The sequence below is a fragment of the Cupressus sempervirens genome, chromosome 4, assembly GCF_028749045.1.
Source record: "Cupressus sempervirens isolate cs-2001-9-10 chromosome 4, ASM2874904v1, whole genome shotgun sequence".
Classification (NCBI taxonomy): domain Eukaryota; kingdom Viridiplantae; phylum Streptophyta; class Pinopsida; order Cupressales; family Cupressaceae; genus Cupressus; species Cupressus sempervirens.
This window is the reverse complement of record NC_143121.1, coordinates 353,317,741-353,389,829: the sequence shown is the minus strand read 5'-3', so window position 1 is coordinate 353,389,829 and position 72,089 is coordinate 353,317,741. Positions and strand designations below refer to the sequence as shown.

Genomic DNA, 72,089 nt, shown 5'->3' with positions numbered 1-72,089 from the left:
ATCTTCTTTCAAGGACTCAAAAAAAAATATCATTAGGTTACATTCCTTATATACATAGTTTTAATCCAAAAAGGTGTAAAATATGTCTATGTAGTACACTAGTGATCCCTACCATTCCATATAGAATTTGGGTACTATAGTACAAATAAAATTCCCCTCATCTTGTTTGGTTTATAACCGAATCTCATAAGATCCAATGACCCAATGCCATCAGAAATATATGGGGTGTCTTGAAATTAATGATGCATTATAGGAAAAAAATATTAAAAAATAGAGTATGTTGTCCTTTTTTGAATTCTCTCCCTCAGTAGATTCACTAATCATTATAGAGTCACCACCTCTTCTTGTGGAAACTATGATCTAATGGGACTTTTGGGCTCCTTCCTTGAGTAGAGTACACTTTGAAAATTATTTCATTTCTTCTGGTCTACAAAACTAAAAGCTATAGGTAACTTCACAATATGTATCATAAGAAATTCACCCTAGTAGAGTCGCCAATCTATTGGTTCATCAAATTATTTGTTCTTGAATTATTAGTTGAAATCTGATTATATTGCCACTCAATGTTTGGATCTTCAACACAATTTGCCCAATGAATGGGCATAATTATTGAAGAACCAAATACCCATGTCCTTAGGCTCTACAAAACCTAGGTAGGTTCACTTGTATCTTAACTCTTAAAACTAATTGAAGACTTTCTTCTACAAATTTTCTAGGTGATAATCTCAAAAGGAAAGTAACTTTCAAGGAGAAATGAAAATTATGAGATTAATTATTACAAAATATTTATATGTTATTTAAATAATATGAACTAGTGTACTAGAAAACTGCACAAACTTAGGAATAAAACTTCACCAACTATATTTTGACATCAAATTAAGAGAAAGGAGAAAGATCAATCCTTAATCAAACATTGGGAAAATAGATTCAACCTCACATAATATTACTATTGTAAAACCTTTAGGAAACAACATGAAAATAATTAGCTACTAGATAGAGAACCTAAGATACAAACCCTGGTCTAATTGATTAAGAGAATTTACTAATTTAAATCCATCTAACAATAGTATGAAACCAATAGGATAGTGTAGAATATAAGTAATTGAAAAACGAAATGCACAGGTTAAGAATTTAAAGAAAGTATATTTTTCTTGATTTTCAATATAAAAAAATACACAAGAGAAGTATCAATTGTATATACCAATAAATTTTTTTTTATAAGATTCATTAGTTTTTTCTATTTCATCTATACTTATAATATTCATCATATTCTATCTAAATAATATCTATTAACCTACACACGTGCGTGCGGAGAGAGAGAGAGAGAGAGAGAGAGAGAGAGAGAGAGAGAGAGAGAGAGAGAGAGAGAGAGAGAGAGAGGTCTCTATACCCCTTATCATAGAAAATCAAGGGGTGCAACATAGCTATTTCCCTTTTCAATATATAACTATCCTAATGAATTAATTCTGAGTAATGAGTAATTATATCTTAATAAATATTAATAAATAATTTTTTTGCAAAGTATTTGATAACTATGTACCTAGATGGACATCCTACTCTTCATTATTTGTTGCATCTTTTGGTGCCCCTATGGGGATACTTGTGTAATCATTCACGAATTTTAAAATTTGACATTGTGTTGTCCACATGAATTCAGAGACCTCTAAGATAAATGTCTTCAAATCTTACTACTTCCTTCCTCTTGTAGCCCTCACATCCACTTAAACTTTAGAAAACTATATTTCTATCATCATCATGTTATCCATTAAGTTATTAAATAAATCCATCTAAAAATATTTCTCTTCTTTGAACATGGCCATATCTCTTTGTGGTGGTACTATTAACTCATTTCTCTAGCTTTCAAAATCTATGACTCTCTCCTCACTCTACTTCAATATAAGGAATAGTATCTAGTGATCCACAAAGATCATAAGGACCCACTTTTTCTTCATCTTTCAATATTCTTGATCCAAATAACTCAAATATTTGGCTATGACATCAAGCATATCTATTATACTTTGAATTTGGGATGCAAATTTCGAATCTCTTTTGGTTCACCTCATAGAGTCTTCTTAATTTAAATATGGAAGGGCTCCATTTTCTTTCTAATGATGATATCATAGCTTTATTCTTCTTAAATAAGTCCAACATATCATTGACATTCTAAAAATCTTCATGGATCTAAACACATTTTCCCAAGATGATCCTTGCTATGCAAGTAACTTGTACTTCTTCCAAGTTCTTGTGAATACAATCCTTGTCTACATCTTCTCTCTTTAAGTTTGATGGAAAGGGAAACTTTCTCAACTATAATATTATTATATACCCCATCAGTGTTTATCTAATGTAGTTCCAAACTCCAACCTTCTTATCTTCATTGGCATTTTGTTTACTATTTTATTCATCTCTATTTTTCTCATCTATAACTTTTCAATTTTGTCATGTACTATTAGAATATTTAGAATTACTCAGAGGGGTGGGGTGAATAAGTTATGCTCTTTTCTAGACGTACCAATTCCACTTTTACTAACTTATAACAATACCAATTACAATTTTACCAACTTCAAACAACGTAAATAATCTCATTAAAAAACTTGCTCCATATGGAAACTCATCAGCAATTTAACATTATGCTCATTACTTAACTCTTTGTTTAGTATATACCGACCAATATAAAATATTATGTATCACACATCTAAACAAAGAGTTAATTAATACATTGTGTCATATATATTGTTAAAAGACAACCATGTTAAAGGTTACAAAATACATTGTTAGGTGTGACCTTGTTAAAGGATTTAATCATCTTGTTAGGAGATTACTGGTTAGAGGAATTTGGATCATTCCATTAGAACAACACATTGATTAAAGGATTTATAAAATGACTATTATGTCAACCTTGATAAAAGGACTTTGAAAACCATAATGGTTAGAAAGTTACAACATGTTTGATCTATAAACTACAACTCACTTTGCAAATTTAGATCTCCAATCGGCTCATTTTTTGGTTCATTGACTAGACTTGACTGTCATCTCCATCAGTGATCTACTTGGAAACCCTTCAAGAAAGCATAGTTCACCAACCTTCTCACTTTTCCTATGCTATGATTTTCTTCATAGGTTCTTTATTAAGTTTCCAATCAATAATGAACCAACCTTAGACAACATATCTTATGCCTCCTTAAATAGTTAGTTTTGATAATTGTCCACTTAAACATCACCATACATATTAGAGTGAGGTCAAATTAATTTAATCTATCCATGCACTAAATATGTTATCTCATCAATCCTTATCATCCATACATTTTTAGTAATCCAAAAATTTTACTATATCGGCCTCAAACTTGATTCTTTTATAAATTGTTGTTTTGATGAAACTTTGTCATCACTATGTTCTTCTAATTAATCGTTACTGTGTAGCTAGATCACTAGTATTCTATCTTGGTTAACATGCATTGGACCTCTCAATCTTCACTACACTTGGTCACTACTAGATTTTTCTTCTTCATCTTGCTTCACGATAACTAACAGTCATCTAAAGCTATATACTTGACTATCTCTTAAGTTACTTAATCTTTTGTTTCAACTCCTTGATTGACCAAAAAAATTTCACTATTATTTCCCTTTATTTAACTCAATACTTCTATACTTTATATACTAACCAAACAATACATCATCTTGTCAAATACTATTTGATCAACTTCCCATTGTAATTCTATCATACTTTTTGCTCTTCACTCAATAACTTCACTAGTTCATCTAGTTATCTCTCTTTTCAAATCCTCTTCATTAATCAAGAGATATGGAACTCTACAATGTTATTAAATGTCTCTCAACTAGGTTTGACATTAATGAAAATATAATAATTAATCTAATTGTAGTTTCCAACAATCTCCCTCTTTGGCATTGGTGCCAACACAGCTAGTTATCATGCAAATGAAAAATAAATTCTCATGATTTTGTCCCTCTGTGATTGGATAGAGATCATCATTAATATCCTTAGTTTCATTTTTATTCTCATATTTCTCTCATTTACACTTCTCCCTCTATGCTACCAACTAAATATTCTTCAATGCTAACACAAATTGTATTACCACCTGTATTGGAAACCTCTAACATATCTCTTCTTGTGATTCATCTTCTCACCTTGATCATTTTATAGAAACACCTTTCATCATATTCTTCCTCAGTCATTTTAATATAGGATGGTAACAATACATATCTTCTCCCTCTTTGATAACAATGCAAAAGACACCATCCATAACATATATCACCCTCTTTTTATATCATACAAATCATCTTCACTTTGTCCCTATCCAACTAATACATCATGGTCACTTTTTCTTTCATGTTTACCTTGAATCATTATAGTTTCATCTACTCCATGTGTTAGTGCATCTTTTCACAATCTTTAGGCATCTCCTAAAGTGTTACCTCCTGCATTAATGTGTAATATATTTTGATCATAAAATTTTATGCAATACAACATCTCTTCTTAGTTTGCTTCAAATAGAAGAATCATCCCTAGCTTACCTCTTAGAAACTCAAAAAATCCTTAGGTATTTCCTTAGTGAATATATCACCTATATTCTCCTTTGTGTTAACATACTCCATGCTTACTTCTTTGTCTTGTAACAACTCTCTCAAGTTATGATACTTGATAGAAATATGTTTGGTCTTTGTGTGCATCACAAGATTCTTTGATATATTCATAGCAATTTTGTTATCACAACACTTTCAATAATCTCTTCCTTCATATGCTTCAGCAATTTCTTGATGCACACAATATTAGAATAATTGAATGCTACAACAACATACTCAGACTCTATTATGGATTGAGAAAAATAAATTTTCTTCTTGTTTGTGAAATCAACCTCCTTCCTAGAGATAATGAGCATTCACTTGTACTTTTTTGTGTCAACTATTTTTTCATCCCAATCAGCATCTGTGTAAACTTCTAGTTCAAACTTATCACTTTGTTTATACAATAATCCATAGTCTTATGTCTGTTCTAGATTTTTGAATATAGTTTTCATAACCATCATGTGATTTCCTCTAGGATTAGAAGAAAATCTACCAACAATACCAACTCTTGATGCAATGTTAGATCTCCTATGTACAATATATTGTAATTTTCCAATCATTGACCTATATAATGTTTGATTCTCCTTAGCAGAATCATCAATCTTAAAAAAATTATGACTAGTAACCATAGGTGTTCCAAATATTCTTGACTCTTCCATTCTAAAAGTCTTCAAAATATCATTGATATAACTAGATTGAGTAATGTAAATACCTTACCTCATCTAATAAACTTGCAAACTAAAAAAGAAAGTGATCTCTCCAAACATATACATATCAAATTATTTTCTCTTTTTATTAGAAAGTGATTTACACAACAAATCATGTCCTCAAAATATGATATCATCAATAAAAATTTATGCTAGCAATATCTTGTTCTCATATTCAATTTTTAGGTACAAATTTATGTTTTCATTAGTTATTGTAAAACCTATTTTTACCAAATAATTGTGTAACCTTCCATACCAAGATCTAGGGGAATGCTACAAACTGTATAATGCTTTTTATAGTTTGCATACCATATTTCTCTTGCTAGGATCAAAAAATCCTTCAAGGTAATCAATGTATGATTCTTCTTCTAAGATTCCTTGAAAAATTGCATATTGGGCATCCATTTGATATATCTTAAAACCTTTCTAAGTAGTATAAATAAGAATTATTCTAACTCCTTCCAACCTTGCAACTGGGGAAAAATTCTCACCATAGTAAAATCTTTCCTCTTATGTGTATCCCTTACAAACTATATTTTCCTTGCCCCTTGTGACTTCAACTTTCTCATTTGGCTTGTTTTTGAATACCCACTTTGTTCGAATCACATTATTGTCCTTTGGTCAGCATACTAATGTCCATGTCTTATTCTTATCTATTTGATCAATTTCCTCATTCATTTCCCTAATCCAATGTTTATTATCCAAAGCATCTTTATCTAATTTAGGTTCAACCTCAAATAATAAACATGTATCATTCTTGAACTTAATTTTTGTCTTGACTCTTGAATCTTCTCTTCCAATGATTTGGTTTGTTGTGTGGTTCCTTCTTACATATTTTTCTAAGATAGGTTCAAGCCTTCTTTCTTCTTGATGTATTTCATTTAGTTCTTTTTTTTTCCTATATTTTTTGTATCAATAACTACAATTTGGTATGTTCTATCTCTTATTTAGTTTCTTCTTTCTGATGTCATCTTCTTTTGTTAGTGACTTGACTCCTATAGCCTGATGCTCGATAGAAATTTTCTATTGAACCGTACCAGTGCCTGACTACCAATGCTTGGAAATCTCATTTTCTTATTCAAGTAAAGTACTAGCTTCACCTTCATTTATATAGCTAAAGTTTCTTTAATAACTAGGTTCTTTGTTAAATTCTTCTTCATTATTTTCTACAAATTCATCAACTTTAACATTTACACTTTGTAGGATTCTGTTAGTGTTAGAACTCAAAGACTTATATGTGTTGCTCTTAGTGGAATATCCTAGGAATATACCTTCATCAATTTTTGCATCGAGTTTTCCTTTCACGACATCTTTCAATATGTAACATTTGTTGAAAATAGATTGATTCGAGTGTGAAAGTGCACTTCAACTATTGTTTTTCATTGATGTTAAACTTTCTACTTGCTGGAAAGATAATTGCTTAGATGATTTGAGTACTATCATTTTTTTATTGATGAAGAGGTTTTGATCAAATGAGGTAACAATAGCACCATAGGAAAGGTTGAGTTATGATATGGAAAAGGAGTACAAGGATTAGTTAAGACAGTGATACTATAGTGCATTGATAATCTACTTAAGGTTGTAAAGAATGGATGCACTGATTAAGTTTAGAAGAACAAGCTAAATGAAGTATGTCTACCAAGCTTAATAATTTGCATAATAGGTGCCTAGAAAATTTAGTGTAAGCCGAGCAGAAAAAATAGTTGGAGCTAAGAAAAGTCAAATTTTAGTGTATGCCAAGTGATACAGTGGAAGCCGAGTAAAGTTTAGTTGATGTTGAACAGTAGTAAACTTTAGCTCATGCTGAGTGTTTTGATAATGGATGTTGAGAAATGCAGTATGTGTCAAGCATCAAAAGCAAGTTAATGTTGAGTGTTAGAATTATGAGAAAAATCATGAATTTGATTATTGACAGCCCTTCAAGAAATCAATCTTCTCTTTTCAACAAAACTTAAGCCATCTACTTAGATTCACTTATCAATATTAGAAGCATATGCCCAAGCAATATCCTTGAGCTTCACTCTTCTTCTTACACACTTGTGTTCACCCTTTTGCATTTTTGATCCACCTTTCTCTATCTGCATGTTTAAGTTTGTCTCTCTACCACTTTAAATAGGTAATTCTTGCTTTTTCATTTTCCATTATCACCATAGATCTTAGGGTTTACGATATGGTTCATTAGGTTCATTATATGTGTTCACCTTCTTTCTTTTCTAGAATATTCTTATCTATCAATTTACATCATAGGTATCATATCTAATCCTGACCTTGAATTCAATGATCCAAATAACCAATCTTATCTTCATCATGGTTTACATCTCCCAATAAATGAAGTGATTTATCTTGAAATCATGATTTTCTCAAATTAAGTTTCAACACTATTACTCAGAAATCACTAAGTTCTCACAGTCAATCATAACTTAATCACTTGGCCATTGTAAAACTTTTGACTCAACATCAACTATCTTTCTTTGTTGATATTGATGCTCAGTCAACACTATATTTTCTTGGCACTTACTATGGCTTGGTTGACACTAGCATCACTCAACATTCCTTAAGTTTTTACTCTTTTGGTCTGCTTTGCTTTACATTCTTGATATAAAAAATCACTCTATCTTATCAAAGTCTAACTAATCAAATGTCCATTGTAACTTCCTTTCCATGACTCAACCTATCCTCTAGGTGCTAGCAATTTCTCAAATCCTCTTTATCAATCAAATAGATATGACATTTAGATGATGTAGCAGTTTTTCTTATCAGTAGATTTGACATCAATGAAAAATCAATGATTGTTCCAATTGTAAGTTTCTAACATGTATACCATAAAAGTACCAATAGAAGAAGACTTGAGAAATATATCTAAAAGTATTTTTTGAATATATTTATCCATTTTTTCTTCCTTTTTTTAAGTAACTAAATTTTTTATTTCAGGAAAATGAAAATTAAATTAGGACACAAAATTGAACTTACTATTTTCCTAAGTTGCTGAAATCACCTTGCATTCTATTTCATTCTCTTTAAAAAAAATTTTAACTCTAGACACCACCTTTCATTAAATAATTGAGCTTCTTTAGTAATTATTCATGAATATTTTTTATTAATTCCATAAATTCATGAGCTCAAAAATTTCATGCATAAGTGGCCACTTCATAATTTCCCTTTATCTATGAACTCAAACATTCCTCTAAGTTACCATTTCATACTTTCAAAGATTAGAATTCATGTCTTTTATTTATTTTAGCTTATTTAGAAGGCCAAAAAATAACTTTCACACTTTCACAAACTTTCCTCATCATGCCTGCCAAAATTATAAAATTTCTCAACTTCACAATAGTCAAACAACCCTGGCTATGTTTTAACAAAGAATTGCTACTTTGCATGCTCTTCTCTTTAGCATTTTTTAAACAGGGAAATATCAATATTTTGTGTGTTACCAATTTCACTCTCCCCAAAAAGTATAATTTGGCTATCTCATTAATACCTTTCGACTTCCTCTTTGATATGAAGAAAAGCAATATTCTTCCACTTTTTGTTTGAATGTAAATTAAAATTCTCACCAATATGGATAGAGGAATTTTAGGGTCTTCTAATTTCTTTTTCACAAAGATGGATTAGAACCCTAAGGAGAGAAGCTAGGATGAATATCACTTTTCTCAAGAAGTTGCTCTAGCTGAATCTCAAGATCATGAAGATTATTAGTAGTCATCCTTTAGTCTACCCTATAAACTAACACAACTCCAAGTAGGTGATTAATATTTAAATCTATGATTCTACGAGGGGCATACTAGGTAGTCTAGATGGAAACACATCTATAAATTCTGTAAGAATAGTGTCATCATATATGGTTGTGTTCTCATTCTCTACTTTTGCTCAATCAATAAATATGATGGAATATAAAAAACACCCTTTTTGGATCTACTACTTAAAAAATGTAGAGGATATTGTGTAAAGAGAAATAAGTCTCTTAAATCCTAGATATCATTACTAGGGTGCTATGATCATTGATGCATTCAATCTTCTTATTCTTATAGTATAACCTAAGTCTCGAGGAAAATAGATAATCAATGACAACTACTATCCCATAAAAACCTAGAGGCTTTATTCATAGGTCAGCTATGGTTGTCAAAGAACCAACAAAAATTGGACAATTGTAAACTAAAGATTCAACTAACACTGTAGCCATTGAAGTTAACTCAACATCCCAACTCACCTCATGTCATTAGATTTAACTATCCCACAACACTCCACAACTAATGGGCATATAAATTAATCAATAGCTCTTAGATTAAAAAATAGTAAAATCACTAACTCAAAGCATACATGTCTCTTTATCATAATGGCTTGATGGTCACTTTTGCAGTTATCAACTATTGTAAAGACCCTCTATTATCACCCCATATCCCATAATTTGGGCTCAAATACTACCTTATGATGACTATTATCCTCTACCCCTATGGAAAGTCTCTATCTATATGCCCTATAACACAACATGTATAGCATGGACCTCATGATTAAAACTATATTCTATGTGGCCTTAGGTACTACCAACCATGTGAAATTCTAGATCCACTAAACTTCCTCCTATAAGGATTTTGTGTTCCTTTTAGAGGTATAGATTAAACCTATAATATGTTGTCCATCCTAGGACCCTATATTTCCCACTATTTGGGCTTAGTATGTTAATGACCCTGTAGAGGCCTCTATTTTAGATTCTTCTAAGACTAAGGGGAAGGGAGCTTGTGATAAATTGATACATGGTAATGATTCTTCTTCCAATGGGATTATTTTCCTCAATATGAATTTTTTGCAAACTATTAGTTGAACAAAAAATTAGAAACATCGAATGGGAAGTAAAAAATATAAAATAGAAAGGGTTTATATTGTGATATTTAATGATTGAATTTTTTCATCAATGCCAAAGGAGGAGATTACTACCTTCACAAAATCCTAAACCCATGTGGTGATGATTTTTGAGGTTGTCATTGCTAGAAAATAGACTATAGATTACAAGAATAGGTTTATACTACTGTCTTAGGAATCTCTATCACAGGTCAAAACATTATTAGAACCCTAAAATGTTTACCTCATTGGTAATGATAATAATTATTAGAAAAGACAAGAAGAAAAGAAAAAATATTGCTTTATGGAAAGAATAGAAACCCTAATTAGGTCATGAAGTAACCAAAACTGATAGTAGCAAACAAGAAGAGAAAAAGAGAGATAGGAGTGTGAGAAGTAGAAGAAGAGTTGGAGAAGTTTAGTTTAGCATGACTAGACTAACTATTAGGATAGTGAGCAATACAATAAGCTATCAAGAAAAGAAAAAAAGAGAATAAGGTCAATTTATTGTTGTCTTAATGTAACATGGTTGTTGACAAGATTATAAAATTCTTTAACAATGTCCTCTTTAACATGACTTAGAAGTTCTTATATTGAACTTGTCTTTTAATAGGATAAACAATCTATGAGTGGAATTAGATCTTTTAACATAATGGTCTTTAATAGCACTATCGATACTCTTCACGAGGTAATAGACACATTTTTAAAAGTGTAGTCATTTAGAAGATGATATTAAGCTCTTAATAGTGCACCTTATTCTTGTAGTGATAATTTGTTGGTATGATCCCCACTGTAGTTTCTCCCTTTGACCAAGGGTTTCTCTACAATACAAAATAATAATTTTTTTGCAATATTTATGATTTTACATATTTTGAGGATATTAGACATTACTACACACTATATGAATGCATTAACTATTAATAATGCTATTAGTTAAAAAGAAGGATTATCGGTTGAAGTATTTCATAGACTATTGGTTTATGTTCATAAAAGAGTCAAAAAGAAAAATTATTAGGCACTATTTCATCCCATCCATCTCACTCTTAGTGCCTCACTTGTAGCTTACCTAAAAAAAAATCATATCAAATTGTTGCTATTTTTGTAATTTAAATAATGAAGTTGATACTTGATATAGGAAGAGAAAATTTGTTTACTGCATAAAGTTGAATAGCTTTATGACGTTTACCAAGTCCAAATTTTGATAATTTTAACCTAGTATAAGATTGGGAATTGCTTAAAAGGTCCTAAGGATAACTAATTCACACCCCTCTCCCCCCTCCCACACAACATCTCACTCCCTCACAAAAATTATCTATCAAGGGTCATATGAGGTCCTATGAGGTCTTAACATGTCACAAATAATTGATAAGGATACTAGAATTTCTTAATGGATTGTAGATGTCATAAGGGATTTAAAGGGGTCTTAGGATGTCTTACATCAACTTAAGCATTCTAATTAGTCCTTCTAGTTATTAATGAAACCTAATAAATTTGAACGAGTCCTAAGACAAGCTAAGAATCATTAAAGAGTCCAAGCATGTCTTAACATATCACAAAGGATGGATAAGGGTCATAAAATTCCTTAAGGGGTCATTAGTGTCATAAATCATCTTAAGGGAACCTAGGTAACAAAATTAGATCCTAGTACATGTATTAAGTGGCCTAAATGATTAATAAATCATAAGATATAGCAATGGGTCTAAGTGGTCCTGTATGATTTAAGAGGTCTTTTAGAGAGATCTTAAAGCTCATTTTATGCCATAATGGATCTTATGTGATGTTACATTTCTCAGTAAGGGTTCTTAAAATATTTTATATCATGATGAATGTTATGAGTCATATTGAGCCATAACATAACATGTTAACATAACAAACTAAGATAATATGGTAACATGTAAACTGAAAACACCTACAACATAAGAAAATCATTTGAAGATATTAAAAGGAGACACGTCTAGTTTTAAAAATAGATATCTTTTGTATAGTTGTTGGATTAATATTTTCAAACATTCTCTAAGTAGTGTCAAGTCTTACTAGGATTTTTTAGATAACTTTTATAACTAGGCATTTCTAGTTAATATTTTCTAACTCTGGTTGTATAATTTTTTTTTATAACATAACATTTCTATGATTTTAGATCATTATATTAAATCTAGACATTTGTAAAATTATCTAGCAAAAAAATCTTTAAAATATGTACAAATTTTTTAAATATATAAAAAAACCACTTCAAACATTTAAAAATCTATCTATAATTACATTTATATAGAAAATTTTCTACATGTTTATGAACTAAAATTTGTAGATATATCTAATTAAAATATATATAAACAAACATTCAAAAAAATTGTAACTAAAATGATATAATTGAACTAGGTAATTGGTTTTTCTAACTTAGATTTTTCCGCTTCATTTTTCTAACTAGTATTTTCTAAAAGTTTCTAAATATTGTTTTCTAACATTTTATTACAATTCTAGATAAACCGAATGGAAATGAGAAGAATAAGGAGAATTACTTCTACTTTTGTTTTTAAGTTTAAGTATTTGTTACGCTAATTGCTTTGGCACTCTGGCCTTGTGGCTATTGTTCATGGTGTTGTTATGGACTCTAAAATGTTATGATTTTTGTGTATCTTATGTCACATACTGTCTATTGATTGTTTTCTAGATCTTTGGATATTGGAATGTGGGAGGTTTTAGAATTAAATAGGGGGTAGGCTAAGGTTAGTCTCTTCTGACTTGTAGTTATTTTTCCACATTTTGTTAGTTTGGATCAAACTCATTTTTTGGCTGCTATTATTTTCATAAACAATTTATAACAATTGATATGTAACATTATATGATAATATACAAAAGAAAGAAAAACCTACTAAAAACACAAAACTAACTGAAATATATGAAACAATATTAAAAATAAGTACAAAAACTTTGAACTAGATAAAATATACGATGTAATACAAATGTCAGACACACACTCATCACTGTTGCACCACAATTCCAACCCTCTACCTTGGCAACAACTACAATCTCCTTGCCCATTATCATGCTCCTGCACTAATATCTTTGTCAACTTTGGCTATTTAACATTTTTGGTTTAGAAATTAAACTTAGTGTGTGATGTTTAAGCTGTTCCACCAAATAACCCGCTCCTTTCAAACACAAGGTGTTCAAAAAGAGACCATGAGTTCCTTTCCTCAATGCCATCGGGTTCCTACTCACACATACCAGATCCTTATCAGGAAGACTCTTCCCCTCACCGAGTCGCTTTCCATTATCGGTTTGGATTGAGGAAATAAGAACATATTTTATAAACACGCATGTGGTGTTCATGCCTTGTATCGTGACTATGCCCGACTCTCCTTTTACATTCGGGTCTGCCGCCAGCTTGTTTGGTTTAAGAAAGAACTACAAAAACAGCATATAGCAAGCTTCTCATCCTCCATAACAAGCTTCTCACAACTAAACCCGTCTTTGCTGTCAACCGACTTCCTCCACACTCGGCTTCTCTCCAACTAGAATTTGACTGCTGTCTCTCACTACACGGGCGTAACCAATTTTCACTATTTTGCATCTGATGTATTCATTCACAGATATACACCACCCAAAATGTCTATGAATGCAAAGAACGAATAACTAATCAAGAATCGATAAAAAAAAGACTGAAACATTATTTAAAAACCAAGGACACATACTCCATTAAATGCTTAGTTGCAAACTACAAAAGTATGGCTCTCTGGCTAGAGCTATGTGAATTCCTTCTCAATTCACCCCCTCTTTTCCACTATCCTCTCAACCCCTTATCGATCCTCTCTATTTTTCTTTCGGTTACACATATCTCTTCTTAATACTTTCTAGGTATTTATTAAAACTAACTTATTTACCCGATATTCAATGCTTCTCTAAGCACTCCCATTACAATGCAAATCCATTTTTCTAATTTTTGATACATCACAATGCAAATTTAGGCAATTTAATCATTTCTTTGACATGGTTATTAGAAAGTCTAAATGACTTAAATAATACAATATTATGAAATTCATCATAATGTATGAAGGGTCAAGATGCTCCTGTGTCATACTCCTAGGCTCAAATGATTTCCATATCCCATGGAAATGCTACTTGGTTCATACTTCGGCTGTTCACTCTAATGTTGCAAGTTGGAATTGACTTGGCTGCTATCCACCTTGCTTAATGTTGGTTCACACCATCACCTTATTGCTACCTTACCCACCCAAGATCTTGGAAGATATTGACCACCCTTTGCTTAGTAGTTGCTCATTTGCACCTTCTACCCAACCTTATCTTGGTTGAGACAATACCAAGACCTCTTCTTGTGAGATCTTTACAAAGAACATATTTGTTCTACTATAGCTTCAATGGATCGCTCTAGTAACTAGTTACAAATCCTACCCACCAAATCACTAGACCTTTTCGCTGGCTCTGATACCAATTTGATGTAATAAAAATGATAGACACAATCTCATCGATGTTGCACCACAATTCCAACCCTCCACCTTTTCAACAACTACAATCTCCTTGCCCATTATCATGCTCCTTCACTAATATCTTTGGTAGCATTTTAATCATGCACATGTACCATACTTGGCCTATTGGGTTATATATCAAATTAAAGTACTAAAAGAAATGCACATTAAAGCAAGATGGACACTCGAACATAGCCAACTATGCCACTTAGAATCTTTCATTAACTACCACACTGTTATCGGGTTCCTTTGGACATTGCATGCATATATACATCTCCTCCAAGGCCAAATAACCTTCATCACCATTATAGCAATGACCATGAATGTGGAGTGATTTCCCATCACCATGTTTCTCTCACTTGGCTCGTGCATGAAGATTGTGGTGCAACTACCACCTTTCTGAGCATCTTCCACCCGAACAACAAATTCAAAGCTTGGATTTATTACCCATGAAACTGAGGCTTGTAATAACATAGGGGTCCTTTGTGTAGATTGATTATAATCCTTGGTTTCCTTCACAAAAGATTCGAGGCCACTCCTTATTGATACGAAGGATTGCAACATGATCAACACTTTCACATAGGGCCCATTTGGCTGCAAGAATAGGAATAGGGGAATAGGAATAGCTCTTCTAGAATACTTATTCTAGAATAGGAAATGGGGGTACATATTCCTATTCTCTATTTGGTTCAGCTAGAATTTGATGTGGAATTAATGGACCCAAAATTTTATGTTTTCTAAAATAATTAAAACTGGAATAGGAATATGTATTCCAATTCCACCTATTTAGGTGGAACTGCAAAACCTCTCTTTTGAACCAAAATTGGAATACGTATTCCTATTTTATTTTGTATTCCAATTCTGATTTGGTGCATCCAAATGAAGAATTCAAAATTTTAAGCATTTGCATATGCCTATTGCACTTGTATTCCCATTCCCAAATAGGCCCTTATATGTTCATCGAGATATCAAATAAGGCTCCACCATTCAAACATGCAAGGTGTTAAAAAAAAAACCATAAGTTCCTTTCCTCAATGTCATTGAGTTCCTATGCACACATACTTGATCCTTATTAGGAAGACTCTTCCCCTCATCGAGTCACTTTCCATTATTGTTTGGATTGAGGAAATAAGAACATATTTTATAAATGCACATATTTGATTAAAATGCTACGAAAGATATTGGTGAAGGAGCATGATAATGGGAAAGGAGATTGTAGTTGTTGCCAAGGTGGACGGTTGGAAATGTGGTGCAACACCGGTGAGTATGTGTCTAACATTCGTATTACATCAATATATTAATATAACAAATTATTACAATTAAAAATAAATTAATTAATTAATGAAGAGTATTGCCTACTTTGTATGAAAGATGATTGAAAAAGGTCAAACAACTCATGGAATGATTATCCAAGAAAAAGGTATCAACTATTTTATTTGAGGGCTTGGGCTTCCCAAATTCACCAAACTATAATCATAAAAATTAGACCTATCTCATGAATTTAAAGTAAATTGCAACCTAGGTGGGTTTGAGGGAAAACCTCTCCTTCGTGTGAACAAATCACATATGAGAATTCACATAAAAGGGCGATGTTTATGCAAACATCTCATGATGATGTCTTTGAGTAAACACCTTACTTTGCACAAAGGGGTAGAAGTTAAAATGATCTTTTTAAATCTAAAGTTGATCTTCCTTTGTTAGAAAAATTGCAAACAACATATCTGGGCTCATCCAAAAGTCTAGGAATGGTAAAGAGGATTGAATTTATATTCATAGATGTTATTCATTGATTCAATCAAATTTTTATATACTTTTCACTTAAGAACATTCAACCATGTAAGAATAGTAGTAAAATAATGTAGAAATTACATTGATTATTGAACTCAATAGTTATATAAAGTTATCCATAAAATATAAGAAGGTAGAATTTATATGTTCTAAAATGTACAATCATCTAAAATAATAAGTTGAATGTGCCACAAATATTGTGAGAGTTTTTGGCAATATTGTAATTTTGATTCAAAATTTGGTACAATCCTTCAATTTGATTAGCTATAGAAGGTTATGACCCATATCCTTAGAAAGTATCCAAATAGTTAACAAAAGGACTCTTGTTAGGAGTGATACAACCCATAAGAAAAGATAAGGAATATACTTAAAATATTAGTAGACCAAGTAAAAAATAGGGCAAAGCAAAAGGAACAAAAGAAGAATATGGATAAACAATAATAGATGCCCTATAAGTATAGCTATCTTTTGATAGACATAAGTTATTTATTTCTCTCTTTTAATACTTATTTTCTTAGTTAAATATTCTTTGAACATAATGGATTTAAATTCAACATCACATTAATATAACATTAAGCATGTTTGTAACTAGAAATTAAATCTGAACCATTTTAGTTTTAGATGAAATTTCTTCTTGTAATATTTTTATCAATAATTAATTATATCATTTAATCATTTCCATTTGAATAACAAGTTTGTAATTATTATTCATAGTACTCAATCCTCTTTTGTAGAAAGAGTGGTGCGATGAATTTTTCCTTCACAATGATATTTATTTATGAAAATATAATATTATATTTTGTTAGAAAATATAGGAAAATAATGAATTTCTTGTACTCGTATACATTTTATTTCTCTTTAATATTTCTAATTATCAGTCATTCATTTTACACAATACATTGATATTATGAGCTCAAGTCTAATATATTTTTCACAATACAACCCATTTATACACTAGTTGTACTATTCAGTATTACTAAATTTTTACAATGTATTATAATTTTCTAAACTTCAATTTTTTTACAAGAAAAAAAAAATCAAAATTATATTTTATATTTTTGTAAAAAAAATAATGATTCTTTTTGTTATATTGCTATCAGGATTTTAACTTGTGATTTCGAGTCAAACTCATTGACCCATGTTTCATGAGTAGTGATTCAACATGAATCCGTCTCTCATGAGAATAAATGGAACACTCAGCACTCACTGGATATAGGTAATGCTCACAGGGGTGAAGCACCGGGACTTCCCAGGAGGTCACCCATCCCAGTACTACTCCAGCCTGAGCATGCTTAACTATGGAGTTTCCTCCATGGTTAAACCCAAAGCTTGCAACCACAGTTAAAATTCTGATAGCAATATCACAATTTGACTTGCTGTAGAAATTATCTCCTACTTATCAATGATTCTTTTGTCAAACTATGAAGTATCACACTTAGTTATCATCTATTGGTTGAAAAAAATACGTGTATAATAGCAAACTCGTAATAAAATTAAACTAAAACCTCATACGATCTTTAATCGATTGGTGAAATTAAATGATTCTGCAAGACACATAAAAGTTGCTCAACTCATCATTAGGACATCACAAGAAATGAAATTTACATCATATCCTAAGCATTTGATAAACTGGAAACAGACAAATCTTTAAACATTAAATATATAAGCGCCACTGGCAGTTCAGCGCCTTCACTTCGGAAGGTCTGTTTTTCAACTCTCATTGTTTCAATAAAAATAAAATAAATGTAATCGTGCCAAACGACAAGTGCAAGGCCGTACAGTGGAAATAAAAAAATTTCCAAATCAATACCCAAATTGAGACCACCGAAATCGTTTCCCTCCCGCCAAATTTGAGAACTAAACGAAACATTTTGTCGGTCGGCAGATTCTGCTTCGAATTAGTATGTCGGCAGGTCCTGGAACACATATTCAAGATGAGGATTAGCGATTTTCTATGTCGCACCATGAAGAATAGTCATTGGGCAGAGTATTTACATGGTATATTATTTGAGTGGTGTAAGATTACACGTGCTCAGGCATCAATTGCGTCCGGTTGAAAAGATTGCGTTCGAATTGATGTTTGGTGTTTTTCTAAAAATAATATTTGTGTTTCTTATCAGGTGTGTTTGACATGACTTGATCCGTGCACAATTTCTAACACAACTCTTACGTAACATAGTGAAGTTAATAATAGCTAATTGTGTATTGCTTAGGATTTAAATGTGTCATTTTTATGTTAAATTCAATGACTTATCTATTATGAGTAGTGATTCAATCATGAATGTATCTCAGATGAGAATAAATGGAACACTTAGCACTCATTGGATCTAGGTGATGTTCATGGAGGTGAAGCCCCTGAACTTTGCAGGAAGTTACCAATCCTAGCACTACTCCAACTCTAATGTGCTTAACTACAAAGTTGCCTCCACAGTTAAACCTGCTCTGTTTGCAACCCCATTTGGAAAACCTTAACAAGTGTTGTGCTTTATGAACCATTCATTAGAAAGCCCCTTAAGCTCATCAATTGATAAGTAAGAGATTGATAGCTATTTGAAATTCTATATTTAATTAGTGCTTACAATAGGAATGTGTGCAAGTATATAGCCAATAGATTTGATAGGGTTCATGTAGCTTAGTTCATGTCTCTTCTTTAACCTAATCATTTGCTCTATATTGAAAGTCATTGAAGAAAATACAACACTATAAAATCTCAATCCCTTCGCCATACTAACCGATACTTAATCCTTGGAATCCATTCCTCAAACAAGATTGATATGGTGGTGTCATTACACCTATCCTCTCCTTCTAGAGGAATCATCAACAAGACTCAAAATAGAAACCCATATCCCTCCCTATGCTCCATATCTCCATATATCCATATATACGTTGTCTTGACATGCTCTTGCCCTACGTCTCTACGGTGATATTTTTCAATGGAGAAGGAAGAAAGGGATGTGGAAAAGGATAGGTCTTATATCATTGTGTATAATCCCACACACCCATTTGATCTTGAATGATGATATGTACAAACTAAATTATGAGTTTTTGTACTAAGTACTCCAAAGACATCCATTTCATACCTTCAACTTTAGACATTGTCTTTCTAGTTTCTTTGTACACCCATGCCCATTTCATTTCATATGATCATCTAGAAATTGTGTCAATCGAAGCTCTCAACTGTGTCAATACATATTTTATTATAACTTATGCCCCCACCTTAATTTTTAATTCTTTCATTCATTTAGGATTTAGGGTGTGTATAGATATTTTTAATTGGTGTTCCCTTATGATCCATGTCTCAGAGCTGATCTTTTTCAGGGGCTAAGGAAGAAAGAGATAAGGAAAAGGAATGGTTTTGTATAAATGGCCTAGTACATGTGGCTTAAATCAAATCACATTAGTGGCCACCAGAAGCTGGAGGAGGCTTGCACCCATTTGATCTTGAATTATGATATGTACAAACTTAATATTGATTGTTTGTACTGAGTACACCAAAATCATCCTTTTCATACCTTCATCCATGCATGATGTCTGTCTAAGTTCTTTCTACTCACAAAACCATTTAATTTCATGTGATTATGTGAAAATTGTTTCAATCTAAGATCTCACTTGTCTCAATATAAATTTTATTAGAACTTATCCTCACACCTAGATTTTCAATTCACTCATTCATTTATAATTCTAGAGTAAATATATATTTTTTCTCTTATTGTGTCATTATCACCTATGTATTTTTAATGATCTTTTTTAGTAGACAATGAAAAGAGTGAAAGGAAAAGGATCTTGTATACATAGTATAGTACAATTGCCCTATAGACAACCAGATTAGTGGCTTACATTAGTACAAGAGGCTTTCATACAATTATGAAATCAAACACACACACACATAATGTTTGGTAAAATTGGATATCATAAGTATAAATGAAGTTTCATAGAGATTAAGGAAATCCCTATTGAGGGAAATTTCAATATTTCTTTAGAATATCAAGCAAAAATATATTTTTTGGATAAAATTATGAAAGTGTGAGTTATGAAGGAGAGCATTTGGAGGTGAACGAATGTATCAGAGGGAGTTACATTCTTTGTATGAAAGGCATAGACCCTCTACAATGTGGGATTTTGTAACAAGATATGTATTTGTATAAGTTATGATATTAGTGTGCTCTAATTGGTTCTCTTCATTAATTCACTTGTTATTTTTGTAATCAACTTAGTGTGCTTCAAAAGTTGTTAAACTTGTAGTAAAGAGGCTCAAGAATAAGATTTTAGGAAATCCTTTCATCTGTTGTAAGTTAGTCCTATTGTAATTTTTATTCCTCTTTTAATGCATCTATAATCCTCTTGACAATGAGTGTGCAAACAGTTTGTGTCATTCCCTATTTAAAGTTTACATTTTGTATGGGCAATTTTCTTAAGAATTCTTGCATTCTTTTCATAGGACACCTACATACTTAGAAGAAAAACTAATATTTTTAGTGAGTACACATATTAGAGGAAAATTTAAAGTTATTTTTATAGATGCACAATCCCTAAATCACACTTTTTGATTTTATTGAATAACATTGGAGGGTTGTCACGACATTCACTACAAACTTGGGGAAACTTTCAAGTTTTGATCATTATATACTAGCATTTATCAGCGATTTATATTTGAGTACAAAGAGCTAAGGCATGCTATTGTATTTTTTCCATACTCACATACTATATACTATTGGTGTGTAGTGTTTCCAGTTGTAATATAGTGTTAAAATAGCCTCATTTAGTTACATTTTTTGGGGTATGACCTGCACTACTATATTTTGCATATGTATGTGTATATGTTTATATCTAGGTATGTTCTTTAGTACATCATTACTTCAAATATTTTGAGAGCTTCCTTTTATAATTAATTTTTTGTATATCCTACACTCAATATATTCCCCAAGACATTTTTGAGTGATTTTGTTATAAAATTTAGGTGTTTTGTCTATGATTCCATATTTTACATACATGTCTACAATTGCATTTTCAACTATACAATCTGCTAAAAATTAACCCTATGAATTTTATATACATGTGATGTTTCTCAATAAAAATCCCTCTTCTGTAATGCCTTGAAGGATGTAGATAACATGTTCTAAAGTTACCAATTTATCAATTTAAGGGTAGGGATAACTCTAGTGGTGGATATTCACCAAATGGTGAATCTCACTCATCAAGCTCCTTGAATTTGGCAAAATAAATCACACTTTTGGGCTAGCCATGTCACTTGCACTTTATGAGAATTGGTTTTGATGCTTAAACCAATTCCTAGTAATGATATATAATTTTTTTTCTATTGATGATGAGTTGGCCAATGAAATCTAATCTTTCCACATGGTAAATTTTAAAAAATTTCCTATAATTTCTTAGGCTTGTCTTATTTGATGGTCACATTTGCCAATATGTGGTAAAACTTTAAGTTATTTTATATGTTAAGTACATATACTTGATACATGTCTCTGTTTAGGATAGATTACAAGTAAGTTTTTATCCTTTTAATCTTTGGCACAAAATAAATTTGATTGTGGACATGTGTCATTATGCTAGAGACCTTCTCTAAAACTTGTTGTCCTTTAACATTTGGCACAAAATAGGATTTATCTTTTTGATTTGGGATCATCTGATGGTTATTAAAATGAGTTAGTTTGTTCAAGAGATGATATAAAATATGGTTTCTAGGTATTTGTACTTGTGGTTGGAAGTTTCTTCAATAATTAATGATTCACCAGTGTTTTACAATATATTCACATGACTAAAAAAATCACCAATAAAATTATTATTTTTCCTAGATTGAAAAAAAATCGCCAATACAAATTAAATTTTCTCCCTAAAAAGATGGTCAAAAAAAAATAATCACGAAGACAAATTAAATTTTCCCCCTAAAATGGTTATCAATTGGCTATGATTTTATATTTTTTTTCCTAAGGGGGGTTTCTTAAAGGTGTCCCTCTTTTAGGGTGAATTCTAGAAAACTTTATGGAATGTCATTTTACATTTGTCAATTGATTTTTATCCAAAATTTCTAAGGCTCTTGAATAAGTCCCTTTTTTGGATATTCAATCCTTGAGATCTCATTCCACTTAGCGATATTATCATGCCTGGTCTATGCTTCCATATTTTGCATACATTCCTATAAGGGTGGCTACAATTTTTTTTCGACAAATCCTACATCCATTTTTTTTTTGTAGTTGGTGCAACATTGTGAAGGCCAATTATCCTAGAGGGAAATCATTCCATCAATTCCTCTAACCCATGCTCTCCCCTAGCATTCTAAAATTTCAAACAATGTGTTGTGCACCCAAAATTTTTTGAAGATGGGTACTCACTGGGTTGTGGAAGATGGTTGACTTCTAGGAAAACCAATAGCTTCAAGATGAACCCCTCATGCACACTAGGTTCCAACCCTATGTGAGGCTTCTACTAAACATAATTGTACTCTAACTCAAAGGTTTATCACCTCTTATAAGAAATGGAAAAGAAATCACAATCAGGAGTTTAGTGGGACAAGGCTTGCTCAGGAACTACAAAATCTTCTTTAGATTTATCAAATTCATTCCATCTCAGTTGATGACTCTTTAGATTGTAGACTTACCCCCTTGGGTGACTTCATGATGAAATTAACCTATCTTTTTTGGGTAAGGGGGGATGAGGCCCATGGGGATTGGAGGAAGGTCTAGCACCCATGGATCCTACCAAAGATAAATTTATTTTGGTAGATGACCTTACATGAGACAATCCTCAAAATTGATAATCTTCAAAGGAAAGGGTGTCAACTAGCTAACTATTGTGATTTATGTTACAAAGAAGAAAAATATATCCTACATGTTCTCGTCCATTGAAATTTTGCATCAAATTTTTGGAGGTGGGTCTAGTTGTGTGCTAGTGTGTACTTACATTAATTTTTTCATTGTGATGGGCCATCAAATCACCCATATCTCAAAACACTATGGAGAATAATCCCTATGTATAACTCGTAGAAAAAATTGAATAAGTGAAATAACATAAAGGACAAAACCACTACTAGTTCGGTAGTGGTCCAACAGGTGACTAAAATCTTAAAGGAATGTAGTGGGACCTAAAGATGGACCCCCCCCCCCCCCCACCCCCAAAACCCCCCGAGAAGACTTGATATGAACTGGGCATCCGCTTGGGACTTAGGCCCAATCATGGCACAATTTGATAAATTCAAAGCATTGGCTAGGCATAGAATGATATGGCACCCCCTTCCTAAAACATGGATAAAAATTAATTTTAATGGGTTGGAAATCACTAGAAGCACTATAGCTAGGGTTGTCTTCTTAAATAGTATGGGAGAGCTGGTGGATGCATATACTGGGAACTACAAAGGGGATTCAAACAACAAAGTAGAAGCCTTGGCTCTTCTATGGGGAATGGGAATTGTGAGAGCTAGAGGAATTAATAGATTGGTAATTGAGGGGCATTTGATGTTGATTATTAAAGTAGTTAAAGGAGAGGGCAAGAGTAGCTAGAAGATCAAAATGTTAATAGAGAAAATTTTCAAGTTGATGAAGGGCTTTCAGGAGATCCACATGGACCACATTTACTATGAAGGAAATGGAGTGGCAAAATTTGGCCATAACATCACATGAATAATTGAATGGGAGGATGTCAGCTAAACTCCATCATCAACTCAAGTGATTGTCAAATGCGAATGTAGTTCTCATAAAAACACATGAATCTTAGCAAAAGGTGGCATGATTTTAGTAATCTATGTGGTGAGAAGCCCAGTGGATTTTTTTTCCTGAAGTTAAATTTTGGCAATATTGCATGAGGACTTTTTTTTATCCTCTCACAGTGAACCTTAATTGCTTTGAGAAAAAGACGAGTGGCATGGATCTATTCAGATGTAAAAAATAACAATATTGGATGACACAGAAACTTTAATCAAACCCCACTCCAACTATAGGTAGTGATGATTAATTTTGGAAGGAAACATACTAATCACATATGCCACAAAGAGAGGATTTTCAATTTCTAGGAAATCTTGTGATCTTATTATGGGTTTTGGCTCCCTTGTCAATTTCAGCTTGGGTCGATTTATTTAATCTATTGTGATTGTCAAAATTTGGCTTGTAATAAGGGGATGTGAGAAAAAACTGAGAAGTGGTGGTTGAGCTAGGTGAAGAAATGGGTGCCAATGACCACATTGAACTAGTGGAGTTGGAGGCTTACATCAAAAAGAGTGAAGTTGTTGTGGTTTATCTTTAGGAAGGAGGATTATTGTCATTCATGGAAGGAATGGAAAGGCATGATGAGCATATTTAGATTCAATTCATCAACCCTTGGAATGATAGGAAGGTGAACATAATAGGGATGGTGTTTGAAATCATGGAGGAGTTTAATGCTATTCTTAGAGGTTTTTTCATGGAGGGAAAGAATTTGTGTAAGAAGGCCAGGGGAATGAAAAAACTAGTTTGAGGAAATTCTTTAAATTTAATGAGGAGCTGGTTTGAATGCCTAGTGGAAAGAGAGTATCTTCCAAAGCCTCGTGATGTGATTTTCTATGCTATTATGAGGTATATTACCCTTGAAGATCAGTTCTAGGTACTATATTACTACCATTTCTCCATTCTAAACCATTTTAGAAACCATGATCTTTTTTTTTTTGTAGCTTAATATGTATTACATGGAAGATCATGTCTCTAAGGCTAGGAAAAAGAAAGAGGAAGGAAACCGCTTTTATATCATCCACCAAGGTTTCATGCACAAACTTTACAAACACCACCTTGCCTTAAACCCACTATTTTTGGTCAACTCACTAACTACTATTACTCCCCAAATCATGATGGACCCTACCCCTAGTTGAAGCCATAAAAAAGTAACAAAAAAAAAAAACCTACTTATGATGTGAAAATAAGCCACATTGAGTCTGATACAGACATAAGGAGGAGTAAGAAAACTTCTTGCAGAGCTAGTAAATGAACCCTGCAAATGGAGAAATTCAAGTTCCCCCCAAACAAGACTTTATATTTGAGTTGATTGAGAGTGAGAAAAATCCCACCAAGAGGAAGAGAATGCACCGGGACATTGGAAAGAAGGTATTCTCTAACCCACCTAGTCCCTCACAATCTTAGACACCCTAGAAGCCATCCCATCCCTTACTAGAAGTAGTGGGGGAGGACATCACCTCCCTAATGAAAGGCACTCCTAAAGGTGGGGGGCAGAAAGGGAAACATATCCATGGATGGAGGCAAAGCAAGGCTTAGCTTGAGAGGTTGGAGAATTAGATGAAGGAGATAACCACATTGGCATTTGTAGAAATCTGACACCTTTGCTAAATTCTCCATGAAGGTCATCCATTTTGTTGCCACCATTCTTTATTTCCTACAAGTGAACAAGGAAAAGAAGGATTTGGGAAAGGAGAGTGAAACTACTTGCTCTATTTATGGTTTCCTGGGAGAGGATTAGTTGAAGATGCTCATTGATGAGCCTATCAAAGAGGAGGGGTTGGACATAAATAGGGAAGAGCCCAATGAAAAGAATAAGGAAGAATGGGGAAAGAAACTGGGTCACTAGCCCTAGCTCTATTTTTGTTTTTTTTTTAATGTTTTGGATCACATTGAACTTGATGCCCTATGGGTTTTTTTTATATGCATATGATTAGGTACTTGACTAATAGTAGCAATATGTCTTCTTGCTACTGCTATGTGTTTCCATTTTATTTGCCTATCAAAAATAGGACTAATGGTAAGGATTTCTATATTTTGGAGCTTTTGAATTTTAAAATTGGTATCAGTTAGATAGGTGATAGGTAACCTCTAGTTTATCCTTCACCCTTTTTGTACTCTAGGGTCAACCCCACTTTCTCTTGGCTACTTTCTAATACTTCAAAATAGGCAACGAGATGAAACATTTAGGTATATACAACATATATTTTGGACTAAAATTATAAAAACTAGTGATTATTTAAGAAGTTGTATAAGGAAAAGCAATTATTTAACTCTATTTCATAAAGATTCTTTAAGATATATTGTAGGCAATAAATTATTCTATTGCATTTATAGATAAATATTTTTTATAGAGGACTCAAAATAATTATATAATGAGATGGAGGACATGTCTAGATTACCTTATGTCATTGTTATTTGTAGGATAATGTGTGTTAGGATGAATACAATCTATAGAAGGTCTTTGTATATCCATGGATAATCCTAAATTATATGCATTGTGATATTCTTAAATGCATGTTTCATAAGTTGAAGCTAACACTTTGGTACATTGTATATGATTTCATGCTTATCTTACTAGACCTCAAAATTTCAATTTGCATTCATATATATGCTCATTAAGATTATGTAGGTAATATTGGTAATAGAATATCCATTAATGAATCTACTTTGCTGATTCATCTTGGTGCTATCATTTGGACCTATAAGTAATAGATTATAGTCATTTCATCAACTACAAACTATACTACATGGCAGTTAGTAATGCTTACAAGTAATCCATTTTATTTTAGAGATATTTTGGGGAATTATGACTATCACACTGATAGTTTTATTTTGAGAAATTTTTCTATTGATTCTAAAAGAATAAATGTATATTTTAATTCTCATTTATATGGATACGCTAGATATAAAATTTTAAATACAAAGAAATTTAATACATCTTTTAATGTTTTACATAAACTAATGAAAATAGTGATCACTATATAGATAAATGGTGTGATATTCTATTGGACTTTGATGCTTTAGAAAGAAAATTTCTTTTGAATCTATACAAGTCATTAAGAAGTGGGTCAATATTAATATAATGTTTCTCAACCATGAAGCTCAAACTTATTTTTTATTTATTAATTAATTTGATTCTAGCCACTATAGAAAACCTAATATTAGGAGAATAGTTCCATATTATATTGTATTGTAGCTATGAGAAAATTTTATTGGCACTAATACAATTATTAATATAGTTGAAGAGTCATGTAGAGCTATAATTCAATATCTTTTATTTATGGTTGAGTTCATTTTTAACAAGTTATATGAAGTAAGTGTTGTATATCCCAAGATGTTTGTTACTATGAAGTTATATATTATTTCATTACAATTTTATAGGTAGAAAGTATCATATGATTAGCAAGGTTTGTATGACACCAAATACCTCTTTGGAATTTGAGTTAGTTTTGGAAACTAGAGGTCATTACCAAATTGTTTTGAGCATTCATAATATTTGATGTTAGGTTTTCCTTTTTATAATAAACTAGATATATTCTAAGGAGATTAGATGTGGAAAATTTTCTATAGGATTTGTTAAGGCCTTGTTTACTCCTCAAATAGATTTTCTCTAGTTGATGTGTTTTAGAATTTTTGTTGTTGTTGATAAGAAAAAATGAGGTTGGTTTTTTGCTTTAGGGTAAGTTTTTTTTTTTTTTTTTTTCCAATTTTTTTCCTATGTCTATCAAATTTTATGTTTTTATTTGTATGATTTTTTTTTCATACATTTACATCTAACTTATACATCATAAGGGCTTGTAAGAAATTACTACGAAAAATCTCTTAATAGATGTAGCATTTGGAGATATTTATTTTTCATTCACATTCCCTTTAGTAGCAACATTAGAAAAGGGGAAAAGAAAAAAAAGCATTTCTTTACATAATTTTTTAATCTACTCTATCATAGAATTTAATGGGACCCAATCAAGAACCATAACATGAATAGATTGAGAATGATATTTCATTTATTAACATTATGTAAGGATGTAACTAAGATTACACTAGCACCAACATAATTTGTAGCTCAATTTTCACTATATAGAAATAGACATAGAGTTTTGTTTTCAATCAAATATTTGCATCATTAGATCCTCCAAGAGCTTGATTATTTATTTCCTCTTCAAGGTGTAGGATTATTTAAGGGACATGCAAAATAATCAATCATAATAGTCATGTCATATTGATAGTTTCATTTTTAGATAACACTAAACACACTTTTCATGTGAAAAAATTTACATGTGTATTCTTTGCAATCTGAAATATTAGTTAATATCATGCTTCTCATCATATCATAGTTTCTCACCATGCCACATAATTACTTGCACTTTCTCCTTTGAAGGGTGCAAGGTTAAGCCGATAGTCTTGTATACTTTTGATGATGTTTTTCAATAGTAATATTCATAAAGTTTCCCTATCTACTTCCCTCCCCCCATGTTTATATCTCTCTTATTCATAAAATTCTCTCTCCCTATCTATATTTTATCTCATCCCTCTTTATCATTGGCTCATATGTATCTCTGTCCTATTTTCTCTATTTCTCTTTCATTTATTCTATATATGTGCTCTATCTATCTATCTATCCACTATCTCATTTATCACCTCATATATCTTGACCATTCTCTCTTTTTATCTCCCTCCTTTTCTCTTCTTATTTATCTCCCTTAGAGTGCCTTCCTTGTCTATCTCCTCATATCTATCCTCTAGCTTGATATTCAATTTTGAGTTATCTATCTATACATTATCTCTCCCTTTGTTTCCATATCTTTTTTTACTACTATCAATCTATTCACCTCTCTACCCCTCTTTTATCTTTATATTTATCATCTTACTCACTCTCTCCCACCACCCTCACTCTCTTGAAACCATTTTTTGTTTTATTGCTAGCCACTACTGTAGTAATCTATATACAATATCTTATATAGTATTTTTTTATCTTTGTCTTGTATAATTCATTTAAAGAAACAATACATAAAATAAATATATTTTTTTGCATTTTCAAAATAGTAGTACAATATTATTTTGAGTAAAAATTGAATGGGCAACAAAGTCAAAGAAAAGGCATGTATTCTGAAATAAATATCACTATTCTTAATGTTTGCTACTTCAATTTTTATAAACTCAAAATCCAAGATCTCTCTTGTGAGAGGCTCACAATTTACCATTATGTTTTAGGCTCTTTCCCAATTTGCAGGTCCTCCTTTTCATCTATAGCCAATGAAATTTAAATTTGGATCTCTTATCATAAGACACTTTCTAAGTGATACTTTTTCATAGGTCATAAGGGTTTGGAAAGTATTAATACTAAGTAAATAAATATTTAGCCAGTGAATTAATATGAAGATGTGATGGTCTTAAATTTAATATTTAAGTATAAATATATTTCATAATATTTTATAAAGTGAAAGAAAAGAAAAGTTACTACCTATTTGGATGTGAAACAAAGTTTCATTAAAATATATTTGAAATGATGCATGGCATTTAGAATTTTAAGTGAATTAACATAAATTATTCAATGTATAGATATTTTAACCATCTAAATATTGAAGATCAAGAAGATAAACAATTGAAAATAAAAGATATTTTTATAATTTAAAGATTTGTAAATATGTACAAGAAAATAATAATTATAAAAGTAGAACATGTAAAACTAAAATAGACATTTTAAAATGGAAAAAAATTACAAAGCCAATATCTCATTGTCTTATTATAAAGTTTTGGCATTTCCAAATAGTTTCTTATAATTTGCGTCGGTGTTTTTGGAGATCTTCTGCAGTCAATTTTGGATTGGGGTTTTATTGTTTGCATGGCAGGTCCTGGGATTTCTTCTCCATTGGTGAGAACAGATGGTTCTTCTCCAACTATGCATGCAATGCGATCTGAATTGTTTTATTCAGGGGAAAGCTCGAAGCTGAAAAAAGTTAATGGTTGTTTTCCGCATAGCCATGATCGCCCTATTCTGGTTATTCCTCCAATGACTGTAATGGAGGACATTGATTATTGGACCAAGCATGCTTTGATATAAAAATTTCTTGGAATCTGGATTTCCCTATCCACTCTTGAGGCATGGATCCGCTGCTCTTGGCAGGTGGAAGGCGATATGGAGATTATGTTGGAAGGGAATAGTTATTTTTTTGTTGTAGTCTCTTGCATGTCTGATCGTGATCGTGTTTTTGAAGGAGGCCCTTATTTCTACAACCATGTGGGGTTATTTGTCAAACCTTGGCATTCAGGTTTTAATTCTGCTATGGATCTCCCTTCAACAGTGCCAGTTTGGGTTTGTTACCTCGTCTTCCCTTGGAGTTTTGGCGTGAAGACATCCTTCAACAAATTTTTGCTTTGTTGGGGAAGCTGGCTGTGATCACACATCAATCCCTCGATAAAAAGGTTATTTCTTATGCTAGAATTTGTGTTGAAATTAATTGAATAACCCATTACCAGATTCTTTGGAAATTTGTCTGGGGGATTCTTCTTGGGTGCAACAGTTAGATTATGAATCCCTCCCTTTCCGTTGCTGGATTTGTCATGAGTATGGTCATTTACTACGGTAGTGCCCCCGTAACTCGAGTTTCAAAGGAGTGGATCGTTCTACAGCTGGCAATGCTGGTGGTTTGGCAAGTACTACAGGGAAAGCACAATCTCAAATGGTTAATACTACCAAGGGGATGAATCCACAAGATGCTACAGGTAAGGGTAAGGCTCAAATGTAGGATAAGGATGGATTTACCCCTGTTCGCCCTCGAGCTAAGGGACGTGGTCAAAAGAGGCCTTTGAAGGAAAGATTATCGGATTCAGGTTTTAACCGCTTTGAGGTGCTGGATAGTATGGTTCTAGAGGAGGGTATTCCTCCTCCTATCTCTTCTGATCCAGTTTTCCCAGATGAGAGATTTGTTTCTAATGATGCTTGTGGGGCATCTCAAGTTGTAGTATATTAGAACTGTGAGGTTCCTGTAGCTCCTGTGAGAGAGGCTCTGGTGACTCCTGCAGTGTTGGAAGATAATGATGTTGTTTTGGCTGACTTGGTTAAGGATGTGCTACCATCAGGTAAGGGCAAGGGATCTCCTCTCCCCTTGGGGTTGCTGCCTCGACCCTTTAAGCGGGCTTCTTCTACTCCCCCTCTAAGGAGTGGGCGCAAAATAGACCAAGAGAAGATTAAACTCACAGGAGATATATTGATTGAGTCTAGTTCAGTGAAACCTTTGGATTCTCATTTTCCCAATTCTACCCAATGATGATTGTTCTCTCATGGAATGTAAGGGGGTTGAATAGCATCCCTAGACAAAAGGCTATTCATAACTTGGTGGTTGATCATAGTCCTGATGTTTTTTGTATCCAAGAGACTAAGCTCACTGTGGAGTCTATGGTCCAACATGCCTCTAGTATTTGGTCTCGTGGCCAATGCCAGTGTGTTGGGGCAACAGGCAGTGCTGGTGGTTTAGCTATATTTTGGGATCCTCAAAAAATTTCTCCTCTTGGCTGGATGTCTTCTCGCTCAGCTCTCTCTATGGTAGCTTATGCTCTAGACTCAGGAGAGGTAATCATGGTTACTAATGTGTATGCACTTGTTGATCTTGTGGGAAAGGAGAAACTTTGGGAACATATTCAATATGTTAGAAATTGTCATCCTTATCATCCTTGGGTGTTAGCAGGGGACTTCAATTCAGTTTTAAGTCTGGAAGAGAAGCATGGTGGTTTGGCTAGATTGGGGCCTTCTTCTACTCTTCTTTGGCAACACATATCTCTTTTGCATCTCTCTGATGTTAAGCCATCTAATGGCCTCTATACCTGGAATAATCGCAGGACTGGTGTTGCTGCTATCTCAGAACGTCTGGATAGATTTCTTGTTTCTTGCTTCTGGCTTAGTGGCACCCTTACTATCTCTTCAGAAATCCTTGATTGGAGGGGTTCAGATCATTGGCCAATCAAATTTTTTGCTATAGGGGCTTATGTTCTGAAGCATCCTCCTTTTAAGTTCCAGTTGATGTGGCTTCGTGACTCCTCTCTTCATGATTTTTTTTTTTGTTGGTGGAAAAATGGTGCTCCTGTATATGGTATTGCAATGTTCTCATTTTCTAAAAGTCTTCAATATGTTAAAAGGCAGCTCAAGATATGGAATAGGGAATGCTTTGGGAACCTTCACTTTATGAAGAGGCTTGCTCAAGAAAATCTTGATGTCATCACAAGAGAGATTAGAGATCAAGGTTTCTCAGAGGATCTTGGCTAAGCTGAATCCCTTGCTTCTAGAGCTCTAGAAGAATGGGAACTTCGAGAGGAAATTTTTTGGAAGCAAAAGGCTCGAGTTGATTGGCTCCAGTAAGGTGATCGAAACACTGCCTTTTTCCATAAAACAGTGCAAAATCGCCGGAATCAGAGCACTATCTCTTCTTTGGTTAATTCTCAAGGTATCCAACTGAATTCCTTGCCAACTTTGTGCCAGGAGGCTATTTTTTACTTCTCTACCCTCTTCTCTGAGGACTCTCCTCCTGCTGATAATGAAGAAAATATTATTTTGTCCTGTATTCCTTCCCTTATCACTCAGGAAATGAATTATTATCTCATGCGTCCTATCTCTTTGGAAGAGCTGGAGGAGGTGGTCTTTGGCATGCCTAAGGGGAAGGCTCTTGGTCCTGATGGCTTTCCAATTGAATTCTTTCAAGAATTTTGGGACATCATTAATCATGATTTGTTGGAAGTGGTTAAAGATTCCTATGCTAGCAAGCAGATGCTTCGAGCTTTGAACTCTACATTCTTGACTCTTATTCCTAAGAGAGAGGGTGCTAATCAATTGGAGTTTTTTAGACCAATTGCCTTATGTAATGTGGTTTACAAAGTTATTACTAAGCTGATTGCTGAGAGACTGAAAAGGTGGCTTCCCATTATTATCTCAGAAGAACAAGGTGGTTTTGTTGCTGGCAGACAAATTTTGGATGGGGTGGTTATTACTACTGAGGCTATTCACTCTATGGCTACTTCAAGGGAGAGAGCCATGTTTGTTAAGCTGGATATGGCTAAGGCCTACGATAGAGTTAAATGGAGCTTCCTAAGGAGTATTCTTCTTTCTTTTGGATTTAGCTCTGACTGGGTGAGTTGGATTATGAGTTGTGTTACTTCTGCCTCTTTTTCTATTCTTATTAATGGTCAACCTTCACAACTATTTGGTGCTTCTAGAGGCCTCCGCCAGGGTGACCCTCTCTCCCCATATCTATTCATCATCATGGCTGAAGGCTTGGGCAGATTCATTAAGCATCAGGTGTCCCAGAATTCTATTCAAGGCTGGCGGTGGGGTAATGGCTTACCTTCTCTTTCCCATCTTCAATTTGTTGATGATTCTGCTCTTGCCAGTCTTGCTAGGATCAAGGAAGCTGGAGCCTTTCGACATGCTTTGGACATTTATTTGGCAGCTTTAGGCCAGAAAGTTAATGAGCACAAATCTTTCATTTACTTTTTTAACACTCCTGATTCTATTCAGCATAGGATTGTTGGTATCCTATGGTTTTAGATAGGTTCACTTCCTTTGACTTATCTTGGCATTCCTATTGCTGTTTCCAGGCAGCCACGTCTCTTCTGGAAAAATTTGATTACCAAGCTTCAGGATAAGGTAAATCATTGGACTCATAGATGGCTTTCTACTGCTGCCTGGGTTACTCTTCTTCAAGCTGTTATCCAAGCTCTTCCTACTTATAGAAGCATGGTTCATGCTGCACCTATTTACTTTCTCAAGGAGTTTGATGCTCTTTCTCTACAATTACTTTGGAGTGGTGATTTGTGTAGTACTAAATGGAGCTTGGTTAATTGGGAAACTGTTTGTAGGCCTAAAAAGGAGGGTGGTCTTGGTCTTCGATCTGCTCTATTGAGTAGTCAAGCTTGGGCTGCTAAACTTTATTGGCGATGGTGCTCTGGACAACATCAACTTTGGGCTTGTATTATCACTCATAAATATTTTCATGGTGCTGATCCTTGCTCTGTTTCTGCACTTCGTCTTGAAGGTCATGGCTCAATGGTTTGGCATACTTTGAAGATAGGTGCGATGTTGGTGAAGAGGGGTCTGTTCTGGATATGTAAAAGAGGTTCTCAGGCTTTGTTTTGGTCTGATGCTTGGGATGGATTCCCTTCCATTTTATCCATATACCCTCATCTTCAGCCTCTTTGTGACTCTTTTCTTGCCACTAGATGGGATAAAGTGGCTCATTACAAGACTCCTTATCAATTGGGACCTGTTGTTGGTTACAGATGGTAGCATTCCTTTGAATGACCTCCTGGAGGTACACACATGGATCGTCAAGAGCTTTCTCAAATTCTAGCATCTAGAGAGTGTTCTTCTTTGCTTGGTTCAGATGTTTTGGCTCGGGGCGGTACCTTGTCTGGTAAATATCATGTCTCTGCTGGGTATCAGGAGATAACTAGACAATTATTTGGGGATGCTGAGGTCCCTTGGTGGAAGCAAGTTTGGAATAAATTTTCTTGGTCCAAGTGCAATTTTTTCATGTGGCTAGTGGCTCACAACCGTTGTCTTACCTGGGATAATCTTTGTAAACGTGGATTTCAGGGCCCCTCTTATTGTGTTTTGTGTGGTAATGGTGAGCAGTCTGTCTACCATCTGTTCTTCCATTGCTCCTATTCTACTCAAATATGGCACCTTTGGTGGAGCGCTTGGGGTTGCTCTTGTCGGCATGCTTCCTCTTTGCCTGAGTTTTGGGCCCGCTTGGGTAGTGCTCCCTCCAAGTCTTCTTCTCTCCATGTTGCTTGGGTTACTGGCCCATCTTTAATGCTTTGGCATATTTGGTTGGAGAGGAATCGTTGCATATTCCAAGATGTTCGGCTTGGTGCTTTGCATCTTTGGTGAAAAATATCACATTCTCTTCAGGAAACTATTCTTGTGAAGTGTGAGCTTGATGGGGTATGGATTCGGTTGATCTTGTTATCTATAATCACCTCAATTTTCATCTGCAGGATGGGGTTACAGCTCATAGGTTTCCTTCTATGTCCAGGTAGCTTCACCATCAGAGGAAGGGTCGGGTTAACCAGGATGGACACTGGACTCCTCCTCCCTATGGAGTTCTGAAAATTAACACTAATGGTTCTTCTCGTGGGAATCCTGGTCCGGCTAGTATTGGCGGAGTGGCTCATTGTAGTTCTGGGGATGTTAAATTTTTCTTCTCAGTTCATAAGGGTGATTATGCTAACAATCTCATGGAAGCTCAGGCTATTTTATATGTTGTGGAACAATGTTGCTTGCGGGGATGGAGTAAGATTATTTGTGAATCTGATTCCCAGGTGGTGGTGAACATGCTTTCTTCGCAAGAGCTTGAGGATGTTAGTTGGCAGCTAGCCACTATTGTTAAGAAGATTCTTTTCTTCTCTTCCTCTTTTCAGTTCATTAGGTTCATGTATATTCCTCGTGAATGGAATAGAACTACTGATTGTTTAGCCAAATGGGCTTCTAGTCATGATCCGGGTTGGAATATTAGGGATAGGGAGCAACTGTCCTTTGAGATGGTGCAAGAATTTGATGATCTTGTTGCTCAGGATTGAGCTCCTTGTTGAGCTCTCCTTGTTGTATTCCTTTCTGTCTTAATAAATTTTTACCCCTCTTTTTGCAAATAGTTTCTTTAGTGCTTCGATGTTTTCACTAAACTTCTAATGAAAAAGAATCCCACATAGGCAAGATGTTCTTTGATATTACACATAAGATTGCCACTACAACATTCTCTAGATAGACTAAAATTCAGAAATGAAAGAGAGCTCTTCTAAATGTCTATGAACTACATTTTCATCATTTTAGAAATCTTCTTCAATTTTGTTTGAATTTGTTCAGAGATAACATTCCAAAGTTGATGATTATTCATTATAGAAATAGTTTACTAGCAACCTGGTCAATCCAATTTCACTTTTCCATACACCACCTTCGCTCTTTTTGACAAGGAAATTGCTGACACTATGACCTTTACCAACCTATTTTCTAGGTTTCGGGCATTCTCCACCATCTGACAATCTGGTGACAAGTCTCATAGGACTAAGCCTATCGGATCAATAAATAGTCCCACGAACATAAAATGAAATGTATATAGTGTGTCCAATGAGTATGCTTGATGATGTAAAGATTTCAAATCACCAAACACTATTTACGCATTTTTAAAGATTTGATCTGCCAATTTTATATACTAAGAAGAATATGTTGGCTAATAAAATAATCCATGTGGTTTTGACAGTTTGGGTTTCTAATATGCAACAACAAAGTCAGAAAAAGGGACATATTGGCATATTTTTTCTACCTTGCATTTTGGGCATTTATTTGTTTATTAGTCCCTGCCGCCTATAGGCGGGGACTAATGTTTTCACCGCACTTTTCAATTAGTCACTATCTCAAGAGTTGGGAAAAACCTTTAAAAAATCCCATTAAAATCATCTCCAAAGATGCATTTCCATTTTTCATTATTATTTCCTTAAATTTTTGTGCATTTCTATTGGCTCAGAAGATTTTCCCCGGTAGTCTTTTTATTTTCTCGCCTGAGAAATCAAAATTACAGCTGCATGCATTCCATGTGTTATTCCCACAACCTACAACACCTGCCAACAATAAAGTTGCATGCATTCCATGTGTTATTCCCATAGCCTACAACACCTGTCTCATGCATCGCTGGGTCTCCATTTTACCATGGCTTCTCCATGCTTTCTCATATTACATTTTTTTGATGAAGTTCCTTTATTATTGCAAACTTGGTTTACAAAATTGTTCCATGGCATCTGCTCACTTCCTTGAATTGAGTGTTATTGATGAGCTGCTACATTATCATAGAAGACTTCGCTTTAGCACTACAAGGAATTCTGTCATCTCTCACCTGCAGATCATCCGATATGACATTCTCAATACTCTTCTTTAATGCTATTTCATTTTATTTTTTGTTGCCATTTTTTTTATAGTTCGCTATCACAACAATTCAGTAAAATGTCACAATGTATGATGTTATTAACAATGTTCACAAATTGTAACTCTATTTGCAAAAGAGGAGTGTTAATGTTCGTTCTTGAAACCAAAATTATCAATTGCCTCTCTAATTCATAGTTGAAATGGGAGGCTCTTTCCTCCCAACTCCAATTCACCGTCTTCCACAAAAGGCTTAGTCATCATATGACATTAAAAGGATAACCAAAGATCTCTTGTGAATCTAACAAATTTTATATGTAACTCCCTCAGCAGATATCTATTATTCTTATGCCATGTTAAGTAATTACTAGTCATTCTCTGCAATTTTATATGAGTTCTGTATTTTTTTTAACAATTATCAGGTCTTTGCCATTTTTTAAATCTTCTCTATTAATTGCCTCATATGTGCACATTTTTTAATGTTCCCTATGTTAATTGCCTGATTTGTACTTATTCTTGTAATATTTTTTTTCCTAATTTGAAATCTTGATAGTGAAAGTTAGGTTAAATTACATTCAGGCTTATATTTTTCATGTTCAACTTTATTACCAGGGCCTCATCTTTGAAGGAGAAAAGAGGTAAAGCAGCTCACTGAAGAATTTAATATTTGTTAATACTGAAGATTTTGGTGCACTTATTTACCTATTTTTAGTTTTATTACAAAGTTGAAATTGAAATTATTTTATTTTTGAATTTGGAATTGTTCTGGTTTTTTATTTTGAAATGATTTTTACAACAATCTTCAAATTTTGCTCAATTTTTTTTTTGCCTCTTGTAGATATTGCATAATTATAACTAATTTGAAACTAATTATGAGAACGAAGAGCATTGTAAACTTCTGCTCTAATCCTATTTCCTTTATTGTTATCAGCATTGTTGGCTTCCTTTGCTTTAAATACTTTTGTAATGAACATCTTGACTCTTGAGCAAAGTTACTATTTTTTGTTACAAATATCAACATTTTTGGCTTCCTTTGCTTTAAATACTGTTATAATGAACATCTTGTACCTCTTGTACATAGTCAATTTATCGTAAATGACTCTCATGCAAACTTACTATTTTTTGCCCTTTCATTTGCAATGAACATTAACATAGAGAATCAGATGTCTGTAACTTAAATTCCTATACCTTGAACCTATTTGATTTAAACTTTTCTCTTGTTTAACTCTATGACGAAATTAACTATAACTAAATTACAATAGACATCTTGTTTGCTCATCATGTTTTTCGTATCTCCTAATCCTTCTATTGGTGTATGCTTTTGGCACTCTTTAAAAACATTAGAACTTACTATCTTGACTCTTCTATTAATGGTCTTATGTGTGACATGTGTTGTTATGAATCTTGACATATGCAAACCATAAATTGGAAGAGTTAAAACATCAGGCCTGAGACACAATTTAAATTTGTAAAATTCATTGCTATGCATCTCATGTGTACTTCAATTACTTCTATTATTTGAAATTCATTCCATGTCCAATGAGATAACAATATTTTGACAACATTTGATTCTTGATTGTAGACATCAATTTGTAGATATCAGTGGATCTCACAACCTAATGCCAATGCTACCAATGCTCATGGAAAGTGGGATTTTGTGCTTAATGGTTGACTGTAGTTTTTATACTAAACTTTTAAATGGAGATGCCATCTACTTTGTGCTTTTTTTAAATGGATTTAACATAATTGTATAGCTAAGATTAATTTGAAACTTAATATTTATGAGCATTAGATGCAATTCCTCCCTCTTTCCTTCCAAGATTCTCTCCTTGTTCATCTTTTCTTTCTCTATTTAACTTGTTCTTTGTACTAGACATTGGCGCTTTACAAATTTACATGAGCTAGGCAGAATAGAATTAGTCCAAAAGTTCTATTACAATTCATTGTTTACTCTTTGGTTCACATTATTGTTATGAGCTGAATATGGCATTAGTTATAGAACTTGAATAAGTTTAAGAGCTCATTATTTTGGCTAGCATTAGTGTGATATTGTTAAGTAGCTCTCAAGTCCATATCATATGTAGGAGCTAAATGCAGTCTTCTACAAAATAGAAAATCAACATAGTTTTAGTATAGATCTGAATTTCTCTCCATAACCATATGGAAATGAAATTGACATAGAGAAATTACAAATCAGTGATTTGGGTTTCATTCTCGGTGGTTGTGATACCCTACACCAAGGCTATTGGGGAAAGAGAGCTTAGCGATATATGCTTCTGCTCATGCACAAAGTTGCTGAGCAATACTGTAGTTCATCTCTACCATCTAATGCTAATAAGAATTTCTATGAAATATAGTAGCTGATCAATGCTCCTGAATATTGTAAATTCTTCAAGAGTTCAATCTATGCATTAAAAGAGAAATATTATAGATTTACACCAGGTCAGCAATACGTTTGTAATTTTTTCAGATCAATGTTTCATTAATTTATGCTGATAAGTTCTCAGTCCCCTTGAATAAATTAATAAATACTATTATTTTCAAGAATCATTGTACTTTAATACCAACATATATTTTGTAATATTGGTCGAATCGCCATCTTAGAGAACCCATTTTCCCTTAAATTGAGAACGAATTCATTAGAGCTTGATGTTAGTGTCAAAAAGACAACACAAGATGTCTATCTCTTCTACATTGACCAAACATAGTTTCCAGCTGAATATTATATGGGATGAGCATACATACTATAAATGACATTTGATTGCTTCTTAACTAGCTTCTCAAATACTGTGAGTCAAATTTGACCACTTCTTGATAATGAAATGTCTAGACCCATTTCTCCATGCAATTGACTACACATGAAATCTCTAAATCTTAGACTCTAGTCTTTCTACATCATGTGGGAACTAGAGCTCTTTGCTAACCAAAAACTTCTGCTCCATCTTTCCCACCAAGCCTACCACAAGCAGGGACTAATGCTGCACACAACACTTGTTTATTATTGCTCTCATTGAACTTCATGTATTCCTCGCTTCAACTATGCTCGTTTAGAAGATTAATTGTAGTGATATTATCTGTAAAGTTTACATTTAACTTGAATATGTTTGTTACAATGTCCAATTTCTTTCATTTAATGACTAATAAAAATATGTTTTTGATATATTAAAAATCAGCTAGAAGGGGGTTGACCCAAAAGTATAGTAGGCTAGAGAGCAGCTCATAGTCACATACGTACAATTCAATGTATGCCTTTTCTAAACATAAAAAACATCTTATCAACCAAAATATGATCTAGGATCTTCTTACTATCCGCATTAACATAAACAACCATATTAATATAAAGTCTAAACAAAAAAATAATGTGGCAGCATAAATTACAGGTGCTACTATGTAACCAATAGTTATCTAGCTTAATAAAAATTACCTCATAGGACATTAAGTTCACCATAAACCATAACACAAAAAAAACTAAAAGGATAAAGAGCATGAGGGCTAGGTCCCCTATTTATCATCCTAGTCCTCCTTATCCACTCTGTTCTTATCCCCCTTTACATGCTTGTCCAATAAGGTCTTGAGCCAATCATCTACCAGAAAGCTATAGAGGGAGTGGTTGATTTCATTTTCTTTTCCCGCTTCCTTCTCCTCCTTGTTCACTTGTAGAAAGTAAAAAGTGGTGGCCACCAAATGCATGGAATTCTCCACCCTATCCATTCTATTTTTTCTTTTATCCTTTTCATGGTGGCAAATCCCAATCATCCTCCCACCCTTAGCAATGTCCTTCATTTGGGAGGTGATATCTTCACCTAGGCTCTTGTCAGAGGATGAGTTCATTCTATGGTATCAAAGACATGGGATGGAGTAGAAATACCTTTTCTCCTAGAGAAACAGTGGATCACTTCAATTTTACTCTTCCTAGGAGGTTTCATTTTAGTCTCTGTGGATTTCGAGCTAACTTCTTTGTTGGTGGGGGTCTAGATTTGACCATTTTGAGCCTTTTGTTGGATCTCCTGACAACTTTATTGCTTGTTCAAGTGTCAATATCTGAGTCAGTAAAGCTAATATCTTTTTAGAAGAAGAAAACTTTTTGGCAGGTCTCTTCGAAGCCAACCCAAGGCTTGGGTCAGTGGAGGCTTAAAGAGTCAAAGTGGTAAGAGGATTAACCACAAGAGGTGTGTTGAGGGAAAGCTAGAAAATTTGTAGAATTTGAACATGAAGGCATAGTCTAGGATGTAAAAGGGTTTCCCTTCTTCCCTCTTTTTTTAGACATTAAAAATAGTATGCTCCATAGAATGTAGAATAAGCGATGGGAATGAGATTAAGTCCTAGTTTCTAAAGTGAGTTAAAATGGGAAAGTGGTAATAATACAACACCTAGAACTAGTCATCAAGCATAATGTAGTGCATGATGGTGTAGCACACAATGTCCCATACTTACATGGGTCCTCACGAGAGAAGCCATCTAGCATACACTTAGGTTCCTCCTTAGGGGGGAAAAAATTCTATAGGCTCATTTCATCTAAAACTCTAGGCTTCTTGCACTAGCCCTTGCCTTCTAGTGATAGGCCACCAACCTTAGTAATGAGCTTCTCCGTTATTTGAAATGCAACCCCATTAATGGTCATTTTTCTGTTGGGTTGGGAATTTACAAATTGTAGGGGCACATGCTTGTCATACCCTTTGATGCACTCCATGAATAGTAAAATCCCTCCTTCCCATAAATAGACCCATGCCACCTCACTATATTTTATGCAAGCTTCAATTTCATCCAACTCAATATGGTTCAAGCTATTATCCATTTTGCACTATGTGAACTCAGTCACCAAATCTTCAGTTTGTACTACTAATAAAGATATATTGTATATACCAAGATATGTGCATTGAAATTTTAGTTATAGATTAAGGGGTTTGGTTGTTTGTTAAATGTTTTACCTTGTATATGACATAGAAAAACTTATCTAAACAACCACTTTTGTTAAGGTATCATGGTGATGCCCTTATGTAAATATTATATTTTGGATAATCTTTTTTTAGAATGTTGTGTCTCAAATACAATAAAGTAATTAGCAATGTAGAAACTATTCTACTAAATATTTTCCTAACACATAGTTAAAATACATAGTTTGACTTATTAAAGTCCTTCTACAATTTCTATCAATGTTAATGTTTGTCCAAAAAAAGAATTGCTACACACAAGTATTAAATATTAAACTATGTTTCTAACTACGATGCACAATCTTAAACCATTGATTTACCACTCTTAATGAAAAAATATCATTTGCATATAGAACAATGATAATAATGTGATCATTTCTAATAACATAGTATGAATAATGGTCATACTTAGATCTTAAAATTCTAAAATGAATTATAGGATTAGTACCTTAAGGAGGTCATAATAACCTCACATCTCCACAAGACAAAAAATATAGAGATTCATCCATTCTAAAAATGTTCCCAACATTTTCATAGATTTTAACTCCAATTTTCCTATCTTATGACCTTTCCAGGGTTCAAAAAAAGAATTAAATCATCATCATTGCCTATAGGTAACTAACTAATTTCCCTCAATAATATAGAACAAATAGAACAATTAATTTCTTGACCACTATCTTTCACTTTGTTAGTTATTTGAAAACATAGGAATAACTCTTTATGGATCATTATAAAAAATAAATATTGTAACCCTAAATTTCTTCCCTAATAATCTAACAACCAATTATTTATAAAGGTGTGAGATTTTATTTTATTAATTTCTAAGTAACATGAAAAATAGGAGTATTTTTAAGTGTATTTTTTCACAATCTATAGCAGTGCTTGTTTGGGAATTGGGCATGGTAATTAGAGAGTGTCAAGAATTCTCTTACCTTATCATCTTGCATTATTAGAAACACTATTATCTTGATTCTAGTGCATCAAAATAAACTATGTTGTCTCAAAAAACCTTAGCTGATCCACTATATTTCCTTTGATTGATTTCCCTCTACATTTTCCAGAAAAGTATCAACACCTTTTTTGGTATACAAGATGCAAATACTACTCTTTTTACCTTAAATGTTCCTCTAATATGAATCTTGAAAGATGCACGAAGAAGATTACCCTTATCCCAAACTAAGTGATTGCTCATATGCACAAGGTTAACCTCTTTTAATTGTTTCTTGAAGATTAAATTATAGACCACCTTTCCAATTCATAGGTTTTAATTTTATTAAGCTATTATTATTATCCACTTTATCTAGCTTTGATTTTTTTAAATTTTTTTATTTTTCTAATTTATTAAAAATTACTTAAGTTTTATCAACTGAAAGAAAAATTGATACAACACTAATATTATGCTTCAAATTAAAGTGCAAGCCTATAAGGTTTCTTGTGAAGTTTCTCATTTGCTAGGAAATTCCTTGTAGACTATGGCAAGAGTTCCTCTAGCTGCATCCACTTTAGACACCCCTTCCATTTCATGTGGTGGGTTTCAATATAGAAGTGGTTGCAAAAGCCAAACATTACAGTCATTCTCTCCATCCACATCATTCTACCTCCCGTTGTCACTCACCACAATATTTTATTATGCCTCCTTGGCTCTTAGATTCATCCTCGGCCTAAGGATTATTGGAAGTACCCACTTAGCCTCTAGTTGCCAGCATTGGTCAATCTGCTGATGATGGCTTAGTATGATTCTTTCTTGAAAGGACTTCCTCATTTGGCATTTGGTAATTCCCCAAGAAGATAAGAAAATGAGGACAAGGATAATGCAAATAGATTGACACTATGAGGTCAAGAAAAGAAAGACAATCTGGACCCTCCCCATCATTCTACCACTACATTAGTTACCAGAACATGTTCTTCATTCTGAACTTGATGCATTGGTCTTGTTAGTTCTAAGTTCTCTTGATAGTGACCATGTTACCTTGTTTTATCTGGCCTAAGCCAACACTTTTTTTGATGATAAGACTCAAAAAATTAATTTATTTTCCTCTCAATTTTATCTATTAATTGTCATTTACTCTTGGCTAATATTTAATTAAAATAATTTTGAACTGACTATTACATCAGAAGTTTTATTGTTTTACTATATATATATATGAAATTGTCATAATGTAATTCAACCAACACAAGAAGAAATGCACTGTTGTCGGATAAAGAAAACAGAGACAATTATGATCAGGGAAAAAAAATTCAATAGTAGCAGTGTATTTTCGCAGTTCAAGTTATTTATTCTGGCTTCGACTTCTATTGACAAAGAAAACTCAAAACTTTTGCCCATAATTGTTCTCTGTGAAAGTAGTGCGACTAACTCTTTGATGAGTTAGTTATAATACTATTACAATACAATTATGATACTATTACAATACACAGACTTGTTTCACAAAACTAAATTAAAGTTGGTCCTGTAACCAGTCCATGCCGAGATTGAGAAGAAAGGTGTTCCTTTCCACTTAATAATTATGGCATCTCCATCGGCCTCCAGAGTATAATATTCTCCGGAGGCACATTCTCGTAATAACAATCTAGCCTGATACATAGCTTTAAAATTGAAGCTCCTTTCCCTGAACCCTTCTTTCTTGAACAAAGACCTCCACACAGCAGTTGTAACATGCCTAACAAACCTCTCCTTCCCCTCGTAGACTGTCATATTCCTTATCTGACTTGCAGTGGATAATTCCTCATGCTTCACCCGCATACCATCATTTCTGTCTGTCATGGTAGAAGCCAACATATCAAAATAGGCAATGTAATTGAAAAGCACCTCGCTGAATCTATTCACAAAAGATAGAGAATTATGCGAGGCTTCAAGTTCTACATTTACCAATATTCTTGGTCTCATTTTCCTTATACATTTTATGAGATTTTCCAGAAGCACGGGGTCGTACAAAAGGCTTCTCAGAACAATGGGAGCATAAATTGCCAACGCCTCACCTGAGTTGACAGAGAACAAACCTTCCTTAATTTCCTCTATGCCCCCGATCTCCACCATGCTGTACGATAATGGGATCGCAAGAGATTTAGCCAGCTCATGAAGTCTTTTCCCGGTTTTCCAAAGTTCTTCGCCGTCCATCCCAACCGTTGTAATCTTCAGAAGCTCTACAGTAGGCAAATATGAGGATAAAGATCTGTGTGCCAGATACTCCATCAATACTGTCCAGTGCGACCCACTTCGCATCCCCAGATCAATTACATAATTCTCTGCGCATTTCCCACGGCGTCTATGATTGCCTGCACAGACGTGAACTGGAACACGTTGACAAAAGGCAAAACATTGTTATACTAAGCAAGTAGACGAGTAAATTCCTTTTTGTCAATTTCAGCATCAATATTGAAGGCGAAATCTCGAACTGGTTTAGCTGCCTTGTTTAGCATTGTGAGAGTCTGGAGTTCGATCCTTTCCTGCTGGGCGGCGGAGATATAATAGCCGAGCCTCTGTGTTGGATTTCCTCGCTGACGAGACATTTTTTGGCATTTGTTCAGCACTGCAGAAGCGTGATCGTATTTCCCCTCGCCTATCATTCGCGCAGACAGTAGCAGATGTTGAACTAATTCCACCTCATCTTCATCTTTCTCTCCATCGAAAGCCTCATTATCAGATGTAGTGCATACACTCATTGGCTTAGCTCCTTCCGGATTAGGGTTCTGTTCGAACGACAGGATGTCTTTATTTGGAAGCGGCTCAGAAGACTTGATATCAGTCCTTGGTTGGCCGGAATTCCCTTGGTCCGAAATTTCTTTGAATTGGCTGGCCATTTCATATTTATTTATCAATTCGTCGTCCAAGGGAAAGATATCCAACAAATCAGAGCGAATGAGGTCATCACCAAAAGGAAATATTTCATGTTCTGAAAGACCAAAGGTGTCTTCCATAGTCAGGTACTGGTCAAGCTCAGTAGCTTCTAACTCACTTGAGGGGAACGACTTCAACGATGAGCTTGCATGGACGGAGGAGAATTTTCATTGTTCAATAAACTCATTTTCTGTTTATTTGCTGCGAACTGGCTTGCGAGATCTACTTCTCTGTTGGAACGCAAATTTTCATGGTATGAGAGACCAAAGATATCGTCCATGGGATGGACAGATGTGGTTCGAGCTCACTACTATGTGTCTCTTCGAATGAATAATCCAATATGGAGAGAGGAATGTTAGTGAACATGGAACACCACATAATTAACCACCTGTGGGCAGGGGAGCGCGTCGCATCACCCAACAATCTCCCCCTTGACGTGCATACTAGGTGCTTACGCGGGTCGGGAAGGCACCGGGGAGATTTGAACCCATGACTAGGCCAAAACCAGGCTCTGATACCAATTGTAGGGCCCATTTGCCGTTGCACCAAAAAATATGACTGTTAGTGAACATGAAACACCACATAATTAACCACCTGTGGGTAGGGGAGCGCATCGCATCACCCAACAAATCAAACAGTATAATCCAATATGGAGAGAGGAGTTCCAAAAATGGGAAGAGTATTCTACAAAGTGGACCTTTTGGCTCGATTACTGATAACCTAGAGGACACAGACCCCAATGTTCATGTCCTCATCACATAAAATATAACGATATATGGGCGATATTTCACACGACCTGTAGGAATTTATTGTCATGATGACGTCAAATACAACGATGTACAAGCATGTTCAGCATATAGCAAATACAACGAGATGCAAACAAACTCGGCATCTACCGTAAAACTATTGAAATAATTTTAAGATTTAATTGGCTATAAAAAGGTGTATATTTTTATTGTACATTTCTATATTCTATATGCTAAAGTAAAATTAAATACATCATTAAAAATTTAAAATATATTAATGCAAAATATTCCAACTACTTATAATACAAAGAGTGACAAAATAATACCCAAACTCCTTCTAGAAAGACACATATAGGTGTAAGGTACCATTCAAGCACCCAAGAATACAAGAATTAGAGAAAAAAAAAGTATCAAATAAAACATCATAATGCAAGAAATAAAATTTGGAATAAGATTTTAATATAATTACATCACAATATCAAGCAGTTGATAATCACTTGAAAGAGGTACAAATATTAAAAAATTCTTCATAGAAAGAGAATTGCTACAAAAATAATATTAGGACCACCTATCTCGTTAAAGCTCAAAGTAATGATGCTCCTCATAATGAGGAAAGCCATCATATTGAGGCCACCAAGTGGTAGTACATGAATTCAAAGGTCAATGCAAAAGTAGGGATGTCATCAACAAAGGATCTTGTGCTTGTCCTTTTAATACAAGACATTGACATGCAAATAGATTATTTATCTCCTTGTTTCATGATTTCTTTAACCCTTAGAACTACTACTTATTGGTGATCACATACCAAATAAAACTTTATAGAGAACAAAAGTTCAACCCAGGACCATCCATCAACTATCATATTCACACTAGTAGGTTCTCATTAAAATATCCACCACTAGAGTATCATGTAAAATGTTAATCGATGTTGTTGGAAATAAAAATATCAGTTACATATATTATGGATTTAGGGTTTCTTGTTATCTATTCCCAAAAAATAGTCATTAGCAATTCTAATATCATATTTAGAAAATTGATATCAAGAATGAAATATGTTTCAAATTTGAGATAAGAATGATAAGTCCACGGTGACTTGTATGGTATGGATTGACAAAATTTCCATATGCCCTTAGAGGTACCTTCAACCAAGTACCTTTTGATGAAATTTATGCCACCTATTTCTCTCTATTGTATTTATTCGTAATATTTTATGAAGTTCTACCACATTTCACATGAAAAAAAAATGTAAAAAGTATTTGGAGAAATGGGTTTGGATCTGTCAAACCCATGTATTGGAGATAACCATAAAATTAACTTATAATTCCTAATATAAGGTATAATATAAATGTTAGAGGCTTGAATGAAGAAAGAACATTTCCTATAACATTGGTGATCCAAGGTTGTTAGAAAACAAATGACAAGTGGTTTTGCCATCTTTATGAATCCAAAAAAAATTCATGCTTCCATGCAATGATTATTTTAAGATGAAAAGGATGAAGTATAAGGTAGGATGGTATGCCTTCGGTACTTGAATAACTATATCTCTCTTGATTTGAAGTCTTAGAATAGAAGTGAATTATGATTAATTTATGGATGGATTGATGGATGGATGAAAAAATGAGGGAAACCATCTTATATACTTCTCTTGATCATTGTATGGGAAGAAAGTAAATGAGGCATTGCTATGATTTATGAAACCTATTATAATTTGTAAAAAGATCTTTTGTTAAAATTTGAAATCACATATTGGTAAAGGACACCTATATCAGCAATGAATACTCTATCTCACATTGTGTCTCATAAGGCTCCTTTTACTAACCAATGGAGTCTAAAATATAGATCAAGTGTCATGCATGAAATAGAAATTCTAATAATGCATACAAAATCATTTATACTATTGTGATACAAAGAAAAGGCCACATAAAGAAAAAATATGCCTTATGCATTGAAGAGGAGATAATTAAATGGGGTTAATAAATGAGTCACAATTGAAATTAAGGTCCCACAAGTTGAATTGAGTTTAGAAACATAAATTCAACTATTTATTTATTAATTAGATTGATAATAAATGTTATTAATAGATGGAAAGTGAAAACACTATAATAGGTGCTAAATAATTATAAATTATACACCTTAACAAGGTTCTTATAATGTGATTTGCCTAATTTACGCCAACTCTATTGATATTTTGCATTTGAGCACATAGTCATTATAAAGTAGAAGATAGAGATAGGGAGATAAACTTGATGACTAATAATGTTGATAAAGATCTTAAACTCAAAATGTGATAAGGGAAAAATAACTCTTACCAGCTCTCTTAACTAATATAATTATGAGTAGTGAAGCCCACGAAAATGAAAAATAATTAAGACATAAAAAATGTTTGACTATTGTAAAATTAGTTATAGAGTAATAGAAGAGAGAGAAAGGAAAACTATAAATTATAGAAGCTAGGAATGTGCATTATGATAGAATTGGTTCATGAACAAGGCACAAACCCAATAAACAATATTTAAAAAAGAAAAAATTTGTTTCCAAGTAAAGAGGATAAAAACTAGGAAATATTCTAGAAAGTTGTATTCATGTAGTTCTATTCATCGAAATCAATTATAGAGAAGATGGAGTTGATGGTTGAAAATTTTGTCTTACGCCACTTAACCATCTGAAGGATAGCGTGAGAGAAAATCTTATCCAAATAAATGTTTTTAATATTGTATAAAAAGGAGTACTTGAATTGAAGGATTCTTTTCTTGGGAATCTTCCATGTAGTGCATGTGGACAAAATAAATATTACCCAAGACAAAGCCTTGACTAATTATGAGTTTACTAAATAGTGCTTATAATAAATAATACATAAGGGAAAAAAGTTATGATGCAACAAGGACTCAGAAATCACATAATCACAACTTCATAACTTATCACTGCAATATTGCACATTTTGCAAACATATAAGTAAATCAACAAACTAGGATAAAATTTCCACTTTATAAGAGATGATCATAAGTTTCACATATGAAGAGATAAAATTAATTCCTTTTATGAGAGATTATACATATCATTTAACACTTTTTTCCAAAGTTATAGCTCAAAATGATAACTGAAATAAAAGTTATTATTCTTCTCTCAAAACTACTCACATAAAAATCAGGTTCAAATCAATCTACACTCAAATGATGATAATTTCTTCAAATCACAATTAAATTCAACCGAACCAAAAAAATAAAAAATCTAACTCCAATACCTTTCTCAAAATATAAGTTGGAGGTCTATATCATTTTATATGAATTTATACCAATAGAAACAATAGTCATGCTTCTAAAAAATCACATGGAAAATTAATATAAAAGTTGTAAAAGAAAAACTCCTTCCATTTCTATTCTCCTCAAAAATATTTCCAACAATTCCAATCTATAAATAATGACCAATAAATGATATTTTATTATCTTTTCACAACAACCTATGGCTCTTGACCTTCCTCTTTACATCAACTTTTCATAGTGTCATTTTTTTCTAACAATATTTTATTACATATTTGCAATTTTTTTTCATTTTCTCATAAATGATCTTTTAACTTTATAAAATGCCTACTAAGATATCCAAATAGACTATATATGAAATTTGATGACATTTTACCCTTCCATGGGTTTATTTACATAATTTGACCGTACTATACAAATTTGACAATCTATTACAAATGGATTCTAAGGCTTAACTTAGCCTTACATGTGGAGTCAAACATATTGACAAATATTAACTTGATATTTTAGAAAATACATTAATGAAATATGTACTATTTATGTCAATTTTTCTAGGTGCTCTCACACCAGACTTCCCACTTTCAAATCTTTCCAAGTCCCTTAGAAATAGGTAAAAGGAAAGCTTATATTCATCTTGACTTTTGGTCTCTCAATCCTCTTGCTTCAGAATATGAACTTGTCATGAAAATATTTATGCCCTTCAAAATCTGATTTCTCTATTACCAAAATTGAAAAGAACATAATGAAAATTTAATGGATAAAATCAATGGGATTAGTATAAAATTCAATTATAAAGTCTTACATCTTTTCTCTCAAGTCTTCTTGGGAACTCTTCACATTTGTCTTCACTTTCAATCATATTATCAACACTAGAATTTTCTTGTGTAGGTTCCACAATGAGTAAACAAGTTTGTTCATCTTCTTTCACAATTTGGACAATAGATTCATGATTTATCTCTTCCTCTTGAGCTGAAATTTTCTCTCACAAGGCTTGAGTTTTCTCTTCCATATTTTTGAACTTTATTTTCAAGTTTATTAATTCTTCCTTTATCTCCTTGATCTATTCTTCTTTTCTCTTCCTTCTCTCTACATTTTTCCTCTTCCCTTCTTCTTCTTCTTTCATTTTACTTTCATCATGTTTCTTCTCCTTTGTGAATCCTTACCTGATATATACTTCCTAAAATGTCCTAACCCTTCAAGCAAGATTAAATCTTCTTTCTTAAAATCACAATTTCTTAAAACCACAATTAAATTCAACCAAACCAAAACCAAAAGAAATCTAACTCCAACACCTTTCAAAAAAATATAAGTTGTAAGTCTATATCTTTTCATATGAATTTATGCCAATAGAAGCAATAGTCATGTTTTTGGAAAATCACATAGAAAATTAACATAAAACTTGTCAACCAAAAACTCCTTTCATTTCTATTCTCCTCAAAAAGATTCCCAAGCAATCCAATCTATAATTTATGACCAATAAATGATTTTTTATTATATTTTAAGGACCTCCTATGACTCTTGACCTTCCTATTTACATCAACCTTTCATATTGTGAATTTTTTGTGACAATATTTAATTACATATTTGAAACCTTTTTCATTTTCTCATAAATGATCTTTTAACATTAAAAAAACCCTACTAACATATCAAAATAGACTATATATGAAATTTTATGACATTTTACCCTTCCATGGGTTTATTTACATAATTTTACCATAGTAGACAACTTTGACAATCTATTACAAATTGATTCCAAGGCTTAACTTAGCCTTAGATGTTGACTCAAATATATTGAAAAACATTAACTTGATATTTTAGAACAAACAATAATGAGATATGTATTATTTATATCCATTTTTCTAGATGCTCCTGCGCCAAGGTCTAACCCAATAAAATAATTAACTTGATTTGGGAATCCACTAAATAGTGTAGAAGAATACTACATGCATTCCTCCTATTTGATACAAAAACATAAATATATAATGGGATCTTAAGGAGAAAAGGTAATTATGAACTTAAAAGTGAAGGATATATTCCTTAGGTATCAATATAAGTTCAACCTAATGCAAACAATGAAGGTTGCTAAGGAGCAAAGGGCTAGATATATGTGTGTCAAATGATATCTTACAATTAAAAATTATTATTAAAATAATGTACATGTGCTGAGAATCAAAGTTTTCTTTTTAGTTCTTTCTCTAAGGATCTCATAGAACTGGTTTATAATAATTAAATATTCAACTACGTTGTAAGCTTTTATTTAATAATAAAATAAAAATTATCTGTAGATTTTTATGAGGAAATTAGCTTTTCAGAAGTATGTATAAATCCAATAAGAATTGTTGGACCGAAAAACCCATCTGTGAGAAATTGTGGTAAGGACAACAAGGTTCATAACTTACCCCAATTTTTAGGTTAAAGAGAATTCCTAATAAAGGATAATGTAATCCAAGCTACTAATTCAATAATTTTTATATTATGGATATGAAATTGCATAGTCTTCCATTAATGATACACACATATTTCATAAAAGACAATCCATAATTTGAACAAACAACTCCATGTAGTAAAAAGTAAAATAATTGTAACAATCAAAATCAACCAAGCCAAGGAAAGTCATTTTTTATTCAAAATATAATTATAGTCCCAATGACAAATGAAATGATGATTTAAAAACCTAATATGTACCTTGAGTACTATTATTTTTTTACCAAGATGGACATTCTCAAGGAAATGAGATGTTTACAAAAAATGTTTGACCTATAAAATATAATAATTATCTTTATAGTTTAAAATCAAGTACATGAAATAGAGTACAACATGTGATGAATCAATATAGGTCATTAGATATATCTTGGATACTTTAGAATAAAAACATAGAAACATTAATATTGTACCCTAAATAAAAACAAAGATATTGAAGAAGGATAATTAACCATACACGTCTTTCATATTTCCATATGCTGTCATAGTTTTAAAAGGATAATACTAAATGCTTAGAATATTATAGATCCTTTATGGAAAAGATGTTAAAAAGTAATGTCCATCAGGAAAAATAAGATTGGGGGAGGGTGTAAATTAATTATCAAATTAATACATCTCTCATTATCCTTATTAACTTTGAAACGTGTAAATGATAGATGCAAGAACCAAGAAAGGTGACCATGCACAATAAAACCAAATTTGTTAAGTAGTCAAATGAAAACATATATGAAACACATAGAGATATCAAATGAAAATGAAAATGTATATGAAACACATATGTGATCCTCATGCAATAGTACATTAATTTCATGATCAAGATACTAAAACTGAAATAGCAATTTGGAACCTACCAAGCACCTATAAGATTGAAATCAATGATCTAAAATAATGCATAGACCCATAATAATTGCTAGCAAGCTACATATAGATGTGAACTATCTCTCAACTACCCAAGATTATACTAAGAAAAAAGATGAAAGCATTGGAAACAGGAACATATATTGCAAAATTCTTCACTAAACGAGAAGTACTACAAAAATAAGTGAGTTTCTATCCACCTAGAGTCAATTAATGATCATCCTCAAAAAGAGGAAAAATGTCCTACTAAAGTAATCAAGTGCTATACTCATATTTTGAAGTGCATACAAAACTAGGGACATCATTAACAAAGGATCTTATGTCTTGTCTATGTAACATTGGTACACTAAATATTTCTTGAAAGAAATCCATCGACATTAACATAAGTTGTTGAGTTCCTTGTATTGTGATTTTTTTAATCCTCTCAAGTTCTACTTTATGGTTATCAAACAAAAAAAAAATTGATAGCACATAAAAACTAAGCCAAAGACCCTTCATCTAGAAATATTAATGTATTGTTCTTATTAAACATTTCTATAATAGAAAAACCATACTATATGTTCAGTCTACTAGGTTTTGGCAAAAAGATCAACCATTTGAGTATTATGTAGAATGTGGATCTATAATGTTTAAATAAAGAATTAATTACATATAGAAGGGTTTTATGGCACCCTATTATCTAATATTTATTAGAAACATTAACAATAACCTTCTTATTTTCTAAATAGACGAGTTTGAAGATATAGCCTAGAATCTTTTGCAAAATAGGACGGTCATATTTTTCCTAATTGTTTTTAGGAATACACAAAACTATTTTAAAATCTTGAATAAACATTAAGCTTTAAGTAAAGTAAAATGAGGAGACATTGAATGAACAATAGGATGAATAATCAAAGAAAGAAGATCCCACCAAAGTTAGTTCTTGCATTGGGGAGAAATATGGTAAGTTAAGTCTGAATAGGTTGAATTATTTAGTAGATGCAATTTATTTAGTTCCATTAACGAGGTATTGATGAGAATATAAAATAAAATGCAGTAACGAAAGATTTTGGCAAAGCATAGGATAAAATAAGTACACAATGTAATACATACTATATACCCAATTTTGACATCACATCTATAGATTTTAAATAAACACTGACATATGCTCAAAATTTGAGATAAGAATGATTTTTACACAATGACTTTTAATGGAATAAATTGAACAAACATACCAAATGTAATTGGAGATGGCTTCAACCTTGTAATTTGTACTTAAATTTATGTTACCTATTACTGTCAATTTTATCTACTTGTAGTCTTCCATGCATATTCACCACCCATAATGTTAAAGGTAGAAAATATGGAGAATGATTGTAGAAAGGGATTGGTATCGTTCAAAGCCCTATGAAAAAGCTAACCCTTAAATTGAATTAAAATGCTTAAAATTAAAAATATGATGTTACTAGTAGAGATTTTTATAATACAAGAATATGTATTATACCTAAAGTGATTGAGTTGTTTTGGAAAACAAATGATCACTCGCAATGCCCTATAGTATATCCACAAATGACTGACAATGATGATGTAAAAAGTATGATTGAATAATTATTATTTTAAGTTGATAAATGAAAAAGGATATAGTAAGATGATAAGCCTCAAAGATTTGAACCAATAGTATTCTCTATAATAAAAATCCTGGGATAGATGTGAATTACAACTAATTAATTAATGGATGATTTAGTGTAAAAATGAGGGAGATAAGCTTTCTTATCTATCTCTTTGATCCATTTCAAGTAGAAAAGGTCAAAACACTCTAAATAAAACTTATTAAACATACTCAAATGAGTAATTTAAATTTTGCATAAAACTCATGGATACGAGGAACCTCATGAAGGAATTAATGATGTATCTCACTGTGTTCCCCATAAGGCTCCTTATACAAATCAATTACCTATGAAATATGAATCTAGAGTCAACCATGAAATGATAATTTTATAAATGTCTATGAGATGATTGTTCAATATTGAGAGGCACAAAGACAGCCACCAAAAGTGAAATATGGATTATATGTATTAAAGTGAAGATTAATAAAGATTAATAAATGAGGAAAACCTAAAATCAAGGATAGGTGCATGTTAAACTAAGTATGCAATGGATAAATATATATGGATTTATTTATTAGATATATTAGAAAGTTTATTAATGCATTTAATAATAAGAAAATAATATAATATGTAGTATATAATTATAAATGTACACTTTCATATGGCTCTTAGAATTTACTACGATAAATTTAATTCTAACTTTAGAAAATGTATGCCTCTACACTTGTACTCACAATAAAGTAGAAGAAAGAGATAGAGAGAGATATATGATCACTACTAAAAACTATAGAGTAATAACATGTAGCAAGTTTTAAGTTTCAAATCCCCCAAACAAATAATGTAAACTCATTCAACCATGTGGAAAGATAGAGAAGGTAAAGAAAATAACTAGAATAAATACCCAGAAAAAAAATGGCTTAATACTATAATTAGGTCTTTCATGATACCTTTATAGGAAAAATACTTCAACTACCATTTTACATTTAGAGTGTTAGTGTGAGAAAATAAATAATTTTATATGAAGAACAAGGGAATGTGACAAATATGAGACAAAAATTCATTACCACTTGAATTTAAAATATAGATACTAAATAATAGAATAGATTGAAATTAATTGAATGAATTTTAAAGGCAAAGAAGTTTATTACACTCAAGACAATCCATGAAAGTTAGGAATTCACTTAAAAAAAGATATGTTTTTAATCATGATCTTTCAGCTAAACATGGTAAAGATTAGGAAATATGAACTATAAAGTAGACTTATTGTAGTTATTTTTATCCTAACAGATTAGAGGAAATATACAATTAATAAACTAATAAACACATAACTTAGGAAATAATTACATCCAAAAAAATTCTTGTAAAATGGTAAGGAAATTATTGTATCCTTGAGAATATTATAAATAATGCATAGGGGTGAAAATTGACTACTCCAAAGAAAGAATCGTTCCTTGAAGAATTCATTAAATAACATTCAAGGGTTAAAAAAGATGATGTCAATGAAATAGTAATCTTATTTTATGAGTCTATTGATTGGTACACATGTATACATAAATAATTCCCCATCATTAATATAATAATGTAGAACTATAGTGACAGAATTCTTAGAAAAGGATACATATCTTCAATGAAAAGGATATGCTCTCTATGTGATAATGTACATCCAACCTTAGAAATAAAGAAGGATAATTGGAAGCTAGTCAAGGGATAGACAAATATCTCCAAAGGTATATTGCGAAAAGTCTACATAGATCCTAATAAGGAAAATCCCAACATTATGATGGATATTTTCAATTGTATATTGTCTTTGATGTTACATAAAATTTCAAGTCTTTACCAATCAGTCTCTTTTGAGCTCACTCAAGTGATGAAGAAAGTTCCCAGTGTCTATTGAGTGTATCAGAGATGTTCAGGGTCAATATTTTTTGAGTTCACTCAGGCACCAAAGGGAGTTTGCAAGAATGAAATGTATACCGAGTCCAATAAGGAACCAAAGAGAATTTGGCATGGAACTAGTGTTAACCAAGCTAGGTTTTTTCTGAGATAGTATTGATTGAGCTAGGTTAGCTAGAAAAGCATTTTCTTGAGTTAATATATTTAGTTTGATGAATTTATTTGTTATTTCAAGCTAAGTTAAGGGGTGAATATTAATTATTTGGAAGTGTATTCAAGCCAACTTGACAAAGTAAACCATATAAGTGTAAGGTCAGTTTGGGGATTGAAGAGGAAATGTGTGGAATAGAAGAAGATGAATAAAGGAAGAAAATTAGAAGGATAATAGAGTATCATGAGTTAATCGAGCTACAAAGAAAATTCTAGTCAAGGAGGATCAAGTATTCAAGCTAGAACAAAGATCTAAAATCAGGTCAAGTCATTGTAACTCTCTAATAATTGTAGTGGTGAATCAAATCTCTTAACAGAGTTATCCTAACTATTTGACAAATCCTCTAATAAGGTGGCATTTCTAGATTGAAGTGTCTAAAGACCTCTAACAAGGCCACTCCTAATAGGGTGAACTAAATCCTTTAAAAGGATCAACCTAATAGCATATTTTGTAACCTTTAATAGGTTTGGCTCATAACAAGGCTCACTTTAGAAGAATGAAAAATAATAACTATTTCTAATTATTTATTTTCTCAAATTAGGTTTTTAGATTAAATCTTAGTGTCTCTTGTGTTCATGTTATTTTCTTTATGCTTCTACAACTAACCTAATTAAGGTTAGTCACATTTAATATCTTAATATTTTCATGTTTAATGTTTACCAAGTAAAAGTGCACATATTCATTATTAACCAAGTTTTTACCAAGTGACAACCATTCTTAGTGCAAATTGAGTTACTATGTTAACTGAGTGATTCATTACTAACTGAGTTACAACAATGTTTTAATTTCAGCTAATTTTTGGTTTTATATTGTATTTCCATATTAAGGGATCTTACGTTTACTTTTTTATAATTGATTCACCCCTCCTCTCTCAATTACTTCTCTTATATTTCCAACAATTTGTATCATATCTTTTGACGCTTGTAGAGAAGGCTTCAAGGACCTAAGCTAAAGATCAAGGTGTCTTATAGAAGGGAAATTCCTAAGTTTAATAGAGATGACTTCAAGGTATGGAAGGAACTCATAAGAATCCATTTGGAAACCACTGGACACTCAGGCCTAAAGTATCTAGAAATCAAGTATGTGGCACCTACTAGAACAATGAGTGTTGAAGAAATTATAGAAAAGAAGAATCATAACATTATGATGATTGACATTTCCTCTACTCTCAATTATATTGAATTTGATTAAGTTAAAGATTGTGATACTACTTATGAGAGGTGGATCAAGCTAAAATTTATCTATGGAGGAGATGTCAATGTAAAGATAGATAAGCTAAAAAGCCTCAAAGGTAAATTATGATCAAATGAAGATTAGAGAAGATGAAAACATTGCTAAAGCTTCTGATAATAGTGATGAGGATGAAATGATTTATATTTCTGTTAATGATGAATTAGATGATAAAAATAACAAGATGGCCCTCATTTCACATGTTAGAACAAATGACACATGGATCATATATTTTGGTTTCTATAAACACATGACTGGTGATCAATCTAAATTTGAGAACTTGGTACACTATGATGGTCAAAAAGTCAAATTTGGTAATGATGAACCATGTTATGTGAAGGGAAAAAGTTGTATTGCACTAACCAATGATCTTAGGTGTGATAATGCTTATTGGGTTGAAGGACTGAAACATAATCCACTTAATTTGACTCAATTGAATAACATTAGATTCAAGGTAGAATTCATGAATGAAAAACTCAATCTTCTCAATGGGAAAGGAAATATTGTTGGTACTAGCAATCAACCAAAATGCAATCTATTCTACTTGGGTCTAACTAAAAGTTCATGTTTCCTAACTTAAGTAGAAGAAAGTTAGTTATGACATAAAAGGTTGTATCATGTGATTTTTTTTAACTTGGTCAACATAAGTAAGAATAAAAGGGTTAGAGGCATTTCATGCCTAAAGAAACTTGATATGGACATGCACAAGAATTGTCAAATTGTTAAGATGGGATGGATGAGCTGCAAAAGAAAGAATTATCATTCTGAAGAACTATTGGAGTTGGTTCATATTGGACATATTGACATAGAAAACTACTATGGATATAAGTAATTTATTTTATTTGTTGACGATTATTTTAGAATGATGATAGTAATGTACTTGTAGGATAAATTAGAAGCTTTTCAAAAATTCATGCGGTATTTGGCTAGAGAGGAGAAAGAAGGAAACAAATTGAAATATTTAAGATTAGATAGAGGAGGAGAATTCATCTCTAATGAATTCAATGAATTCTGCAATGAAAGAGGAATCAAAAGGAAAGTGTTTTCACTTGTTACACCTTAGCAAAATTGCATAATTAAGAGTAGTAATATATCAATCATGGATTTTGCAAGAACCCTAATGATAGGGAAGAACATTGCTATGTAATACTGGAATGATGCAATCAACACTATAGTTCATACCTTAAACCAAGTTCAATTGAAGAAAGATTCAAAGAAAACACCTTATGAATTATGGTATCGATGAAAACCTAATGTTCGTTATTTCAAAATATTTGGAAGCAAATTTTTTATTGAAAATGAGTCTAGAAAAGGATAATTTGATGTGAAAAGTGATGAAGGCATATTTACAGGATGCTCCAATAAGAGCAAAGAATACAAATGTTTGCAGAAAAGAGTGAAGAACCAAGTAGTAAGGAACTTGAAAACTATAGAAACTTTGTTTACTATGAACCTGACACCTTACCTAATGCAATTGGGAATCAACATTCTTTTCCATTTGAGTCCCCATAATCTTTAGTTCAACCTGAGTTTTAGCTAGTGGAAACTGAGTCATTGTCTGAAGGACTTGAGTCATAGTTAGTGGGACCTAATCCCAATTCAGAAGATCATGGTGAGCCTAATTAATTCAAAAAGAAGGAGCCCAAACTTGATGGATATGTCAGTAATGGAGACACAACCCAAGAACAGAATGGACACAATAGAAAAGGGAAATTGTATTAACTGAGAAAATAAGCTAGTACAAACAGTACAGAGAAAATAAACTTCAAGACATGTCCTAAGGGCTTACAATAGCATAAATCTGGAGATAATTTCTCCTTTCAGTACCTCCTCTCAAACTCCACTTCGAACTGCCTTTTACAATGCCAAAAATCTCCTTAAATTGACCTCGAAGGGTTAAGGACTAGGAGTACATCCTAGAAAGTGCTAGTAGGCACCCACCGACCAAATAGAAGGTTCTGAAAGCTGTGGTAGAAGTCGGTGCAAATCTAGAAGAATCTTGAAATGATAATTGAACTTTTGGGAGGCATAACTTTTGAACCGTAGCTCCGATTGACGAACCGTTTACATTTTCAGAAAGCTCTCGAAGCGCTCTATAGCATTGTGGACAAGCTTCACTCGTCCCCCATTTTTTGACCCTTTTTAAGGTCATTTAATACCCCTAACCTGACTTTGAGGCATTCTTAGGAGGTCTCCAAAACCAGAAAAATTGCAATAACTTTCAAATCGTGGGGCCTTTTGACCTGATTCTTTTTCTGGAATGCTCTAAATCAAAATTACATTCATCTAGCCAATTCACACCTTCTAGGTCACCAAAATGATGGCCAAATTGCATGCTCCTATTTTTTTGAGATTTTCTAGCACACTGATAGTTGAACTGTGAGAGTTGGAATCTTTATTTGACCCAAATGGGTATTTAAAAATGAAAACACATCAAACAGAAACTAAGCCTAAGTACATTTTTTGGGTGAGACAGGATTGCCCTTATACCTCTGGATGCTCCTGCATCAGACACCCAGGGTAGATTGAAAGGTGACCTTGTCACTTTATGAATGGTAGAGGAAATCCCAAATGGGAAACCTTAGCTGCTGAAATCCAAGTTGAGTCCTCGATCGGTCGTCCTTTCCATTTGACCAAATACTCTTCATACTGCCTGTTTCTGGTACTCCTACCCACACAATGATCTAGAATGTCTTCTATCTCCTCCTTCTTAGAAATAGGAATTGCACATGGCTCTAACACCTCATCTGCACCATCATCATGATACTCTATTAAATCTGCAATGTTGAAAATGGGAGAAATGTGAATACCATCTGGCAGCTCCACCTCGTACGCATTTCCTTTGTCATGTTTCTTCAAAACTTTGCAAGGGCCAAATTTCTTCATTTTCAGCTTGTTGTAAGTACTGGCTTGAAATCTTTCTTTTCGTAAGTGCACCATGACTAAATCTCCTACTTGGAATTCCTTATGTCTTCTCCTTTGATCAGCCCTAGCTTTATACTCTTGATTCATCTTGGTAATGTGTGCTTGAACCTCCTCATGTAGACGCTTGATATGTTTAGCAAATTCCTCAGCTTTAGCACTTGTCCTCTCCCCTTGTTCTATCTTTCTCAATTCTGGTGCAGTCCTTGGGCTATTCCCATATACAATTTGGAATGGTGATTTTATAGTACTCCTATTTATAGAGTTATTGTAAGCAAACTCTGCATGTGGTAGAATCAAATCCCATCCCTTGGGCTTATCCCCAACTAAACATCTCAGCAAATTGCCTAAACTTCTGTTTACCACTTTTGTTTGGCCATCAGTCTGTGGGTGATGCGTGGAACTAAATTTCAAGTTTGTTCTCAACTTTTTCCACAATGTCCTCCAGAAATACCCCACAAATTTAGTATCTCTATCAGAAACTATACTCCTTGGAAGACCATGTAGTCTTACCACCTCTTTGAAAAACAAGTCTGCAATATGGAAAGCATCATGATTTTTGTGGCATGGAATGAAATGTGCAATTTTGGAGAACCTATCAACCACCACGAATACTGAGTCATTACCCCTTTGTGTCCTTGGCAATCCAAGAATAAAATCCATACTTATGTCCTCCCATGGCCTTGATGGAATAGGCAATGGCTGATATAGGCCAGTATTTTGACTAAACCCCTTGGCAACTTGACAAACCTGGCAACTCTGTACAAACTTCTTCACATCCTGTGAAATTTGAGGCCAAAAATAATGTTCTCTGAGAATGGCAATGGTCTTATCTCGACCAAAATGTCCTGCCATCCCTCCATTGTGTTTCTCCTTAATCAAATTTTCCCTCACGGAACTCCTTGGAATGCACAATTGACTACCCTTAAACAACATTCCATCCTGAATCAAATAGTCTAACCACTTGGTTCTATCTACAGCAACAGGCTCTTTACAAGCTTTCCATGCTTCAGCAAAATTAGGATCCTCAGGGTACAAACTCTTGAGTTCATCAAACCTAACTACTTCAACCTGCATTATTGTAAGCAATGACTGTCTCCTACTTAGTGCATCTGCAACCCTATTAGATTTTCCACTTCTATGCTTCAACACAAATGTATAACTCTACAAGAATTCTACCCACTTCATATGCCTTTGATTCAATTTACCTTGGCTATTTAGGTACTGTAATGCCTGATGATCAGTATACAAAATAAATTCCTTTGGCAATAAATAATGCCTCCATTTCTTTAAGGCCTGAACTATTGCATAGAATTCTTGATCATAAATAGAATACTTCTTCTTTGCATCATTCAATTTGTCACTAAAATATGCAATAGGTTACCTTCTTGGCTTAATATAGCCCCAATAGCACTACCACTGGCATCACAATCTACTTGGAAAACCTTTCTAAAATTTGGAAGTGCCAACAGAGGCTGTTCTGTTACCTTCTTCTTTAGCAATTCAAAACTTCTCGTAGATAATACAGTCCATTTGAACTCTTTTCTATCCCCTCTTATTGTATCAGTTAGGGGTACACATATGCCACTGAAATTCTTAATAAGCTTCCTGTAAAAACTAACCAGACCATGAAATGATCTTACCTCAGTAGCAAACCTTGGAGTAGGCCATTCCAAGATGGCTTTTACCTTCTCTGGATCCATTTTGAGACCTTCAGGTGATATAACAAACACCAAATAGACTAACTCCCTTTTTGCAAAGATACACTTCTTCAGATTAATTAATAGTTTCTCTTCCCTTAGCCTTTCAAGGACACTATGAATATGCAGCAAATGTTCTTCCAAAATCTTGCTGAAAATTAAAATATCATCCAAATAAATAATAACAAATTTTCCCAAGAACTTCTTAAGTACCTTATTCATGAGCCACATGAAGGTGCTTGGGGCGTTCGTCAATCCAAAGGGCATGACTAACCACTCATAAAGACCCTCCTTGGTCTTGAAGGCTGATTTCCACTTATCTCCTTCTCAAATCCATATCTGATGATAACCACTCTTCAGATCTATCTTTGTGAAGTACTGAGCTCCACTCAAGCAGTCCATAAGGTCATCCATCCTTGGCAAAGGAAATTGGTACTTGATGGTTATCCTATTTATAGTTTGAGAATATTTACACATCCTCCACTCTCCATCCTTATTTTGTGCGAGTACTGTAGGTACTGCACATGGACTCAGGCTCTCTCAAATCAAGCCCTTCCTCAACAGCTCCTGAACCTGTCTATTTAGCTCCTCTATTTCAGTACGAGTCATCCTGTGAGCAGCCTTGTTAGGCAAAATAGCTCCTAGAATCAGATCTATCTAATGACTGATTTGCCTTATTGGTGGCAATCCATCTGGAACATTATCAGAGATAATATCTCTAAACTCCCCTAGTAAATCTGAAACTTCAAGTGGTATTTCAATACTACCTTCTTTATCTTTCCTAGGAATCAAAGCATAGCACATATGCTGATGTTTCATGCCATCTAAAAACTTTCTTCCATCAACAAGAAAAATCCTACCACTACTACATACCTTTTCACCTTCCTTTTTCATGGGCTTCAATTTGTGGCGAACTCCATCCTTTGTCAGAGAGTATGTGTTTGCATGTCCATCATGTATTGCATGTCTATCAAATTGCCATGGTCTAGCCAATAATAGATGGCAAACATCCATCAAAATAACATCACAGAGAACTTCATCATGGTAACGCCCAATTTTAAATTTCACTAAACATTGTTCACTTACCAGGACCTTATGATCATCTTTTACCCAAGCAATCCGATAAGGCTAGGGATGTTTCTCCCTCTTGAGCTTCAGCTTAGAGACCATCTCTTCTGATACCAAGTTATCAGTGCTACCACCATCAATGATCATGTCACAACATTTATGCTCACACTTGCATCTGGTACGGAACAAACTCCTCTGTTGTCTTGGTTCAATCTCACCACTTAGTAGGACTCTTTCATTTACCAAGGTCTCTACTCTTTCTGCATCATCTGAATGTGATGATTGTGCATCCTCATCCACATGAGCATCCCTAGCTTGGCCCTCAGCTCTCCTATCTATCCTTCCTTGTCGTTGAGGGCATTCAAAGGCACGATGACCTTCTTCATTGCAATGGAAATAGGTACCACGGAAGCCTCCTCTTCCTTGTCCACGTCCTCTACCTCTTCCTCTCTGATTTCCAAAGTCTTGGTCATGGGAGTGGTTGAAACCCTCATTCCTTTGGTTCTGCTAGTACCCTCATCTTCATTTTTCTTTTGGGTTTCATTACGGCCTCTAGATGATCTACCACTTCCCCTTCCTCCTTGACCACGCCCTCTTTCTCTTCCTTCAAGCCTTTTATTCAGCTTCTCTTCAAGTCGTAGGGCAAACTGGTATGCCTCTTCAACGCTGGTCATTCTTACCAGACTTAATTCCTCCTAGATGCTAGGTCGCAACCCACTGATATAATGAGCAACCTTCTCCTTATTTGCTTCTACATGCCCCGCTCTAATCAAGAGTTGGTAAAATTCCTTCGTATATTCTTGGACTGATCTTCCTGCTTACTTTAACCCATGCATCTTCTTAAACAAATCAAGCTCGTAGTCCACAGGAATGAACTGCTTCTTCAATTTGTCCACCATGCGATCCCATCTTTTGATCTTCTCCTTTCCTCTTCTATTTCTTTCCAATTGAACCTCTTGCCACCAGATTTTGGCATGGCCTTTCAGTTTGGCCTTTGCAAACTTAACCCTATCTGGGTCCCTGATATCCTCATACTCAAAGTATTCTTCCAGTTCATTGATCCAATCAATCAACTCATCTAGTTTCAGATTTCCTAAAAATACACCCACTTCAATTGTAGGTCTTTTCCCAAACTTAGTAATGGCCCTAAAAATCCTTTCCTCTGCATGATTCATAACTTCCCTGTCAAATTCCTCTTCTGGTCCCATTACTTCTTCTTCATTGTCATCTTCACTGTTGTCACCTATGGCAACATTTTCTCCTCTACGAAGCTCCTCTTGCAATGCCTGCACTTGCCTTTGGAGGGCTCTAACCTCCTTAGGATTAATAGCTCTGGCCCTTCCACCATGCTCTCTTCATGGAGGCATCTTCTAACTCGAACCCACAACCACACAGTCTTGGTGCAAACTGCCTCACAATCGGTGTTCTGTCTACACACTCAGGAAAACCCGCTCTGATACCACTTGATGGAGACACAACCCAAGAATAGAATGGACACAACAGAAAAGGGAAATTGTATTAACTAAGAAAATAAGCTAGTACAAACAATACAGATAAAATAAACTTCAAGACATGCCCTAAGGGCTTACAATAGCATAAATCTGGAGATAATTTCTCCTTTCAGTACCTCATCTCAAACTCCACTCCGAACTGCCTTTCACAATGCCAAAAATCTCCATAAATACACCCCAGAGGGTTAAGGAATAGGAGTACATTCTAAAAAGTGCTAGTAGGCACCCACCGACCAAATAGAAGTTTCGAAAGCTGCAGTAGAAGTCGGTGCAAATCTAGAAGAATCCAAAAATGGTAACCGAACTTCCAGGAGGCATAACTTTTGAACCGTACCTCTGATTGACGAACCGTTTACATTTTCGAAAATCTCTTGAAGTGCTCTATAGCCCTATGGACTAGCTTCACTTGTCCCCCATTTTTTGGCCTTTTTTGAGGTCAGTTAATGCACCTAACCTGACTTCAAAGCATTCTTAGGAGGTCTCCAAAACTTGAAAAACTGCAATAACTTTCAAACCGTGGGGCCTTTTGACCTAATTCTTTTTCTGGAATTCTTTAAATCACAATTACATTCATCTGGCCAATTCACACCTTCTAGATCACCAAAATGATGGCCAAATTGCATGCTCCTATTTTTCGAGATTTTGTAGCACACTGATAGTTGAACTGTGAGAGTTGGAATCTTTATTTGACCCAAATGGGTATCAAAAAATGAAAACACATCAAACAAAAACTAATTCTAAGTACATTTTTTGGGTGACATAGGATTGCCCTTATACCTCTGGATGCTCCTACATCAGTCAGAAGGCATCATGCACATGAGAAAATCATTGGAGATCAGTCAAAAGGCATAAATTAAAAGGTGCATGTTTTCTTATTGAATTTAAACCTACTACTATAAAAGATACATTAGAAAATGAAGGTTGGATTGTAGAAATGAATGAATAAATTGATTAGATTGAGAGAAATAAAACATGGACTTTTGTTCTTGGACCCAAGTACAAGAATGTGATTGGCATAAGGTTGGTATTCAAAACAAATGTTGAATGAAAAAGGAGAAGTTTTAAGAGACAAGGCAAGGCAAGTATGCAAGGGTTATGGTCAAGAGGAAGGTATCAACTATGGAGAAAATCTTTCTCCCATTGCTAGACTAGAATGTGTTATAAAAATCCTTGCATATGCTACACATAAAGGATTCAAAGTATATCAGATGGCTATGAAATAAATAATCTTAAATGATATCTTAGAAGAGGAAGTCTACATTTAGTGACCAGAATGTTTCATTGATCCTAGAAAAAGGGACATGGTTTGTAGATTAAACAAAGATTTGTTTGGTCTCAAACATGCCCTCAAAGTCTAGTATGAGACATTAAATAATTATCTTATTAAGATTGGTTTTCAAAGAACTAATTATAACAAAAATCTATATTGGTTCTCAAAGAAGTAATGATAACAACAATGTATACATCAAAGATGGACTAATTAAAAAGATTGTGTTGGTAGAAATCTTTGCGGATGATACATTATTCACTAGACATTATGACTTGTGCAAATCTATTTTATGGAAATGTGTAACAAATTTTATATGTCAATGTTTAGAGAGATTAAGTTCTTTGTTGAGCTATAGATTCAATAGAAGAAGGATGGTATTCACATTACTCAATCAAAGTACATCAAGGAGATACTAAAAATGTTTAGAATGCAAGATTCTAGACCAATTAGAACACCTATGGCTACTGGATATAAGATTTCTAAAAATGATGATTCAAAAGAGGTAGATTAAAGACTACATATTGATCAATGATTGGAAAACTTCAATATGTAGTGCACACATGACCTGATATAGCATTAGCACTTAGTATGGTAGCTAGATTCTCTGCTAATCCTAAAGAAAATCATATGATGGAAATAAAATGAATCATGAACTATCTAAAGAGTATTGAAGGTTACATTTTCTGTATAATAACGGAGAAAATTTTGAATTGAGATCATTCACTAATTTTGATTGGAAAAGAAGTATTGATGACATAAAGAGAACTAGTGGTGGAGCATTCTTTCTTGGAAAGAGCCTAGTTTCTTTGATAATAGAGAAGGAAAATTGCATCTCTCATTCTACAGTAGAAGAAAAATATGTTGTAGCAATAGTCAATTATTCAAATATTATTTGGTTGAAACAACTATTGACATGTATGAAGGAAGAAAACAAGGATCGAGTAGTTATTTTCTATGATAACACCAATGCAATTAACATTTTCAAAAATATAATGATTGATGAAAATAGATTGACATAAGTATGAGAATATGTTTCAATCATTGTTTCTTCACTAATGGTAAACCTCCTACTTGCTAGTAACACAACTGGTTAATTGATTTGAGTACTATCATTTGTTTTATTATTGAAGAGGATTTGATTAAATGTGATTACAAAAGAACCTAGAGGAAAGGTTCATTTATAGTAAGAAAAAGGAGTACAAAGATTAGTTAAGGCAACAATGTTATAGTGCATTGATTATCTACTTAAGGCTACAAAGGAAGGATATACTAACTAATTCAAACAGAAAAAGTAATAAGAAATGAGTCTTCCAAACTTGACTAAGTAGATAGTAGGTGTCGAGAAAAGTTAGTGCAAGCCGAGAAAAAAGTTAGTTGGAGCTGAGTAAAGTGAATGTTTAGTGTATGCCAAGTGATACAATGTAAGATGAGTAAATTTTAGTTGATGCTGAGCACTAGAAAAATTTAATGTTTGCCAAGTTATATAGTGGATGACAAGTGAAAGAACAATATGGAATCTAAGTGACATCATATTTATGTCAAGTGCCATTATTCATGTTAAATCACATATTTGATTAATCTGATTTGATTATTTTGTTTTCATAAACTCTGTGAAGTGTGTGGAAGATAACTATGATGAGTTGTTGGCACAAAATCAATGGTAAACTATTTTGAGGAAAATTCAAAGAGGATTGAAGAAGAAGTTTCTAGAAGGGACTCAAATGAAAATATGGCTAGATTCATTGAATTTTACCCAATCCTACATAACCCTAAAATGGATAATAGAGGTTGAATGACAAGAGACCTTGGTTTTGTATTTATACAAATGGTTGGTCAAAAGAAATGTTGGTCATGTTCAAAAACCTAAGCTGACAAAAGGTCTAAAGTATTGTTTCAATAAGTGACTGTATTGAAGAGATTGCTATTGGAAAGCAAAGAAAGAAGGCTTAAGAGTATGAATTCTTGAAGGATGAAAAAAATATTATAGATGCAGTGTGTGAAATCCAAGTAGAATAGATGATTGTAATAGAGATTTATAATCTGTAGGTGAGTTGTAATTTATTATTAGATCAAGTCTTATTGTTACTTTCTAATCATTATATGAGTCTAGGGTGAATCATTTGGGTTAAGGCTAACCTAACATTCATTTGTAAATCCTTTAATTGAGTGAAATTCCAGGTGAACGATCTAAATTCCTCTAACAAGGCTTACTTCTAATAGGGTGATTGAAATCCTCTAACTAGGTCACATTTAATAGTGTGTTTTGTAAGATTTAACTAGGTTAACCTTCCATAGGGCATCAATTTAGAAGAGTGAGAATGAGTAACATGTTACTGGTGGTTTTTCCCAAACTGCATTTCAATGTAAAATCATTGTGTCAAATGTCTTATTGAATCTATTATATTTCATGTTTATATTTTCAGATAGTTGATTTGACAATAACCTACAAGTTTAATTATTGTATGATCTAATGGATGCATGCATGAATATATTTTATAGATATGGGTTCATTAAGGTATAAAATGTTTTATTTGTACATCTAGACCTTGGATAATTGAATAACACCCTCTTAATTATTCTAAATAATTCAAATAGTGATGCATACCAAGACCAATCATATTGCAATAAAATATCATTGCTTGAGAGAATCGGTGCAAGACAAGGATGCAATATTTGAATAGGTGAATACAAAAGAATAGATTGTAGACATATTCATCAAGCCATTACCTAAGGATGCAATTTTGTATCTAAGAGGTAAGCTAGGGATTATTATCTTATCTGAAGCTCACTAATCTAATTTTAGTGATGCATCAACCAAGCATGTTGAAGATTAGTCAAGTTGATACAATATTATAAGTGTAGATTGCATATGATTCAATACATCATGTAGATGGAAAGTCCATTAAATATTGTCTTTGGCATGACATGTCAAAGAGGGAGAGTTTTTTGTTAATATCAAGATTTTTTTTGACTATTTGTGTTTTAGGCATGAGATGTCCAAATTGAAGACTTTGTTTTCAAATAAGATGAAGAGTAAAGAGGGAGAGTTTGCTAGAAGAGGGAGAAACTATAATCAAAGTAATTAGAGAATCATTATAAAGGGAGAGATTGATGTCAGGGGGGGCTCACATTGATAAATGGAGTTCTCATAAATGAGAATGTGATTGACACTAATGATGTTATCCTTGCTTTTAGTTTTCTCTACATTTTCATTGTATTATGAAATGTTTTGTTGTTATCAATGCTAAAGAGGGAGATTTTTCAATTGCATATTCAATTTGATGTTACATGAAATATCAATACTCTACAAGTCAGTATCTGTTGAACTCACTCAAGAAATGAAGACAGTTTCTAGTGTCTATTGAGCATTCTAGAGATAATCAAGTTTAGACTTAGTATCTGTAAAGTTCAATCAGGCACCAAAGGGAGCTTGTAGGAAGACAATTTCTATCCTATTCACTCTAGCACCAAAGAGAAGTTGGCATGGAATGAGTGTTAACTGAGCTTACTTGGCTACCAAAGGGAATTCAATTTAGGATGTAGTATTAAAAAGTATTGACCAATCTAGGTTAGCTAACGAAGGATTTTCTTGAGTCAACATATTTAGTTTGATGAATTTATTTTTTAGGTCTAGCCAAATTAAAGGATGAATATTTACTATTTGAAAGTTTATTCAAACTGACTTGACAAGGTGTTGGTTGATTGTATTTTCTCTTATTATATTTTATAATCTTGCCTCTTTATTATCTAATGTTTTGGAGATAGAAAAGGATGTTACCATCAAATGGTTCAATGTGTGTGTTCTATCACTACCCTCTAAATTACAAGGTACAACTCCATTAGGAATTTCAATGATGTGCAATGAATATGTCTTTATTAGGTCAAAAGTTTTGATAGAACTAACCTCTTAACCTAAGAGTAGTAAATGATAACCAAATTGTTTGTAGGCACAATTTTTTTTGGCAAGATAGAATTGAATAATCTCTCACACTCAAAGGAATGACCATAGTAGAATATTTTGAAAATTTTCACTCTTACTTCTATTCTAATTATAGATTAATCATCTAAATGCAGAAGAGGAATGAAGAAGATATGTACATGAGGGAAAATGTAATTACTTTCATTATCAACCTTGAATGAAATAGAATCAAACCAATAACTAATAGATTCATAAACATTTATCATTCATTTCCCAATGAAACTAACTAACATGTTATGAGACTAATGAGAGAAGAAAACAAAAGCATATATGAAGAAAGTAAATGGAATCACTATATTGTAAATATCGAATTGAAATGGAATTCACCAAATTATTTTTAGAATCATACATGATTATCTTTCAACTCTTAATGCAAAACTACCCTATGCATGGGCCAAAAAACATGAAAAGAAAATAAGGTAAATGGAAATACAGACCAATTCACCATCAAGTTTTCTAACCTTTTTATGGTATAGAGATATTAAATTTATAATTTTCTATCATTTTTGGCAAAGCAATAGTCACATAATAGAAATAAAGTAAGAATAAAACATGGAAAATATCTTAGTAGTAGTATAGTAGGAATATGTGGCATTATCTCCATCAATGATTTTGAATCTATGAGACTTCAGAAAACACATGATGACTGTTCAGCTTCATACAATCTCATAAATCCTATAGAAATTAGTATTTTCTTCATATTTCAATGTTTGGTGTGAAGTCCCTACAATACTTATTCTAATGGCCACTGTAATTTTGAATTTCAATCATTAATCTCAAATAAATGATAAAGATTAAATCGTTATAGCCTCATTTGTTTATTCCTTTTCATTTTCCTCCATTTGTCCCTTTTCATTGGGTTACAACTTAACATATCTTTATTTTATTAATCATGATGAGTGGACAAAAAATATTCATTAACCATGAGCGTGATTTCGCTGCATTAAAATTAACTACTTTTTTTGACCAGTGACCATGTGATGACTAATTATCACAATTTTGTTGGAAATGATTGAATAAGATCATGAATGAAGAGTGATGCAACTGGTAAAGAATGATTTCAATCATTGTTTTGTCATTGATTTCAAACTTGCTACTTGCAGGAATGACAATTGTTATAGTGATCCAAATACTATCAATTGGTTGATTGACAAGGAGGAGGCAATCAATAAGATGTAACTAGAGTACCTAGAGAAAGGTTGAAGTTATGATGTTGTAATGAAGTACAAGGATCAGCTAAGCCATTGATGAAATAGTGTATTGTTGACATACTCTAAGACATAGAGAATGGACACATTAAAACATATCAAAAGATGTAAGGGTTTAGCTAAGTTATTTGTAAAACCTAACTAAGTTTATTAAAGAGAGAAAGCTGAGCAAGCTAGTTAGTTTCGAATAGATTCTTAGTTGAAGCACAACAAGTTCACCTTTAGAGTGTGCCGAGTAAATATCAAGTGCTGAGTGAAGAAACAGATCCCTAGTAAATATCAAGTGTTGAGCAAGAAATAGGTACCGAGTGAAGATATAGATTCTGAGCAAGAAACAAGTGCTGAGTAACATAGAAGAAGCCGAGTATCAGTAAACTGATAATGC

General features: G+C 33.1%; 1 protein-coding gene across 1 annotated transcript; it reads right to left on the bottom strand.

Moving 5' to 3' along the window:
- Positions 1-44,371: 44,371 nt before the first annotated feature.
- LOC149561510 (protein SLENDER RICE1-LIKE 1-like) lies at positions 44,372-45,747 on the bottom strand. The gene is made up of 2 exons (XM_089827851.1): positions 45,288-45,747; positions 44,372-45,222 (listed from the first exon to the last, which is right to left on the bottom strand). Exons 1-2 carry the CDS (start codon positions 45,745-45,747, stop codon positions 44,372-44,374), a joined length of 1,311 nt encoding a protein of 436 aa, XP_089683977.1.
- Positions 45,748-72,089: the final 26,342 nt, after the last annotated feature.

Bases quoted from the DNA above. Each gene is read 5' to 3' on its own strand.
- LOC149561510 (XM_089827851.1), bottom strand. From the start codon at position 45,747: ATGGCCAGCCAATTCAAAGAAATTTCGGACCAAGGGAATTCCGGCCAA. The intron at 45,223-45,287 runs GTCTACTTGCTT...ACGTCTGTGCAG, and splicing joins TGACAAAAAGGAATTTACTC to GCAATCATAGACGCCGTGGG.